Here is a 72,089-nt window from a genome sequence, read left to right on the forward strand (position 1 = left end):
TAATGAGCGATAGTTACACATATCAAGGGTTCCATGTTCTTGGAGAAATACGAAAAAAAAAAAAAAAAACAGAAAAAAACATTCGCCAGTAGATTTCCCGTCAATTCGGAAAGACTCAAAATTTCGAAGTCACAACGACAAAAAAAAAAAAAAGAGATACGGTGTTTCACAAATAAACTTCATAAGGCACGAAGTCAGTGGTCCGGAGGAGATGCAACATAAGTTTCCTTTGAAATCTCGAACTACTTAAAAAAAGGGGTTTGCAATTTTGCCCATCTAAAAACGGATCATGGTACCCGGACTTCATTTATTTTGTTTTCGAACTTTTAAACATTTTGTGCACCGTCAAATAAACTTTTAATATCACAGGATTGGGAATCTAACAAAAATTGACTGGGATGCAGCTCCATTTTTAAGCGAAAACTGAACTCCAAAGGACGCTCTAAGAATCTCACGTGATATAAAATTCGAAAACACAAAAATCTACATATATCATAGGAACAACAACCATTGAAACAAAAATCATCCATATATTTACACAATTTTTAAGAGCTGGTTCAGAAACGAAGAAGCAGTCACTTTTTGGGTTGTGTGGTATGTTTATACAGCCTAGAACTTGGTCTGCCTCACAGGGGCGACGAGTCTCCCAGCTGTAGATGAGCAATTTAGCCAGTGCAGTACAACCGCTAGCCTGGGGTCTTTAACGTGCACCACGCAGTAGTGATACACGACCGCACGCCGGTACGATGCTCATTCAGATCGAAACGGGCAGGGGCGGGGATTGAACCCAGGATCCCTGGGTTCTGCAGCGCGAGCTTTCGTTCCACGTGCTCCGAGCTGGTGTGCGCTAGCCCACTCGGCCACCGATCCCCCCAGAAGCAGTCACTCAAAAACGAATCTAGGCAATGTATAGGAAGTATTCACTGGCGGCCATAGCTGTGTGCACGATTGCCGAGCGCGTGCTCATGGCGAGCTTCCACAGTTCTTTTGTTACGTGCATTACGCACCCTCAAGATTGCCGGTCCTAGCCAATCTTAGCAGCCTATTAACGTGGGCTCGTTCAGAGCATGCGTTCTAGGCATCACCCACAAATATGGCGCCCAGTGAATACTCCTTATTCTAGTCGTATATTGTACGTGGAAAAGAGGAGCATGTATTTACTTATTTACAGATGCTATCATTCCTCGTAAGGGATACATAAGAGTGGTAAACTAAAAAAAAAGGCTCTAATCACACACAAAGAAATGAGATCATTATCCAGCGTTTAATCCGTGAAAAACACAAGTGCACATTATACATGGTCGCTAAACTCGTCAACAAAAATATTCATTGTGTTATGACATAGGGCGGGGAGGAGCAGCCGAAAGATTGCTGTGTAGTTTTCTTTTCTCACAAACCCGCAGATCCGAAAGATTGCTGCTCTTGTTCGGTGCCTCCCTAGGCACCGAACAAGAGCAGCAGCGCGGAGACGACCGTGGCTCATACGTGTGACGTCACAACAAAGATTATCAGCTGCGACCGTCATGTTTGATGGTCTCTAAAAAGCACGATGGAGGCTTGGGAATTGGATTTTAAAATCAACACCGTCGAAGTTAATAGTATGGTATCGTTCCTATTTCCGCCGACAAAGCAGAATTTACTAAAAAGCGTCCCTGCCGTTCTTTTGATTTATCTCGGCCTTTCGAATCTGGCCAAAGTGTAGCCCGACGTGGCTAGGTCACAACCAGCCGACTACCGTTGTCCACTTTCGGGCGAATTTCGCCTCCGGGCAGTTGTGCCTTCATCGGCGGGATAAAATCATATTATGGTAGACATTCGAAGATCAGTCAGTTTGGGATTAAGTATGTTTATCAACGAAAATAAGGAAATAAAAGTAATGTCAGGTTGTGAATCTTGGCGGTGATGCTTCAAGAACGCAAACACTAAACTTCACATCGTCAATCTGAACACGCACCATCAAATTTGTCGTTCACAACTGATAATCCTGACTCCATCGTCAAAGGTGTCACCTATAAAATGACGTCACTGAACGCGCCCGCACACTATATACGTGCCCTGGCTCGAGTTTTTCGCTTGAAAGTCTGTCATGGCCACTCTTCAGTTCATGGAACGCGAGCCGTTTTAATTCCAGAATCTCTTGAACCGTTATTTTGAAAATTGCAGGCTGTGCTGTTCTTCGTCATTGCTCATTGGAAAACCTCTAAGCAGGGTCGTCGAAACAGGAGGATGGGGAGGGCGGGATTTAGCCCCCCCTCCCCCATTTGCGTCGAAAGAGGGGGCAAGGGGCATAAGGGTGGAAGGGGGGAAGGGGGGGGGGGGGGGGGTATCGCCCCAGCCCCGAACCACCATAGCATTTCAGAGAGTTATAATAAAATATTAGGGGAAAGCAACATCCCCCTTCTTCACCACCATAACCTCCTCTCCCTCTCTCTCTCTCCCGAACAATCTCTACGGCCCTTCTTGAGACTCCTATTTGTTTGTGCGTGTGTGTGTGTGTGTGTTGGTCGTACCTTAATTCTTTCTTTAGAGCGCAGCCCTTCGGCGGCCGGGTTTCCGGGTTTCGCGGCGTGGGCGTCGCCGTCGGCGTAACCGGCCCGCTAAATTTAGCGCGAAATTGACGTCATATGACCTCAACACCAATTCAATTCCCAGCTACGTGACTTCAACGCCAATCCACTTCTCCGCTAGATTGTCATATGATGTCTTTTTCCCTGCTAAATTTAGCGGAGAAACTGAATGGGAGGAGGAGGGGAGGAGAGGAAGAGGGGAGGAGGGGCATACCCTCCTCTCCGTATCCTCTCTTATTCCTCCTCGAGAGTTGAGCTCTAATTTCTCATTACAAAGATTTGTAAACGTCTTTAATTTTTTTTATTTCCCCTTCTTCGGCTTTTTTTTTTTTTTTTGTTGTTATCCCCCGTTTCCCCTCATCTCTCAGACATTACCGACGTCTCTACACAAACCGCCTGTGGGTGACCCCGGTGGCGTTGTTGACAGTGGCGGAAGATGAGCTCTATAAAGCCGCCCGCGTATACACCGCGCACGGCTCCACAACATCACAAAGTTCAATCTTCGCCTCGATTCCGAAGCGAAGATTTTGGCCTCAAATAACTCCTTCCCAAAGTTGTGAAACGTCACTTTGTCGTCACCAATGACTTGCACAAACGACGATCTTGCGACGAGAAAGTTCAGAGTATTTACCGGCCGCCTTGGTACAATCTACGCATCATTGACTCGAACGCGGCGAAGGGATGTAGGGACACTCGGGCGAGACGTCATCAGTGCAGCCGTTCAATCGGCTGGCACCACGGTGTTGCTCGCACGCGCTTCGATGGAGCTCGCTACGACTTTGTGTTTTACATTCTCGCTGGAATTTGAGCACCGAGAGAGCTTGGATGATTGACACCTCGCTCGTCTTGACGTCAGTGTCGCGAGAGTCCAATTAGCGCGTTCCGCAACTTTCGGACACAAAGTTGTGCTTGACGAGTTTAGCTGCCCAGGTGTCATGAAATTTCAAAATTAATCTACAGATCGGCATTTTCCAAAGCCAAACATACTAGGTCACAGTTACGCAGATATGAGCAACAAAACATAAACAAAATCACCAAATTATCTACGCATTTTTAAGAGTTTGTTTTCAAAACAAAGAAAAGGTCACTAAAACACTTCTCTAGGCAATTTATTTCAGATGTATTTTGTAAGCAGAAAATGAAGTATTTCAATAAGCCTACCCGTGAGTGGCATATAAAGCAGTTTATGTGAGATTAGCCAGCCAAGCGGCTCGTTTTTGGCCAGTCCAATATCACTCCGAAACACGACCAAGGTTGTTCGGGTATCTGCTACTTATAAAACCTTCACCGCGGCGGTCAGGCAACGACATCTAGAAATATTGGCAGCGATATTTAGCGGCAAAGTCCTGTGATGATTGAAATGTAGTTTTTAAGGAGAAATCGTTTGAATTTGATTAGAATGCAACAAACGGCCGTTCCACCTCTCTTTCTTTGCATAAATATGCCTGCCAAACAAAACGGGAAAACCTAATTGGTGTATAATAAGTCACGTGCTGTCAAATTTCACGTTAATTTGGGCGGGATAACCTAATTGGAAATTATCTCATGCGACGTTAAATTTTCCGCAAATTTAGCGTGAAGTCTGAATTGGCGCATAGCTCAAGTGGCGTCAGGTAACGTGGCATCATTTTTCCTTCAAGTTCGACGGGAAATGTGCAGACAAATGAACGGATGGACGGACGGAAAAACATCTGTGGAATTAGGGGTTCTGTTCAAAAGCATCTGACGCTTAAATGACGAAGGCCTATGAATAGCCTCCGAACGTGCACGTAACGTCCTCACACTCAAATGGCGCCAAGTCAGTCATTGGGCCCAGCCCGCCACCGAGGGGTCTTCTACGCACTGATTGGACACAAGTCTTGGCCCAACTCTGACGCAGGACTTGGGTCCAATCTGTATCTGCGCTCAATTTCATCGTGTTGACGACCAAAACTGTGAAAAACAGCATGGCCGGTTTTTTTTTTTTTTTTTTATTTTTTTTTTTTTGGTTCAGGAGGGAAATTTGTCGAGTTGTCTTTTTTGCTGCGCCCTGCACTGCCAAGCTGGCAGGAAACACCTTCGGTGCCATCTGCCTTGTCGCAGGCTATAGTCACGTCAAACACTACAGCTTGCAGAACAATATAGAGGAGCGGTAAATCCCGCAGAAAAACAAACAAACAAAAAACATAACGCAGGAAATCAAACATCGGGAATAACTGCTGCCACGACAGCGGAGTTGGAAAATAATTGCAGCGATCCTCCGTTAACATTCGTTTCTAATAAACGCAGTACACTGGCTATTCCTTTGAAATAAGGTCGGGCCTTTCACAGCCAACCACGTGCTAAAAATCGAACCGCAACATTCGCGATTCGGTTCCCATTTTCCCTGATCTTTATTAAGCCCTCTGTAGGCCGAGCTAGGCAGGTCGTGCATCTCATAGAAGGTGTTGCCACTGCCGAGAGGTCGCGCCATTCTACTGGTAAGGCACCCCTTTTCGTTTGCATGCACTTCTTCGTTGGTTTTTGACTACTGAAGTTGCTTCGTTTATTTCTATGTTAAAGTGGGCATCCGCACAGTCTATAATTTACACGTTATCGGTATTCAGTGTACGATTGCTTTTTTTTCACCTATATTATAAAATTTCAGTTGTTGTTTTTCGTTTTCGCTTTCATCACTCGCAGATACAAAGGACATGACTTCGCATATTGACGCTTTTTGTTAGATAATTTATTTTCGTTGTTTTTATCGGCTCGTCTCAATCTCATCGACTGTGGAGTGAGAATAACAAGCCTTTGCCACCCCCCCCCCCCCCCCCCGTTTTTTTAAACTGTCACTACACTGTTATACCCTGGAGTCGGTTATCAATGTTACCTAAACCAGGTCAAACGATCAAGTTGTCGATGTAATATACTTAGCACCGTAACCTCATACATTTGTCTGGACATCAACACGAAGAATGTCTCTCCAGTATGCCTAATTTTCTTCATCTTGAGAGAAAAGAAACTCGGAACATCCTCCCCAATCCGAACGCCTCATTGCTATACGATCGCAGTTCTATCTGAGCATGGTCAATACTTCATCTTGGGCGAGTTGGTGAATTATGCCAGCACTTCACAGCGTACAAACACAACGCACTATGAAGAATACATACACATAAAGAAATTACACTCTCGCGGCGCTTACGGTCAACTCTGGTATATATTGAACATCCTCTTCGTTATAGTTTACTCTTACGCACAAAAAAAAAATTAAACATGTTTTTATTAGTGGGTAAGAGGAAAAGATAACGAAGATGATATTCAATATATACTGTGGGCGGTTTCATTTGGATTCAGGCAACGAGTGGCAGTCGTACTTTTTATTTTGCTTCTAATTTTCATATTTCGTGGCGCATGTTCCAAGAATAACAATCCTTTTTACCTTTATGTCCAGACATGCTTAGTTTCTGAGAAAAAACATCCCAAAGAAGCGGGAAAGAACGACGAGGTTTTGACGATTCGTATTTGGATCACTCCCAATCTCAAAGTATTCAAAAGAGAGCGTCTATATTTTTTTTGTGTGATATATATGCAAGTAGGTAAGACGACATTATAACTACTATTTATTATTCGTCGCTTCCAGCTTTGTAAAAATCCCAAAACATGCCTCCGCGAACAACTGTGACCTAAATTGCTGATTTTTTTTTGAGTCCACTATGTTTAGTATCGCTTTTAAAATAATACCACATGTAGAACCTCTCATTACCTTTCATATTAAGCGAAGTTTGTGTTTTTATCATGTACGAGTACTGAGAAATGAATTATGAAAGAGAGAGGGTTTTCACTTTTCGATCAATTTCAGCACGCTGTATAAAAAAAAAAATAATATTGTTTGTTTTTCTCGCGTCGCGTTCTCTTCACACTCTTATTTTAGCCAGAATACATTCCGTTAGAAGTATTTGCATTGGTTTTGAGTTTTAAGCCTCTAAATATGCTAAAAAAGAGCAAATGCCGATGGTGGGATTTGACGATTTTCGTGCGTGGCGTTTTTGAACCACTCTCATTCTCAAAGTATTCAAAAGAGAGCTTTGATATGTTTTTATTGTGATATATATGCAAGTCGATAAAACGACATTCCAACTAGTATTTATTATTCGTCGAACCAATCTTTGTAAAAATTCCCAAACATGCCTCCGCGAACAATTGTGACCTAAACTGCGGATTGTTTTGTTAGTCGACTGTTTTGTTTTTAAAATAATACTACGTGTAGAACCTTTCATTGCCTTCCGCATTGGTAAAGTTTGTGCCTTAATCACGTACGAGTACTGAAAAATAAATTATGAAACAGAGAAGGTTTTCACTTTTTGTTCAATTTCAGCTCGCTGTAAAAAAAAAATTTAAAAATCTTTTTTTATATTCTTTTGCCTCGCGTTTTTTTACCTTCTTTTAGCCAGCATACATTCTATGCACTAGTTTTGAGTTTGAAGCCTCTAAATATGCTAAAAAAAAGCCAATGCTGATGGGGTTTTATGGGTTATAGCTGTATATGTTATTCTTTAATATAATAATCTAAGGGCCGTTAAATAAATACTCATATAAAAGACATGAATGTCGTTAGGCGTATAATAACAAGTTTGCAATTCCAAACGTCTAAACACTATAAAATCGCAACTGCCGAAAGCTGGTTTTAAGACAATTTCCGCCGGTGCAATGATGAGAGGGGCCTCAAACCTAAACCCTATGCGCTCATAATCTAGACTACGTTGGAAATATCAAAGTATAATATTCTAAAACATTAGAGTAAAATACACTTTTTATTAGAAACTTATATTTTTAAATGCAAATTTTATATTTCTAATGCAAAATTCATGTTGATAACAGAACCGAATCATTTTTTAGCATAATCAGGGGCTTGAAACTCAAAACCAGTGCATATACCTCTAACGGAATGTATTCTGGGTAAAAGAAAACTGTAAAGAAAACGCGAAGCAAAAAAAAATAAAGGAAAAATATTTTTTTTATACACTGTACTGAAATTGGACGAAAAGTGAAAACCTTCTTTGTTTTATAATTTATTTCTCTTTTTTTTCGTACGTGATTAAGACAAAAACTTTACATAATGTGGAATGCAATGAAAGGTTCTACATGTGGTATTATGTTTCAACAAAACTAAACATAGTTGACTAACAAAAAAATCCCCAGTTTAGGTCACAGTTGTTCGCGGAGGCATGTTTGGGGATTTTTACATAGATTGGATCGACAATTAATAAATAGTAGTCGGAATGTCGCTTTACCGACTTGCATATATATCACAATAAAACATAAATAGAGAAGCTCTCTTTTGAATACTTTGAGATTGAGAGTGGTTCAAAAACACCACACACGAAAATCGTGAAGACCCACCATCGGCATTTGCTCTTTTTTAGCATATTTAGAGGGTTAAAACTCAAAACAGAGTCAAATACCTCTAACGCAAATGTATACTGGCTAAAAGAAGGGTGCGAAGAGAACGTGACGCGAGAAAAAAAAATAAAAATGTTTTTTTTTTATATATATACAGCGTGCTGAAATTAAACGAAAAGTGAAAACACTCTCTGTTACAGATTTCATTTCTCAGTACTCGTACATGATAAAAACACAAACTTTGCTTAATTTGGAACGCAATGAAAGGTTCTACACGTGGCATTATTTCAAAAGCGATCCTAAGCATAGAAGACTCAAAACAAAATCCGCAATTTAGGTCAGAGTTGTTCGCGGAAGCATGTTTGGGGATAATTACAAAGATTGGAGCGACGAATAATAAACAGTAGTTTTAATGTCGTCTTACCTACTTGCATATATATCACTCTAAAAAAATATAGACGCTCTTTTTTGAACACTTTGAGATTGAGAGTAATTCAAAAAACGCCACACACGACAATCGTCGAAACCTCGTCGTTCTTTCCCGCTTTTTTTTAGGTCTTTTTTTCTCAGAAACTAAACATGGCAGGACATTAAAATAAAAAGGATTGTTATTCCTGGAACATGCTCCACGAAATATAAAAATTAGAATCAAAATAAAAAATACGGCTGCCACTCGTTGCCTGAATCCAAATGAAACCGCCCACCAGAGATGACAGTCAGCGCTGCGTCAGCGTTATTTCTTTGTGTGTATTTATTTTTCATAGTGTGTTATGTTTGTGCGCTGTGAAGTGACAGCTCTATCTGAGCACTTTAGATGGTAGCGTTCTCTTCAAGTGCGAAGCAAGGTGCTGGCTTGCGTGCAACGATTTGAGCTTTAATAATTCAGGTCGTCATCAGTGTGCATTTTGGTTTCTTTCTAGACGTGTTCACGTAATAAAAAAAAAAATATTTTTTTTTCTTAGTTGACGTCTTATGGAAAAGAAGGCGGATGATTTAAACCAACGCTTTTAATATTCTTATAGCAGTCAGTGTCTTACAAAATCAGCCTGCAGGTGCAGACTGTCCAAACTGCTTTTACTTCAGCCGAGACTATACTCCGTTTCACCTTATGTTGTACCACAGCGAAGGCTAGAAGCGCGAGCTCATAGCGTTGGCAGCTGCCCTTGGTGCACGAGAGCTTATGCCACCGAGGTGTGCCATAGAACAAGGAGCTCGCGCTTGTAGCCTTTCCTGCAATACAACACAAGGGGAAACAGAGTACATTGTGCCTCAACATCCTCCTGTTTATGGTATGTTTAGTGTGATGCCACCCTTTGTAGTACCCTATGCGGACAGCACGCGCTCACTGGGAAAATACGAAGAAATCGTAAAAAAAAAAAAAAGGTCGCCGTAGAACAGTTAGCGCCACGAGCAACGTTACTACGTTGGCCACGAACGCATTCAGGGACACGCTCTTTCCCGCGCTTCATAAAAAAAAAGGAAAAATTGTTCAAACAAAATGGCCAGATGTCAGAACCCTAAACACGGCGCACATGAAGGCAGCCTAGCCGCGACAGGCGCCGCAGCACGTACAAAAAATCACCTCAAAATGCTCTTTAAACAGATGGGGTTTCTGTGAGGTTCGCCTTTTAATAAAAAAGTGCTTTTTGTCGTAAACTTTTCAAACTGAGTCTCAAGTCTGGTACTTTGTTAAATGTGCTCCGAGCCAGAGAAAGGTCATCGAGACCCCAAAGAAATGTACTATGGCACTAACTAGATTGACAAGTGCTGATTGTTGGGCAAGTTGGTATGGTACGTTATCTAACGCACTAACTAGAGCCTTGGAGTAAAACCACGACCTAATAGAGGCCACTAGTATTTCCAAGTTTCCTCCAAGTTAGGGATTTCTCTGGCGTTCTGCCTGTGCTTACTCTTGCGCTTGTTTCTGGTGTTTTCAGGTTGAATCATTTTGTCCTAGCAAGCCGTGTAAACATGTGCACCGCAAGACGAGTCCCATCAACTCAAGATATCGATGGCCAACTCTGCTGCCTCTATTACAGCCCGACCCTTTACCGGCAAGTCCCAAACTTCGAACCGCAAGACGGCGATATTATTCAGGTAATATTTTTTTATCTGTCACCAAATTTTAATTGAGCTAACTTTTTGTTTAGGGGTCATAAGCCTGCTAACTGTTCTTAATCATAAGTAACCCCGTGCCTTTTTCATGAACCTGCCTATAGCCTTCATAGATCATTTACGTAGATGTCGACTGTCGCCAAGGTCATGTACAATTTTTTCGAGAGATATATCTCGGCAGTGCTTCTTGCGTCAATAACATTTGCGCCGAAATCATGTATTTCTAATCATTGCATGTGCTACTATACACAATATAATGTTGTTTTCTAAGCCACCACTCGCCACTGATTTATTTGCTATCGAAGAATCAAAGCTGAAGAGTATCAATATGTCGGGTAGATGTCATGATGAAATTAGGTTATAAATTTCCAGGTTGTTTTCCGAGGAATGGCAAAGCAGTAAACTCGGCTGATGCATGTGACGAACCATGCAGTTTTATCTTATACTATATTTTTGTTCAAGATTGCGCTCAAGTATATTGACATATTGCCTCTCCAAGCTCAAGAAAACAAGGACTGTCAGCGAAGCCGAGCTTAGTGATAGTACCAGAGTAATTATAATTAGAGCATACATTTTTCTCCTTCAAAAAACTTCTCCCGAGCCTCGAAGGCAGAGTTCTTAAAATTGAAATTGAACGCAATTATAGCCAGGGGCGTAGCCGGGAGGGGGGGGGGGGGGGGGGGGGGGGGGGAATGTATGTTCCTGGGTAAGTCCACGCTCCGAAACATTTTGCTTTCCCCTCTCCCCCCCCCCCCCTCCCGACCCCCTATTACACACCCCACTCTGCAATCACCCCTTTTTGTTTTACGGCGCTTGATTTTTCTTTCTTGGCTCGACGCGTCATCAAGATATGGAATTAGAAATTACGATAATTGGCCCCTTTCGCTTGTCAGAATAGGAATAGGAATGAGCGCACAAAAAGGCATCCAGGTAGGGTTGTGCGAATAGTGGATTTTGATTTCGAATCGAATTCGAAGCGAATAGTGATTTTGGCCGAATATTTTCGAATCGAACATCGAATACTTGCTGTTCAAAAATCTTGGCCGCAAAGTGGCATGCAAGATAATTTTTGCAGACATGCAATTATTAAGTGGGCTGGTTTGTGAAAATGAGACCTTAATTAATTTCTGTTTGAGTTATTTGTTGGAATACAGGGCGCCAAAATTGGCAAAGATGGCGGAGGCGTTGCTGAGCTCATTGATCGGTTTCTTTTGCCTGTTTTTTTAAACAAAGCTGATTAAATGACTACAATGAATATATTTAAGAGTTCCCACGATAATATTTGTACCGTTTTGCCGAACGTGTGAGTATATTTTTGATCTTAGAAATTGTTCCTTAAGTAGTTTTAGACAGTAAACAAACATGCGACTCGAGGTTGCCAACACTTCGAAAAGCACGAATATTACAACTGCTCTTGAATCGAATATCGAATAGCGTAATATTCGAAACTACTATTCGAAAATTCGAATATTCGCACAACACTACATCCAGGTACGTAAAAATTATCCCGGCCATTATTCTCGCAGGTCGGAAGAAGAAACGAATGTCTTCCATGGACAAAGAGAAGCGCCAGATATGTTGTGGTTCCTGAGCAGGGGAAGAAACGCTTGAACCTTGAGCATTCGCTGAACTCGACTGAACTAGTACCAGAGTCCCCTTGCTCTTGCGCGCTTGCTAAAGCAGGTTCTCAGCTAGGGACGCACGCATGCTCGTGAGTGAAGTCCAGGGCTGGAGGTAAAGGAGATCTTTCTCCGAAGGAACCTAAGATGACAGCGCAACAGGAGCTACGCTCTCGGGAGACCAACCGACCGCTTCTCTTTCATCGCCTGACCCCTCTCTACATACAAAATATGAAAGTATAAAACAGCGAGGACGAGGACGGGAACAGGACATCTTTCATTTAGCAACAACATACTGGGTGGTTCAAAGGAAGGCCAGGCTCTTTAAATCGACCGAAAAATTCGGTTTCTTAACCTATCGCGCTACGACTTTGTGCAGCGTTGTTCACAGATGGTGCTTTTTTTTTTTTTTGTAAACTTTGCTAAGAGCGGACTTACCTGAAGAAGAAGTAAAGAAAGAAAAAGGCTTAGCTTCTATGGAAACGCAGCGACGCCACCGGTTTTCAAACAACACGGCGCCGTTTCGCACGGGAGACAAGAGATGGCGCAACGAACGCCGCCAACGAACGAGCATACGGCGCCGAGAGCCAGCGTCTTTAGCAGACAATCTTTTCGACTCAAAAGCGGCGCGGCGACAGCCGCATAAAAAAAGGCGCGGTAACAAGGAACTGTAGCGCTCCTTGTCTGCTTAAGTCGCCGGTTCTCGGCGTCGTATGTTCCTTCGTTGGCGGCAGTTGGCGTCGCGACCGCCGTGTTGTTTGAAGACCGGTGGCGTCGCTGCGTTTCCATAGGAGCTAAGCCTTTTTCTTTCTTTACTTTTTGCTCAGGTAAGTTCGCTCTTTGCAAATTCTACAAACAAAAAGCACCATCTGTAGGCAACGCTGCACAAAACCGAATTTTGCGGTCGATTTAAAGAGCCTGGCCTACCCTTTAATCACCCTGTAGAATGGCACAACGATAAAACCGCCCCCAAGGGTCTCAACGGTCTCAAAGAAAGTAAGGAGATAATATTTATAAAGGAAAGGAAATTCACTAAATATAAAAGTTCGAAAAGCGCTGGCGTCACGAAGAGGTATCACTAATCTAGTTATCTCTAATTACTTAGAATTCGACCTTTGTCATTGTCAATGATAATGAAGGTGTAGAATTATTGTTGTTTGCAGTCCAAAAGGGTAAATGTCCTTTAAATATGAGAGTTTAAAAAGCTGTAGCGTCACGACGAGGTGTCAGTAGTCTAGTCGTCTCTGGTGTTAGGAATTCGCCCTCTGTTTTTGTCAATGATATTGGAGGTGCAGAAATGTTGTTGTTTACAGTCCCCATGGCAAATGATTCAATGATTTTTCTCCCAAATCTGTTGTTGCGCCCGCCCAGTATTTTAGTATCAGAAAAATGAGGACTACAGTCGTCGCATGTGCGGCTGTGAATGACAATGGGGTGATACGACTCATTTGAAACCTTTGATGCTTCCAAGTTGTGTTCTCTGAGCCGATGGTTCACGCATCTCCAAGTCTGTCCAATGTACTGCCTGCCACAGCTTAGTGAGATTGAATAAACCTTTCTTTCTTCGCATTCTACCAACTTTTTGGCATGCTTTACATAGCACCCTCTGGGACTGTCGCTCCCATTAACCTTTTTGCACATCTGTTTGAGGCGCATACGATAAGAAAAACACCACACTCGTGTCGAACTTGGACGCGATAGAAGTTAAACGGTGCGCGGAATTGTGTGTAGGAAATCACAGCGAAACGACCTTTCTTTTTGGAAACAGTTTGCGGAAGTTGTGGTTTGATAAGGAACCTCTCAAGGGTGGAACGAAGTAGGTCATCAGGAAAGCCTGCTTTTCCTAACCTCTGCTGCTGCAACTTGAGGCTACTCTCGGACAAATGCGTGCACGACTTGGAGAATGAGGACTTGAAAAGTGACCTTACTATGCCATGCTTAACTGACTCGGAGTGAGCACTGTTGAAAGGGAGGACTGGCTTCTCTGACCTCTACTGGAAGGCCCAGTAAACACCTGAGGAATGAGGATGCGATCGTAAATCCACGAATTGTAATCCTTCCACTGAAGGATTTTCCCGGGTAAAAGTTAGTCCCACCGCACAGTTTCTGAAAACTTCAAAGATGCTGTCAGCGGGCACAGCGTCTGGATAAATGACCAAGTAATCATCAACATACCTAAAAACTAGACGACCCTCGAAGGACTTTTCCAACTGATCGTTGATAGCCCTGTCAACAAAAAGAAGAAATATTTCACTAAGGACAGGTACAAGGCAAGAGCCTATACAAACTCCCTTCTTTGTCTGTAACTATTTCCTTCGTATTCTACCAAAGTGGGCTGTGAATAAGGATCTATCAGGTCGATGAAGCCCTCAACCGAAACACCGGAGGAATTTTGAAAGTCGCAAATTCCGTGTTCATGGATTGCATCAGTCACAGAATCTAAGATGAGTTTTGGTTCTAGGCTGTAATATATATCCTCAATCTCGAAAGACATAGCTTAGTGCGGAATGGAACAAAAATGAAGCGAATCGAAGCGGGGGATCAATTCGAGAGTTTTGGACTTTGAAAGGCTGAGGAAGGATGATATTAGACAAATGTCTTTGTAGATAACGACCCAGAGGCTTTTGCCAACAGCCAATTTCTGAAATGATGCTCCTGAAGGGAACTCCATACTTGTGAGTCTTTGCGGTAAAGAACACAGAAAAATACTCTATGGCAGGACTACCAATGACGTTCTTGAGACAGGTCAGGTTCAAGGAAGAACAAGGTTCCTTTGCCCTCGAGCGCAGTCTACCCGAAGGCCTAGTTTTTAAGGGCTCAAAATTCTTTGACAAGGCATCAAGACCTTATCATTAAAAGCACTTCCCTCCAAAATTACAACAGCATTCGGCACTATTGTGCCTGGTGCTGTTGTGGCTGCAACCAGGGTCGCAAGACGTGAAACCCACCAAAACGGGGGAGCAAAAGTAAAACAGTTCGACGGAGCAACACTTCTAACGAAGCGTCCGTGCGGGCTGGCCGTCAGCTAAATTTTCACGGCATCTCCGCCCGCGACCGCACCAGCCCCGCTGCGCAGGGACTAAAAGTTCCACGATACATCACGGCAGCGGCCGCTTAGCAAAACTTGATGGTGAAATCGGTCTTTTCAGTACATTCGTTCACGCCAAATACGCAAAAACATTCCTCGAGTGAAAAGCATTTCTAGAATCATCTCTTAGTTGCCGCAATCGTGCCAGTGTGTTCTTTCGTCGTAAGAGATCACAAGAAATGTGCGTAAGCAAACGCAAGTGTGTGAACAGGCATTATATCTCTAATACTGTTTTTTTTTTGTTTTCTTTTTCAGGTTTCGTATCCGAGATCCGGGACACACTGGGTTCAGCAGATCATCCAGCTAATTTTATCTAGGGGAGAGTCGGTAAAAACCTTCGTGGAATTCATGGAGAGGGCACCTTTCCTCGAAGTCCAAGAACTGAAGGAAACTCAATCATTTCCCCGACTTCTAAGGACCCACTTCCCCATGAACCAACTTTGGATCAGCGAGAAGGCCAAATACATCTACGTGGCTCGCAACCCTTGGGACACTTGCGTCTCGTGCTACCATCTGATTCGTGACTGTCCACCATGCAAATTCGCGGATGGAACCTTTGACGACTTTTTAGACGCCTTTATAGACGCGCAGGTGGGCTTCGGTGACTACTTTGATCACGTAATCTCAGGCTACGACCACAGAAGGGATCGGAACGTGTTTTTCGTCACGTACGAGGACCTCCAAAGAAACAAAGCGGAGGTTGTTCTCAGACTGGCCTACTTTTTGGGCGAAGACAACGGAAAAGCGCTGGAAGAAAACGATGACGTGTTTCAGCGAGTTTTAGACAGAAGTACCGTAGGTTTCATGAAGGACATCTTGAGGACGAATCCTAAGGAAGGCCTCAAGGTCCTTGCAAAGAACTCGCCACATCTCCAGCCTGCCACTGTCATTGAAAACCAGAAGTCTTGCGGGACGAGCGACGTTCACATCATCCGAAAAGGTATCGTTGGAGATTGGAAACAGCACTTCACTCCCGAAAACTTGGAGAAAATGCGGGCTACCATCATCCAGCGGACTAAGGGATCGGATGTAATGGATCTTTGGAAACATGACTGATGATCCAAGGTCTTTGGGACAAACGAAGCCCTTCCGAGAGCACTAACACGATAGCCCCGTTTTCAAATCATGAAATAATATTTTAAGGAAACTGCCTAATCCCAAATATTTGTGCGTCTGTCCGTGTATTTCCCCGCTGAATTTATTGGGGAGATTGACACCATGTGATACCGCGACTAGGCATTATCACATCACGGGACCACGTAGGATGAAGTTACGTCACTCGGTCGTGTCTTCATTGTCCTGGCTTTGTTCGCGCTTTTTAAACCATTTAATAGAACGATCTCACTAAGCGTTCGGCGCATGCGTGACGCCGCCATAACGTAGTTCACAACAGGCAGGAGGCCGTGCATGCCAGGGCTCGTGCCCTCTCGTGCTCCACACGCGCAGAGCTCCAGCGGGCTTGTCGCACGTACAGGAACACTAAAGTGTCCGATGCATTGCGACAGCGGTGGCTTGGTCAAACTGGCTGGTAAAATCGGCCTATTATACTTTGTTTCACCTTATGTTGTACCGCAGCGAAGACTAGAAGCGCGAGCTCATAGCGTTGGCAGCTGCCCTTAATGCGAGAGAGCTTGTGACGCCGAGATGTGCCCCATGCAGAGCAAGGAGCTCGCGCTTGCAGCTTTTCCTCCGGTACATCAAAAGGTGAAATAGAGTGTACCACGGGACCAAAAATTGGGTTGTGTGTATGTTTATACAGCCTAGAACTTGGTCTGCCTCCAAGGGCGACGAGTCTCCCAGCTGTAGATGAGCAATTTAGCCAGTGCGGTACAACCGCTAGCCTGGGGTCTTTATTGTGCATCACCCAGTAGTCATATACGACCGCACGCCGGTACGACGCTCATCCAGATCGAAACGGGTAGGGGCGGGGATTGAACCCAGTATCCAGGGTTCTGCAGCGCGAGCTTTCGCTGTACGTGCTCCGAGCTGGTGTGCGCTAGACCACTCGAACACCGATCCTTCTTTTTTCTTTTTTAACAGCAAGTTTATTGAGCGTTCGGAAACTTATTTCGAACAAAACCAGACAGCCGACACGCCGGCTGTTTTTCCGTTAGAATATGAGCAGCCTGAACGTTATATCTTTATACGCTAACATTTCACATACACTATTTCTGGAGAGGTTTTTTGATTAAGTCGGACTGCTCCTTGTCCTCTGAAAATCTTTTTGCCGCAACACTGAGAGTCCACCTCAACTTGGCCGCAAAATACCACCATGTTCGCTTGGCATGGATGTCGCACTCGAGATATGCCATTCGGGATCGCCAAATCGCGTGCAGTCCGAGCACCACTAAAACACGCAGCACAATTGGAGAGTGCTCCTCGCTCTCAAGACACAACCATTTGAACACGTTCCAGACAATTTCAAACTCTACAGTAAAGAGGCACTTCAGTTCCGCCCAAAAAAGGTAAGCGTTGCTACCAGGGTTGTAAAAGTTACTTAAAAAGTGTACCTAAGATACAGTTACAGTTACTCATACGAAAAGGAACTTAGGTACGCACCTAGGTACTTGCTTAAAGATGTATCTAGGTAGAGGTACAGTTACTTTAAAGATACTGTCTTTACCTATTTGTTTGTCCAAATTTGTCAAAATATATTGGAAGTAGAGCTTTTTATACTTAGGATACACTCAAAAACGAGTTCGATAAGTGTGCTTTATTGGTGTCAATGCGATGTCCACATCGGTGTTGAGTCCTCACGTGCCTTGTCCTCACGCTCTAATTGGCTCACCGGGGCCACGGCTTCCACTGCTTACCATGTCACACCGAAACCGCCGAAACTCGCTTATTGACGTTCTTGCCCTCAGAGCCGGTGCTGACGCCGACGGGCCCAGAAGACGTCGGCCGCATGAAGAAACGCATGAGTCGACTGCGTATGCACCTAACTTTCGCGACGACGAGCGAAAGGCTTTAGGCTTCCTCGTTTATTTTTTTTTCTTTCGTTAGTCAAAGGAAGAATGAGTTTTTTTGTTTTTTTTTGGGAACTTTCTTAGTTTTGATAACTGCAAAATTTGAGACTGATTTATTGAGTGGAAACTGTATTATATACGCAATGATACATTGCTTTATGATTGTAATTATAATTTATTTGCAATTATATTTTATATTGTATTTATGGCAGAACAGTTCCACCACCAGGACAAGATACGTGCAACAGAAACTGCGCACATCGTTCAGGCTAACTCCTTCCAAACACGCAATGAAGTCGATTTCAGTTTGAGATGAAGGAAGCAGGTCGCTATTTTCTCTGGATTTCCGAAGCGATTAAATAAATTGGTGTCGCTAGAACGGCATCGCTAATCCACCGTTCGCTCAAATGAGCACCTACATTCACTAAAGTGTGTCGTTCAATGAAACATCATAGGTCGTTCGCTATAACGTCGTTCCATCAAGTCAGTGCCTCCAATGCCGCATCCAACTCAATGTTAATCACGGCACGTGGTAGTGTGTTAATAGTTCAAGATTTATAGTTTCAACCATTTTGACGAAGGGAGTAGAAAAGTACTTGTAAGGAGTAACTTCATTTAGCTACAAGTTACTGGAAAATGTACCTAAGATAAAAATACAAATACCGAGAAATTAAAGTACCTAGGTTTGTACCTCAGGTAGAACAAAAGTACATAGATACCGAATTCCAGTTACTTGTACCTAGGTACTTTACAACCCTGGTTGCTACACTCCACAAACAGATGATGTAAGGTTTCAGTCGCCCCGCACAAAGCGCAGTTTAACAACCACAGAACAAAGAATCCTTTCTTATCAAGCCACACTTTCACAGGGAGAGCTTCAACATGAAAACGAACAAAGAAATCTTTGCTGCTTTTAGGCACAGGCAGCTTTCTCTGCTGCTTAAAGACATCGTATGAGTTGGGAGCGTTGACGCGCTGTCGGTACAATGGCACTGGCAAAACCGCTAAGACAGTGTCCCAGTAAAGTGTCTTCCGTTTCACTGTCAAAAGATACTCCCAAGAGAAGTGAACCAAGAAGAACCTGATTGAGTCAGCAACTTCCTTGTAATATCTGAGATGCCTCGACGTGGTCGCCCGACTCGTGGTGCTCACCATCCATTGTTGCAGGTTTTCATATCCTAAGCAGAGGAATGCGGTCGTAAAAATTGGATCTGTTTGATCTCTAAAGAATAGAAAGCGCTGCACATAAAGTTTGAGGGTCACATTCACGAGCCCGAAGCCACTACTTTCAAGACTCTAAAACAGGTTGCTCCTTCGCATCTTTTTCATTCGCGATTGCCAAATGAACGTGACCCAATGTCTGTGGATGGCGTTCACTGTGCCTGCGCCGCAACAAACCACTCGCGCCACATACAGGATCGCAGGGTATGACACCGCGTTGCAGACATAGCTTTTGGAGAACATTGACAAACGTCTTGCTGTGCAGGAAGAAAGTTTTACTGGGATGGGTCGCCAGTTTCTGCTTCCACTGTTGTGACGTAGGTACTGACAGATCCGTGGGCACGCCGAGGTACTTTCCCACGCCTCTAGACCATTTGACGCCCATGAACTCCGATGGCTTTGTGGCCTACTCTCCGAGCCAGCTCCCTTTCGACTTGTTCTTGTTGAGTCTTGCTCCGGAACACCGACCGTAGCTTTCTAGTTCATCTAAGACTGTTTGATTTCTAGCTTTGAAAAGCATATAAAAGAAACATCGTCTACGAACGCCAGAAGTTTTACACATGCTTTCTCCAGGTTGAGGCCGCAGATTGACTTGTTGCGCTGCACCTTGAGGCTCAGTGGCTCCAGCTGTAGAGCGAACAAGATCGGTGACATGGTTCAGCCTTGCCGGACAGAACGCTGAACCCAAACTGGCTTTCCTTTCTTCCCATTTATTAAAATCCGCGTGGTGATGCTTTTGTAGCACAGCGCTATCGAATCTCTCATCACTTCGCCCACCCCACATCGGTCCAAAACCTTCATGAGAAACTCGTGGGACACTCGATCAAACGCTTGACTGAGATCCGTCTGCAGCACCGCTAATGGTTGATGGCCTTCGGCTGTCGCTTCACAGACAAATCGCATGACGTGAAGGTTGCGATAAATGGACCGTCCTTTCAAGTCATAGGTTTGGTGCTCTTCGATGACGTTTTTCAGTCCAATGTCCAGACGCCGTGCCAATATTTTCGCCAGTATCTTGTAGTCTGTGCTTAACAAACTTATAGGACGGAAGTTTGTTACTTCGGGAATTTTTCCGCAGGTTGGTACTTTTGGAATCAAAACAGTGAACCTCTCTTTCATCGACGGGGGAAGTAGCTGTCTTTATTGTATGTCTTGAAACACTGTCAGCAGAATGGGACATAGAAGGATTATAAACATCTTATAAAACTCAGAGCCTATTCCGTCTGGACCCGGGGCCTTGTTTGCTGGCAGATTCTTGATTGCCCAGTTGACTTCTGCTGTACTGATCGGTTGATCTATGCGGCCCTTATGCTCCTCTGACACTTGCGGCAGATCGCTGAGAAAACTATCGGTCATGTTATTATCGATACCTTCTCTTCGAAATAACTCACTGTAAACGGCTGCAAACATCTTTGCAACTTCTGTTTGTCCTTCCGCATGAAATCACCGTTTCTTACTTTCAGATTTGTATTTTTCCCCTCTTGTTCTATCCAGCATTGCGAAAATGTTTGTCGGCACCTCTTCTTCGTTTAATGGGATACTGAAGCGAAACTTGAAATAGACCTATTGTGGTCAGAAATAGGTTTAATATGATCAATGATATCCGTAAATCATAATCGCGCGTTCGTATTTTGAACGGATGGCTATATTTTTCACCCAAAAGATCCCCAGGTGGTCGAAATTAATCCTCAGTCCTCCGCTGGGGCGTGCTAGATGCCCGTTCTTAGGTTTGGCACGTAAACCCCCAAATTTGACTTTTGACCCTGAGGGACCTGATTGGGCGCGTGCTCAAAAATCAGCCATCGGAGAGCGCGATGCGTCTTGGGATATTGGGCGCATTCGCGACGTCACTTGTGCCAGACGGGAAAGGCTACGGCGTGGATGTTGTGGTTACGAGCGTTGCTACGTGGTGGCGCGCCGACGATTTATGACCTGTGACAACGTGGCCGTTTGAGATGTGTAAGGGCTGCACGCACGCTGCACCACGGCAAGTCGGCAACCACGGCACCACTGACAAAACCAGCTCTGAGACTGGATTCTCAAAGCGAACTTACGACGAAAAAAGTGCGTATGACAAATTTGCGAAAACCCTTATTCTCGAAACGAAATTGTCGTAACTCTTGCGCAGGTTACGACAGAATCCTACGACAGCTCCGCAGCTGTCTTACGCACTTTTTACGATCAAATCAACATGGCCGACAGCGTCGCTCAGCTACTTGGTAGCGACGACCAACGGACATTTATTTTTCTACGTGCTCTTCTCGTGCGCCCCGACTTCAACCAGCAAGAAAAAAAGGAAACAGTACTTGAAACAGACCACGACGATCAAGAACGCAGGATCCGCAAAACATTCGAGAAGAGCTACGACGGCTACGATTCTACCGACCAAGCGAGCTCGGCAAAATATAGTAGGCCTTTTAAAACTTGTTGTTGGGCTAGTTGGTTCATGACGCAGTCTAGAGGGTTTCTTTGCGCTACACAAGGGACAATCACAAGCGAGTAGACACGGGCAAGCGCAAACTTTCTATTAGTTTATTCGTGCTCGATCGACCACGAAACTCCAGAAAGAGCATGCGCAGCACGCTACACAGAAGAAAAAAGGAAACGGAAAAACAGATAGAAAAGTCACCCACCAATACACATTCCAAGATAGTCGTTATCAAACCACTGGTTTGATAACGACTATCTTGGAATGGATTGTCTTATGTAGATTGGATTGTCTTATCTAGGCCAAACTGGTCGCTGTTTGAATGATAGGTTGCTGGAACATAAAAGGGCGGTAAAAGACAATGCGCAGTATTCAGAAATAGCTAAACGTGTTGTAGACTGCAATCACTGTCAGCCGGAGTGGGAGGATACCCAGGTATTGCGTAAAGAGAAAGAAAATGGTAGGAGAGTTGTGAGGGAGACTTTATGTATTTTGGAGCGTGGCAATTGTGTCAGCACACCGTCCTTGGGTTTCGGAAGTGAATTGAAACGCTTTCTATGCCTCTAATTTTTTTTTTTTTTTTTGAGGGGTGTTTGAATGTTAACACCGTGTCTGTTCGATAGGCCTGTTATCAGCTGTGGCTGGTCGGTTCCGAAAAATCTATCTTTTTTTTTTTTTTTTGGGGGGGGGGGGGGTGTTTTTTTTTGTTAGCAGGGTTGAGTACCTGTTTCATGGATTGGAAAGGGGTAAGTTTTTGGTTGGTATGAAAGGAAGGGAGGTAGCATGTGTCATTGGTTCAGTTTGAGATGTCGTTGATGGAGTGGAGAGGAGGTGTGTCGACCTTTGGAGTGGAGGGTTGTTGTGTATATATAAGAGCGGAGGTGTTCAAATAAACTAGAAGCTGTGTTTGAGACTTGTTGTTGTTTTGTCCGTTTTTTTATTTTTCCGTGTCTCCGGTTTACGATGGAAGTTCTTCACCAGCTTGCCTGTGCTTTTACCCTTTCTTCGCCAACAAAGTCACGTCCCTTCCTTAAATAAAAAAAAAAAAAACTTCCATCAATTCTCTGGTTGTCCTATCTTTCCTTCTACCCAAGATCCTGATGTCTTGAAATCGCGCATCACACCCACAGTCGGCATAGGCAACCTGCAATGCTGTTTGGTTTGGCGCCATCTAGCGACTGAAGCAAGAATTATTGGGTACCCCTGGGAGTGGCGGCTGCAGTGTTCAAACGTGAGCTATTACTCTGGTAGCGCCGCTTAGCCTAGTGTCTGAAGCAAGAAATACTGGGTATCCCGGGAAGCCGTGATCGCGTAACGTGCCAGTAGAGCGGAAGCTACGGCCCCGGCGGGCCAACCGGAACGTGACTGCGCATCACCGGAGCGCGCCTCAACTCCGAGGAAGTATCAGGCTTTTCGCTGCGTCATGGTCCAATGTGTGTGCGTTGCGCTCGTATACGTCGCGCATTTCAAAGCCTTCGGCACGCAATGTGGGGCTTATCATTCGCCGTGTGCCAAGTTACAACGAGATAGGATATAACCGTGCGCTCTCACCCTGCTGGCGCCGCCTGGCCGTTGCCGGCTGCCTATAGTGAGTTGGCAAGTGTGCATTGCCTTTATTCCTGATTGACAATTCATGTTCCCGTGCGCGGTCATTAACACAGCGTCCAGTTTGACCAATGTATACTTTCGCACAGGAAAGCGGAATCTCGTATACCACCCTGTGGCACAATCCACAAACTGTCGGGCGTGCTTTTTGTTGCAGCCACTCCTCTTCTTTCTTCCCGAAGAAATATTCGGACAAAGGCCCGCAAGCTTGCATGGCGCAGAGAACACTAAAGGTACATTGTACCTGTTCGCTACATTCTTGAGGTTGTGGGACACTTTATGTATATACGGCACCACATCTGGTCTACACTTCCTTTGTGGTGGCTCTGGCCGCGTCCTCTGCTTTTCTTTGGTCTTCCGGAGCAACGTCTCAGCAACCGCCGTAATGACTGAGCAGAGGAAACCGGCAGACTTCAGCCTGGCTACCTGATCATTGAAGCTTTGAAGCTTCTGTGCATAAAGTGTGGGCACGACTTCATGAGGGCAGACCCTAAGCAGAGGGAGGCGATAGCTCGCTGAACAGTTTTTGAGTGAGCCGAGTCATACGGCAGCAGCCCCTTCTGTACTCGAGGGTTATAACACAAGCATAAATGATTACTTCTTAACATCAGTTTTATATACAGGAACTGGAGTGAGTCATGGGTTGGAAGCTCATGTGTAAAGGACAGGCCCAACCCATGAACACTAAAAGCGGTTAAAATCTCATCTACAGAGTCGTCATAACTAAGCAGGTGTTTTTTTTTCAAGAATTAAGAAAATCGTCAACGTATCTAGAAACCTTTAAGACACCACCATCGAAAAGTGGTTAGCTAAGTTCCGATCAACGTGCGCCAAAAAATATTACAAAGCACTGGGGCCCCACAGGACCCTATGCAGATGCCCTGGCGTTGTATGTAAAGTCGGTCTTCAGAAGAAATAAAGGTGGAACTGAGGTAAAACTCCAGCAAAGACAGGAAGTTATCCACAGACACCCCCGTCGAGTTTTGAAAAGCCACTACTCCGTTATCGTCTATACACTCTCGGACAAACACACATAACTGCCCCTGAGGCACTGAATAAAACAGATCCTCAATGTCAACAGAAAACATGTACCCGACGGGTTTCGTTTGTTTAAAGTAGGACGTTACGTCTTCCGCATTTGAAGTTGCAAAGGAATTCTTACTTTTCAGGCCCCCCAACTGCTTCAAAACAAACCGGCTTAACAACGACTGCCACGACCCTTTCTCGCTGACAATGGTCCTAAAAGGCACGTCCACTTCGTGCGTTTTTACCGAAAAGAACACAGACAGGCGTTAATTTTACAGTCCCCAATGGTTTTAGCTAGTTTTGTAAGTTCAAGGTCTTTGCACATACCCACTGCTCTGGAGTTGACACGGCAAGCACTAGGCTTGACAGCTTTATAGTTCTCCTCCACCGCTAGACGGGCCTTCTTGCTGAACGTACCGACAGTCTAGCAGCAACACCGACTCGGCGCACCGTTGCTCCGGCGGTCCTTGGCCAAGACCGTCTGCCCATCACCGGCTGACCTGCTGAATGGAATATGCCCGCGTGACCCTTGTGGATCCTTCCCGGGTGAGTAGTTTGATCCCTGAGCTAAATTTCAGAGGTCAATCTTTTCCCCTTGTCATCTCGATCTCCTTGTTTTCCGAGACAGCGGTGCCAAACGCTGTCGTCGAAAAGGGACTCTCATTGATTCTATCTCCTTGTTTTGTGTGATATAGAGCTGAAATAAACGCCACACGGATTACCTTCGCAACACGGTATGTACACCTTGTTATTAGTATGCCATTTTTATTCTGACACGACGCTACGTCACTGTCGAGCTATAGCAGTTCGTGGGAGCTATGCGACGTCGGTCCAACCTTTCTTTGCCGAGTGTCATTCAGTATCGAGTTGCAATCGTAAAAGATCGGTCCAGAAGCGCTTACCGAAACGCGGTCTAACAGAGCGAATCCAGCACTTCGATCAAACGCGCGTGTCCGCTCCGAGTGTGAACAGGTATTTGCTGACACTCTCGTAGTTCAAACATATATTTTTTAACGTCGGCTCGCAACTCGCAGCAACTAATATCGGCCGTGCCAGAAGCATGCTCGGGTCGTGTCGTGCAAAGAGCCGCAACGAGAACGAGCTCACTGTGGCAAACTACGCTTTGGCTTTCTCCGCCAAGGTTTTGCAAACACGTTCAGGCCCAGGCTAATTCTGCCGGCACGCCGTATTGCCGCAGAACGGCGCTGCTCCTATGCCACAAGTGATGTCACGAGAACTTTCCCACCATCCACCAGATGTGAATTTGAAATCGTTTAATTAGGTTTAAAATGGATTCATCGCCTGGCTTCCGAGCTATCAAGACGTATCGTGATGAGCTCCGTCGGAGCGGTAACGGCCACTGATAGCCGTGGGATTTCTGCTGAGTTAGGCTCCCAAGGATACAGGATCGTACTGCCTCCCCTGCCGAACGGCGTTCACGCCCTGAATTCTGTTTTTCTGCACGCCGACATTACGGCGCGGCCTTATCGCATTGAAGATTTAAAAGCTGGACTCGAGAAAGCGGGAGTACTAGGCGAAATCGCCGCACGTGTGGATGGTGACTCTGAAAACATCGTTGGCCAAGAAGAAACTGGTGAACGCCACGTCCTTCGAGGCTAAAGGGAGACGCTGCATCGTCGTCGACCCGGAGAAGGCCGAGGTGATGCTGAAGCTTCATTGGATTTCTTTTCACCTTCCGGACGAAACCGTGAAGAAGGCCCTGGAGCCGTATGGCAAGGTTGAGGACGTCGCCCGAGAGATCTGGCGTGTCGGAGGCTTCGAACGTGTGCAGTCGACCACTCGAGTCGTGAGGCTGACCCTAAGGGAAGGCGTCACGCTCGAGAACCTGCCGCACCAACTACGGCTCGCTGCACAGCCTTGGTGCTGGCCCCGAGTAGAGCTCCGCTCTGCCTCAGGTGCCGTCGAACAGGCCACATTCGTAGGGAGTGCCGAGTGCCGCGCTGCGAGAGCTGCAGGCGTTTCGGACACCTACGCGACGACTGCAAAAAAACCTATGCAGACGTGGCTAACGGCGGCCCTGAGGACGACACCTCGGAGCTCCTGATGGACCAAGATGAAGCTGAGGACGCGGCAGGCGGAAACTCGGAGGGCAGCCAACCTCAGGGGCGGGCCGAGACCACCGTGGTCGTCCCACCACCCGAGACGTCCACCACGGCCGAGCTCCTCGCAGATAACACGGACACCCCGAAACCGGTGGGCGACGACGTCGCACGCGTTTCGGCCCTCCAGGGGGATGAGCGGGGGCACGACTACGCCCGCCGAGAGTCGACCCTGGCTGCCGTTGAAAGGGAGAACGACCAGAACGACGGCGAGATGGACGCCGTCAGCGGCTCTGCCAAGCGTTCCCTGGAACCGACACCAACCCAGGAGCCCGGTCAACCGCAGAGCCTGCAGGAGAGGGTGCTCCAGAAGTGGCAGACGGTGGCTTCCCAGAGGGGCCGACACCACGCCCCCCCTCAAGGACCACCGGAGGGCCACGTGCCAAAGGCTCCATAGTGAAGGAACTGTACTGCGGCTGAGTAATATTGTTTAGGCGGCCTAGTACAAGTAAGAGTGTTGTATTTTTTGTATGTGTTTACCTGTTAGAGTTAAGCGGCTTTTTGTATCGTAGCATAGCCTTCTCTCTATTTTAGCACCGTGATAGTAATATGTCTCTTAGTTTCGCCACTTTAAACGTCCGTGGGTTGGCCTCGTCGAGGAAGCAGTACCAGCTGCAGCGTCTGGTAGAGGACGAGCAGCCGGACTTTCTTGCGGTGCAAGAAACTAAATTGCAGACAGAAAAGAACATTGAGAGAGCGCTGAGGCCTTATCTCCGGCGATATGAAGTTGCCGCTAGTCATGCCACGGGTCGGTCGGGGGGCTGTTTTCTTTTTTTAAGGAAGTCCGTGAACTATGAAAACTTGCAAGTTGTTATCGATGAGTGCGGGCGGTTCATTTCTTGTGATCTCACGCTGTCAGATGTCCAGTGGCGAGTGATATGTATCTACGCTCCCAATAACACGAAGAATAGAGAAATCTTTTTCAGTTTCTACGTAATTATCTGGAGTGTGACAAAGTGGTCCTATGAATGGGTGATTCTAATTGTGGCTGTGTCGAGCGGGATAGTACTGGAGCGACCACGAGTGGTGACAGCAGTTCGAGACTTTTGAAAGAAATCGTAAATGTGTGTGGGCTCGAGGACGTCGGTGCCTTATGCACCATAAGAAGTGTCGTAAGGTATACGCATTTTCAAAATACGTCCCACGCTCGTTTAGATCGTATTTTTGTTGCAGTTGACGTACTGCGCACTGTGTATGGCTACCGTGTCCAACCCATTTTTTTTACTGACCACTGCCTCGTAAGCGTAAAATTGGCAGGAAAGAAAGCAGAGCGTCTCGTTTTAACTGACAGCTTTGGAAATTAAACCAAGCACTTTTAAATGATAAACTTTTCGCAACCACTGTCGCTGAGCTGTTGCGGGGTGTGGCCGAAAAAGAGACTTGTATCAGGGAGGCCTGGGAAGGATTCAAAGAGGGAGTTAAGTTGGCCGCGGTAGGAAGGGCCAGTAACATCACCTTCCAAGCCCGAGCTCGCGGAAGGCAGTTGAAGCAAGACCTTAACGCATTGTGTCGAGTAGAGTGTGAGCGCCCTGGAACTTGCGGCGATGACATTCGGCACATCAAGATGGAGTTAGATCAAATATACAATGAAAAGTATAAAGGGGCAGTCGTGCGGGCACGTTCGGAGAAATTTATGTTGGGAGAACAGCCGACTGAGCGAGCTCTGGCTGAGGAAAAGAAGTATGCCCCGATTCGAGAAATAAGAGAAATAGAATATAAAGGAGGAAAATTAGCAGCGATAAAGATGTTATAGAAGAAGCTTTTGTTGAGTACTTTGGGAACCTTTTTGGGGAAAAACTGACTCCCGAAGGATTTCGTAAATTTAAAGATTTTTTGTCCCTCATGCCCAAGTTGGATGAGGAGGTTACAACGTGGCTCGAGGGAGAAATCACTCTAGGAGAGGTTGAACGAGCAATAGATTCGCTAGCGAGACAGAAAACCCCGGGGCCTGATGTGCTTTGCGCAGAATTTTACCAAACCTTTAAAGATGCCCTTAGTCCCCTACTGTTGGCCGTATTTAATGAGTCATTCGAAAACTACTGTCTACCGCGTTCCTTTGTGGAGGCCCACACCATACGGATACCGAAGTCGGAGGACTTGTCGATAAGGCTCAGCGTGACGGGATATAGGCCGATTACATTATGTAGCATAGACTACAAGATTTTCACTAAGATCATTACGCGGAGGCTCCAGTGTGGCATTCGGGACCTCATCGGGGATCATCAGACATGTGGCATTAAAGGAAGGTCCATTTAAACTAATATCCATAGAGCGAGAAGCATTTTTGAGGCTGTTGGGAGGGATAAAGTGGCAATGATACAATTAGACTTGGAGAAAGCGTTTGATAGAGTTAGACATGATGTTCTAAAGAGTATTTTATTGCGTGTTAATGTAGGCAAAGTTGCCCTAAAGGGCGTGGATATGGCGTACAAAGCTTGCACCACCAGGCTGGTTTTAAATAATAATGTTTTAAGAAAATTGCAGTGCTTTCGTCAGTCAGGCAGATATGTCCCCTTTCACCTTTACTATTTGCTCTGTACCTTGAACCTTTCTGTGTAAGCGTGATAGATAGCAAGAATATCCGGGGGTTTCTTTTCAATAGTGCTGAAGTTAAAGTGTCCGCATACGCTGACGATGTGGCTAATTTTTGTAAAGACGAAGAAAGCGTCATGGAAACTGTCGTCCTCACGAAAGAATATTGTAACGCCACAGGAGCGGCAGAGAACTGGGAAAAATGTTGTGGGGTGTGGCACGGGAGGTGGGCTTTAAAACCGCATTACTCTGCAGGCTTTAATTGGGAAGCGACGCCATGTACGTAACTTGGGATGCCATTGGAACATTACAAAGTTAGCACGCCGTACTGGACGGAGCTCGCAAAAGATTTGAAGACGAAGGCGGACACTTGGGTCAGTCGGAACTTGTCAATTTTTGCGCCCGCCACAGTGTGTAATATTTTTTTTTTATCGCAAAGATCTGGTACATTATGCAAGTTTTGGCATATACACGAATGAGTATTCAAAAATTCCATAGGGTCTTCGCCACTCTCATCTGGAAGTCCGGGTGGGAAAGGATGCGAAGAGATAACCTTTTCCGGAGCGTCAGTTCGGGAGGCCTTGACCTCTCGCATCTTTTCGTCCGCAAGATTGTTTCTCTCTTTTTTTTCCTACGCGACCAGAATCATCCTTTCCTACGAGCAATTATCCAGGTGAGACTGGCGAACTCTTTGCCGGCAGTGTTGGTGACTAGTGAATGTACTGATACCCCTTGTTTTTCTGGTTATTTAAAATAAGTGAAAGAGGCTGTATTGTTTTTGCGAGCGCGTTTTTCGATGGACTACCTGGGTAGTGTCACTAAAAAGAAGCTCAGTAGTGTCCTGATTAAGCTCCTTTTCCCTGCGCCACTGTGTCGATCGGTGTACAGCCAATGTCCGGGTCAAGATGTGCTCCGGTGTGATAAAAGGATGTGTGTTCCACCAGGGGTTAAGAGTTTTTCTTTTTTTTTTAAATTGCACAGCGAGACATTGCCAGTAAAGCCATGGCTAAGAGATAAGAGGATCTTTGTTCCTTGGTCGGTGGATTGTCTCCTGTGTAAGACACCAGAAACCATCGAACACGTTTTTATTTATTGTTGGGATGCTGTGTTTTCTTTTTTTTTGGGGGGGGGGGGGGGGACATTCTTTAAAGGACCCTGAAATAGATTTTATGTTGTCCTCGGAGACCATTAGGTATTTACCTGTTGAAGAAAGTGACACTGTGCCCTACGACCTTTTTATGATACTCGGCATATTTAGTATTTGGAAAACAAGAATCGAATTTCGGCATGCTGACCCAAAAATTAAGTCTCTACAGAAGCATTTCATCGATATTGTAAACGAGGTTTAAACGGTGTATTGCAGAACACCAGAAACTACGCCTGAGTGGGCACACTTGTTCAGTGAAATTAGGAACATGAGAGAACTTTAGTTTGCCCACAAGTCGCTGGGCGTGAGCCCCTTGTAATGACATAGCATTTTGTGCTGCAATGTTGAGTTCAATAAAAAAACAAAAATTAGGTTCAAAATTAGTTCTCCTGTGTTTTACAGCGCGATATTAATATTTCCGAGGTGGTGCCTGTCCCTAGCCGATATTTATGCAGAAAGATCGGCGCTAAAACTTCGTTTCTGTACCCCTTTAACATACGAGTGCGACCCCGGACTGCAGCACCATTTAGCTTTTCTTCCAGTAACTTGAGAAGTTGCGCTTTACATTCCTTATGTCATCCTGAAAAACTCCAGGGCTTTGTTCTTCTTCGATAATTAGTGTCTTGAGGGACTGGACCAACACTCTTTTCTCTCGCGTGCGCTCGAGCTGTCGCTTCTGCGAAAAGTCAGTTGCGAGTTCCTTCAACTCCAATTTGAAGTTCTCCCACACGCAGACATCTAGCGGAGTTTCATTGGCAAGTACCTCAATCTTTTCTTTCACCATCGAAGCAAATTCTTCGTCTTGTAAGACCACGTCAGCCCTATACTCCTCCACCTGATTTAGCATCTCGCTTGACAGGTAAAGTCTGTCAAGGCGGGCGTGAGATGCTCCCTGCCAATGCGTGAAGCGCGGAGAAAAATCTTTTAGCGGGCTTGTGACGTCGACCAGGTTCAAACTGCTCTAACACGCTCTTCAGCTTAGTTGCACTCGAGTCGCTTATTGTAGCGTGGTTAGAGCGGTCACGGTAAGATAACATGCAGTTACATTCTCCGCCTAGAATGACTTTTCCAGGCGTGTACAAGATTCGTATCAAAGACTTGAAAAAAAAGACTGCGTTCAGCAGCATCATTCGGTGCATAAACCGACACTAGACGAACTAGTTCATTTTTAACGAGGCAGTCAACTCTGCTTACGCGACCGTCCGCGCCAAGCTCACAATCAACAACGGAAAAACACTTTTTTTTTTGACAAGCACCGCCGTTCCTCCAGACGCATTGCCAAGAGTCAATGTGTGAAAACACCAAAACACGTGTCCAAAGTACTGCACGAAGTCTTTTGCCTGCTCATGCGTGGAGGTTCTTGTTTCCTGAATGAAAGCAATATCTATGCGTTTTTCTAGCAGCAGACTGTGTAGCCATTCCTTACGTTTCCTTGCAACAGTACTAACAGCGTTAAAGGTTGCAATATTCAAAGGATTTGAGTTTTTTGCCATTCAATAAAGTGTTGGAGTTCGGACGGCTTACACGTGGGGCAGAACGTTGTCAATCTTCGAAGGCTGTTTCTTCAAGTGCTGAAGCACCCCGCTCTGTCAACCATGGTTGGCCTTGAGGTTCGGTGCCTTTCGTCCAACGCTTGGGGGTAACAAGAGTAAATCGTTGGTCAGCCGCAGTCGTACGCGCTGCACTTTTTTCCCATTGATCGCTCTCCCTTCCTTTTAATTGCCGCTTCACTCCGGTGACTTCTTGATCCGTTTTGCCATATGCCCCGCTGGCCTTTCTGTTTTCCTCGTCCTTCATCTCAACCGATTCTGGTGTAACTTGTCCTGCCTGCGAGTTCTCTCCAGTTTTCGGCGACGGCTTCTCTGTCATCTTGACTTCTGCGACGCTGCTTGCTGGTGGTGCTGGATCGGCTGCTCCGACGACGTCAGTCGACAATTCAGACGTCTTCCCTGTCGGAGTCGCGGCAATGGTTTACTCCATTTCATCTTGGTCTATCAGGTTATCGACGTCCTACTGTTCAGTTGGAGGCCTCGTTTTTGCCGCGTACGTCTGGATACAGTTGTCCTATTCATGTACGTCAGTGCGGCATGTCCACGGAGTGCGACACTGCTTGCGCATGTGTCCTAACTTCTTGCACCGTAAGCACTGAGGTGAGCGGCCTTGAATGGACACGAACGCTGGCATTCCGAGGATGCTGATTCGATGCGGGATAGCGTCCACTGTGATGCCTTCCTTGAGCACCATCGTGACTGTCCGCGTTGTTGTCTCCACATACTCAAAGCCTGGTTGCCTTCACTTCTCGCGCACGGCTGATTTCACTTTACCGTGCGACTCGAAGGTCTTTTGCACAGCTTCGTCGGGAAAGCAGATGGGAACCGAATGAACTTTGAATGATTTCTCACTCACATTCGGATCGATGACCAGGCAGGTCTTGCCCTTGACGTTGAGCACTGCCGTATGTAGCGGCTTCTCCTTCGCTGCCGCGTTGTGCAGGGTGAGCATCCAAACGTGGTTGTACTGCAAGGCACCGAAGCCGGCCACGTCATTCATGTGAACGACGTCCTTCAGAACGTCGCGAAAGTCGTCGATGCGATACGGTCTCGCTGATGGGTCGCCATGTAGAAAGACAGAATTAAAAGAGTAACGACCTGTTGGCAGCGTAGGCAGGATGATACGGTAGTCCTGGGGAGTCAAATATTCCGAATTCCTGTTGAAACCCGGCTAAGGTAAGCCGTAGAACGCTCTCCGCTGGAGCTCATGATTTCTTCACCACGCACCTCGGTATTCGAAAAAAGAATCTCCCTCGGCCACCGATCCCCCCACCACGGTACAACATTAACCAGTGACTATGTTTGATAAATAGATTAGCATTTATTATACGGCAGTAAGCTGACCACTTAGATACATCAAAAATAGAAGCAATTTATGGAATGCAGATCGGCTACTCATCTGAAGCATCTGATAGGCACCACGAACAAAAATACATTGCTGCAAGTAGGTTGGTCCACCTTTCGTATTGTTTTAGGAAGCTAAAATATATAAATTTTATGCTCCAAAAAATCTTTTAAAATTCATCGTTTTGTGTCTAGGTCTAAAAACACCACTTTGCAGGTTTAACAGAACACAACATATATTAACTACCGAAACATTAAAGCCCGTATTTTATTAAACATAGCGGTTACAAAATAGAACGCGCTCACTTGTGCTCGCTTGACACTTGTTCCGGAATATTATATCACATAAGGATCAAACACAACACGGCAGTTACTGCAATACCTTGGAAAGGGAATACATACATGTTCACAAAAACATAAGCACTCGTAAATGCGAGCTACTAGAAAACAATCCATGCGACATAATTATTGGGTTCAATTATGTATCTTGCGGGCTGGTCGGATTCGGTGGGATCACTTCCGTCAGTTTAATTTGACGTTAACTTTAAATTGTTGGCATCCCACACTTTGTCCTCCATTTTGTACGTCGATCTTAAAGGTGAGAGTGCCGTTCTGAAAGGAACGAGAAAAAGTAATTAAAATTATTTTTTATACTGGTTTCCACTTTGAATTTCCAGCATGGGTAGACAAGCCCAGATTTTAGTACAATGAATGGGTTTAAATAAAAACACTAAGTGCGGTGAAAGGGGTATTTCGGCGACATATGTATGCCTGGTTTATAAAATGGAAAGGTGTCCTTGTCACTTGCAGCCACACGCTTATCACAGTAGAGTTCTCAGGTGGGCTTCAGAGCCCGTGTGAGAGCGACCAACAACCCATTTCGTGTCGCTGTGAGCAGCAGGGCTTATTGTGCTCCCGCTTCTTGATCCCTGGCTTGTTCTATGGCCAAAATAACAAGCTCGAGCACACCCTTGGTTCCTTTAGCTGTAACTGACCATGCAAGATCTACGCTTTAAACCTTTACAATTCTGCCCGGGATGTACGCAGTTAGCCTCCCCAACTGGTACCCAGAGAGGTATACTTCCGAAAATCCCGAGGGTAATTCGCGCAGCAGGTCTATTTGAGTACCGCCTCATGCTTTTTCCCGCTTTGTTCTGGTCTCGGTATCTGCACCACACACGAGTTTACGTTACCATAAAATCTACATCATCCAAATCCGTTTCTTTAAGAATAGATTAATAAGGCATCCACGTGCCTAAGCAGAACGCGTCCGCTTTCAGCCTCGTTCGTTCCTTGCCGGTAATCCCGCGTTCGTAACAGTAGATCGTAACTAATATGAGGTTACGCTCTAGGCCGTCGTTTGCTTTCAACTCGGAGGGGTACACGAGCGTGCTTGAAGTGTCCAACAATTTTTATTAGCTCTACGTCCTCATTTTCTCTCCCAGCACGGTGAAGTGCAATCCCAAAGGGGCGGGAATGGTCTAGGTGCGTAGCTATATAATAAAGCAGCAATTGATTAAACACATTTATTACTAGACTTTCATCGCATATATCAGTCTCCATATTCACGGACAGCCTCAAATATGCCGGGCGTGGCCTTTTTACGGCCACGCCTCTTTACTTTTGATTGGTTCTTCGGTCGACTTATCGACTGTCATTGGTTGCGGAGCAATCAAAGCATGCTCAAGATTCGCCACGCCCGGCGTAGCTGTCAGTAACTACACAAGGCGGAATTGCCAACGCGCTTAAAATGTCTAAGCAATACGCAGCAGCAAATCGTAAGATACACCCACAACGCGCGTGCATTATCAGATTTTATATCCGATTTGTTTTTGCACCCTTAGGTGGATTTTTCACTGTGCATTTTATACCCATTTTCACCTCAACAAAAAGCCAGTTTTGCGCATTGTTCATACGCGGCGCGAAGTAGTTCTTTCGAGATTTTGTTGTCGGAAGAAAATGCGATGCTTTAGGCGTTTGGAACGTGTACGTCTTGATAAGATAACATATATCTAATCTAGAATTCACCCACATATATCCTAATAAACAGCATAAAAAGGGAAACTAGTAATGCTCCGCAAGGAGCTGGACTTTTTTCTACGGTTCTTGAGATGAAAACGGGTATTCGCGACTCCAGCGACCTATAGGGGGCGCCACCACCAAACAGACATGGCGGCTGAGTCCAGGTCGCGTCGGCTCGGCCGGGCCGCCTGAACAGGTGGCGCGTTCAATTTAACTGATATTCTTTGCTTTAATGCCCAATTTTATAGGTATTTGAACTGAGACGGTTAAGTGTAGCCGGTGCACATAAACTTGCAGAGCGTCGTTTGTTTTCCCGGTGTTTTTTTGTTCTTATCATGTCAAACTTTCGTTTCAGAGATTTCGTTGAAAACCAAAACTATGGGCTCCGGAGAGACGGTAATATACTAATCAGTTTTGATCATCTAAGGAAAACGGCGATGACTACAGAATTGTTCCACCGAGGGCAATAGGGTAATTGTCAGCTAACTCGCACGCCTCGGCCATGCGACTTATCTGTACGCGAAATCTAGCTTTTTTGCGTATCGGCGTTTAAGAAACAGCTCCAGTCCGCTGCTCGGTCAACAACACAGGCTGCAGGAAAATTACGAAAATTAAGCAAGCGCTTCTTGAGCCAAGAACCATGTTAACCCGCCGGCGCCCCACTAAGCAGCTTATACTCGTATTTCATTTCAGGTTTTAGTAGCAATCGAGAAGTAATTTTGACGAGCGGGCTATGTAGTATATTACGTACTATGTCCCACTAAAGCGATATTAGTATATTGTTTGGGTTGAATATGAGCTTAATTGACTAGCTATTAGGTGAACTGCTGAATATAAGTATATTTGACAGACAGAGAGATACTACTTAAACTTAGCCAAATGGTTCTAGCCGGCAGCACGGAGACAAACTGAAGAGAGTCTTCATCGGAGATTCACGCAGAACCTCTCTGCATTGAACTTCGCTTTGAATCCTGCACGGAGAAAATTAGTATTTTTTGCGGCCAGTCAACCTGAGCAATGTGGACGTATACTGCTGCTGGCTCCGACGAGGGGTATAATATAAATATTGGAGGCGCGATAGATCAAAATGTCGTGACAGCTTGTAACGTTGCGAGAATCGTCCCCCACCTTTTGAAAACCAATAATTTCCCTCATTCATCATTTGCAGCGAGCAGGTTTTCCTGGATCAAGTAATTGCGCAATCAGCAGAACTCCTTGAGTGTGGTTCAGAGACTTTTTTGGCGAAAAGCAGGCAAGATCAATAGCCAACGCACCGACCGGCGTGAGTGGCTCCAACTTGAAGCTAACCGAACACAACCAAACTCAAGAAAAGCAGCTATCGAACGTTCCCATTCACTTGACTGCAACGTTGGTGTTCCCTCCAGTGAAATGCCTCGTCTGTCGTCCTCAGTCCACTGTTCTACACTACAAAGAAACCACTCATCAGTTACCAAGCAGTCGCCACTTTGAATGTGATTCGAGACAGAAAAGGAATCAAAACGTTTTTCCGTGATTTCTCCCCCTCCAAGAAATCGAAAGCACGCAACCGTGTGTTGTGGAGTAAACGGGCATTCAAACACGTGATGGAAGGATCTACTGAGGCTTCACCACACTATTGAACACTCAGGCAAATTTAAGAAATTTCCGGACTTTCGTCAAACTACATTGTTCGCCGCCGCGCCGACGACACGCGTCCGCGAAAGCCACCAGAGACGCGGAGGGGCGCGGAGCTACCTGGTCCGGCTGGTCCCCGGTTTTCCCGCTTGGTGGCTTCCGTTTTGATGGAGTCACGAATAGTAGCCTGCTGGTTTTCTCCAGCTTATGTTTACGTCGATGTTTCTCATTTTAAAAAACAAGCACCCGCAAAAAATGTTACTTTATGCTGTCTCGAGGCTTGCTTGGACACTTGCGTTTGCTTAGGATCGTGTTCTTGTGATCACTTACGACGAGAGAACACTCTGCCACGTCAGCGCCATCTATAAGATAACGCGGCCTACAACCGCTTATCACTAGAGTGAAGGTTATGCTCTACTTGCGAGAACAGATGTACGTACTATCTATAAGAAATGGTCGTTTATAACATTGTCAATGGGTTTTTGGAGCCAAGAGAGAAAGCCCGATACGCAAACAAAGTAGAAAATATACGGAATTGTGGAGTGTTCCACGGCTACCCGACAGTTGGCGCCGGTGTCTCGTTGTTACGGGTTTGAAAAGGTTTTGAGGCACGCGGTCGCAAGAAGTCGCAAATCTTGGAACCAGCCTTCTTTGAATAGGAACTGAGTATGCGCACCCCAAGGAGGAATCCGATTCCCTCGGGTAGCTCAGCAGCCAAGGACTGCGTGTAGGTGTTCGGTGCGATGGGGCAGGTGTTGTTCCACAGCGACCCAAGGCCTTTCTCGACGTCGGTAGTTCCCCCGCAGAGCTTGTATGTGCTGAAAGGCAGAAATACACGTGACCCGTAGAGAAAGACATAGACTCTAAAAAAAACGCACAACGCTCGGAGAGCCAATCAGCGCAACTTACAGAGGCAGCTCAGCGAATGACAATGCCGAAACATTAGTTTAGATTAAAAAACGCAGTCTGAGTTGTGGCATTAAGCAATGCAAGCGTGACGTTTTGCATTGCTTAATGTCACAACTCAGACTGCGTTTCTTGGTTTAAACATATGTTTAGGCATCGTCATACGCTGAGCTGCCTCCGTAAGTTGCGCTGATTGACTCTCCGAGTGGTGTGCGTGAAAGTAGACGCACAAACTTGTTCAGAGTGTATTTGGCAATTTAGCGGTAATAAGATGCTCGAGCCAAGCTCTGAGTTTCTTAAGTTGTCGGGGAACCTCACATTTTCTTTCATTCCAGGTCAGGATTTTACAGCGACTCTGGAGCAACTATTTAAACCATACTATCTTTTTTTTATGTTTCACTGTACTCACAAATCTAACATGGCCTTCATGTGTCACATGGAACACTTTGTTTTTTACATTAGAAACCGAGGCTTGGGACGACTTTTGGTGGACTTAGCATTTAAGCCGTTCCCAAAGACCCTTGTAAACCTAACGCTAAAAGCACGTAAGAATACATCACCCCGTAATACAAGCATTCACTCTAAAAAATGTTTGTGCGCCTACTTTCACGCAAAACACTTGGAGAGCCAATCACCGCAACTTACGGAGGCAGCTCAGCGAATGACAATGCCGAAGCATTAGTTTAGACCAAAAAACGCAGTCTGAGTTGTGACATTAGGCAATTCAAAACATCACGCTTACATTGCTTAATGTCACAACTCAGACCACGTTTTTTGGTCTAAACATATGTTTCGGCATTGTCATTCGCTGAGCTGCCTCCGTAAGCTGCGGTGATTGGTTCTCCGAGTGTTCTGTGGGAAAGCAGACTAACGGGCTTTTTTTAGAGTGTTAAGAGTTTAAGAAATTCAGAACGTGGTGAGTCCCAGTCATTTTATTATTGCTCAGCAGCCAATGATAATAATAAAAAGAGGTCCAAAGAACCAATCACGAAGCAAGAAGTAGAAATATCATAAACCACGCCTTTCTTTAACTGCCAGGGACACTCCGTGGTTGTGGAAATGTGGGGGCTATTGCACTTTCGACAAATTTAATTTTGGCCCCCTTATATCTCAGAAATAGAATTGTCTACTGAGGGTTGGGACTCTTATAGCTACTACCCAGCATCAATAGATTCGTTGAGTCTTAGCCTTGCTACGATGAGATGGCCCTGCGAGATGGCGCCACCGGCCCTGGCGCGCCTCGATTTGAACCAATACGTGCAGTCGTGCAGTTCCCGAAGTGTACGCTGCGGGAGAAATGGCGGCGTTGCGATTGCCATTAGCTTGGTTCTCGAGTACGGATCGGAACCACTTTTTTAAAAAGTGGTCCCTCTATGACAGTTTCCCAGCTGAGTGGTTCTAGTAACGTTGGTGTTATCCTATTCCAAACTTCGTCCTTTCAGTGATGGTGGGGTCTCCGTCTTGGACTTATTCTTTCTTTCCATAAACTGTCCGAACGTAAACGCCAAATGCCGACTGGGTGTCGATTAAAAAGATGAACCCGATTAATCGCCATTTTTAATCCATTAATTAATCGATTAATAGATTTCGGTCTTTCCCGTGCATAATAATTCTGAAAATATCAAAATCACATGTTTTGCCTCAGTTGCTGAATATGTGATAAACGGAGTAATGTACAATTTCGAATCTTAAATCAATCTTGATATGTAGTCTAGAAAACTCAAAAGACATCTACAGTAACAAATTATTACTTCAGTCGCAGAGGCAAAAAGGTGCGTTGATATTCTCCTACAATAGCGAAATTCCAGGATAATTCGCAGTAGTGTCTGCTGCGCTTAATGGACACTCGCACGGCGTTGAAGTGGCTGGGACATGTACAACCTTCTTCACTTGTTTGGAGCACAGATCTCTCCCCTACAGTTTACTTTCTGTCAATATTCCACCTAAAGGTGGCCTTGATGCAGGTGCACTCGTCCTCGTCTGCGTGGTGCAAGTGTTGCATTTTTACTCTTTTTTTTTTGACAGAACCAAAACGACTAACCGTTTAAAAAAATTAATCGCTATTAAAGAATTTAATCGATTAATTGGCGGGTTAATCGATCAAGGGCGCAGCTCTACCGAACGCCGAACGCCTAACTCCAAAACGCCGGCGTCCTTCGTTCGGTGTTTGCGTTTGGAGAGTTAGTGGATGGTACCGTTGTATGTCGAGACCGGTTATAACGAAGTCAACGGGAATCGGAAATCACTTCGCTATATCCGCTATTTCGTTATAACCGAGTTCGGTTAACGAAGTGCCAAAGGAAAATGGGAAATCGCGATCGCTTCGCTGTAGCCGCTATTTCGATATAACCCACTTCGTTATAACCGGTCTCGACACTAGAGACAAAGCCAACTACTTTCTGTCTACCCACTAAGTAGCGTAGTGTCAGAATGTCGACCTCATGATCATGGGGTTTTGTGTTCGATTCCCGTTGGGAGGCGTTTAAAATGTCGTTCTTTTTTCAGTTTATACTTTTTTATAAGAAATTATCTTCCGAAGTACGTGTTAGACATTTTGTAACGGCTTCCATGGCGTTCCGTCGCACTCTCTTCGGGGACCCCAGCATTTAAACATATTCTGCATTAAAGTAGCCAGTGTAGTACCGCAGACACAGAAGCAAACGAAGAGCATGTCCCCATAAAATATTTAAAGGGGTAGTGCAGCGATATTCGCCTGGTATGTTTTTCACTTCACACGAATTCACTGGCACTGGTGGGACTTATGTATACTCGCACACGACGCCATTCGCCAAGAAACCTTTTCGTTGTTGTGTAATTTCAAGGTTAAAAGCGAGCGTATTCTTCCAATCTCTCCTTCGCAAAACTTGATTACGTAGCATGGAGGTCACAATGTCGGCCAGGGATTTCCACAGGAATTGAAATTAGGGGGGGGAAGGGAAGGTCTAAATACTAAGGGGGGGGGGGGGGGTAGGGGGGGCAGTGATAATAGACGAGTCGTTGCGAATTAAGGGGGTACCTTCAGAAAAAAAAAAGAGGGGAGGGGTGTTGTGGCGAAATCACTGGTGTCGGCATAGTCCCCCAGTGACGCTATTTGAATGCGTCTCATAGATTGTCCCCGAACATTGCGTGAGCACTCGGTTTGAGCTCGTGATAATCGATAGCTCGACAAGCATTCGGGTAGTGGCTCGTGTCCAACCGTGGCAATGACGAGAATTTTCGAACTCTAACAGTGTCTGGAACTCAGCGCGTGTCCTGTGCTTTGCCAACCCCAGCGCGTGACTGTGATTAACATTGGCGGCATGGCCCCTTGTTTTGGCTAGGGTTCCTTCATGTGCGCTCTGCTTAGGGTGGTGGCATCTCGCCATTTTGTCACACACGTTTATTTTTATTTTTTGTTCAGAAGCGCGTGAAAGAGCGTGTCCCTGCACGCGCTTGTGGCGCTGACTGTGCTATGGCGACATTTTGTTTTCGTCGATTTCTTTGTATTTTCCCCGTGAGCGCGTGCTGTCGGCATGTGGTACTACAAAGGGTGGCATCACCCTAAACAGAAGGACATTGAGGCACCCTAGTTCTGGCTGCAAATTGAGGGATGAACGCTGCTCGTTTTTTTTTAAGTTTTTTTTTTTTTTTTTGTAACTTCTACTGAGTGTGTTGACAAAGGAGCGCGTGTTTCATAGGTCATTAAGGCCAGGGAGTCCCTACAAGCGGTATTCACGCGAAGTACGAAAATCGGTGCGCCGCCCCTTTGACGCAATTTCTGCACTTACCATGAACCGACGTTCGCGATGCAGGCTATTTGTTGCCCGTTGTTCTTTGTCACAGTTAATTTGAGCTTAGGGCTGCTGTTCAATGCGCTCGTGATGGCTAGCGTAAAGTTCAACGTCATGGTCTTTCCCAGCTCTGCGTCCGTGATGGCGACGTTGCTCAGCTGAACCTGTTGTGCAGCTGAAGTGAGAAACAAACTTTTAGAAATGTGTTAAAAAACTAAGATGGAAATTTAACTGGTGACCAGGCTATGTCTTTATATTTGTTATGATATTTTTATTTTGTCACCAAGAGTAGCCTGCACGAATTTCAAATTGTGGTATCACTTTCAAAGGCTAGTAGATCGTTTTGCGGGCTTTGGGGGGGGGGGGGGGGAGTGCCGTGATGAACTGAACTAAATGCTACAAGATCACGGAGACTACAGTAACTTTTCGGGCATCTCATTATCGCTTAACGGCCAATCAAATTACGCAATTGGCCGACATGAGAACACCCGGGAGCGAATTATGGAGAGAAAAATGTGACCCTAACATAAATCACGCTCAGGGATCTTAACCTTTCAGGGTCTACAGCTGCTCTGTTCTGGTACCCTGACCTTTCATGAGACATCTTTGGTTCACTTCGTTTGCTGAAAAGCACTTCCTTTCTTTTTCAGACTTATTGTAGAGGTAATATATACTGAGTTTCATTACATGTCTCAACTTCCACTTCAATGTGCATGCCCTAAGTAAAACTTCTAAACTAGCTTTTTATGCACATCGTTTGGCGCTAAAATATATATATATATATATATATATATATATATATATATATATATATATATATATATATATATTACATTTGACACGGGAAAAAGAAAACTAAGCAAGAAAGGCAACCAACCACAAAATCAGAGGAAAGCGAACCGACGAAGACGTATACGACTAGCACCTAGAAGACAAGTCCTGAGCGTGACGTCACCGCTAGTGGCTACCCCGACTCGCTCCAAGCGGCAAACACGCTGAAGCTTCGAGGAGAGGCGTAGCAAAGAGGCAGACGCGTCCCTCTCGGCTTCACCACTTGCTAGCGTCACGCTTGTTGTGAGACGCTGCATCACGCGTAGACAGCGCTGCGTCGATTCACGAGTGATGACGTTTCCGACAAAGATGCAGGCCTCGTCTTCTAGCTGGTACTGCGTAAACAGGTGGGCGACTTCGTCGTGTTCGGGGCAGATACACAACGCATTACAAGATATGGGTCCCTCGAGACACGACAATCAGACAAGCCTCTTTCTTAACGTATTTCCTTTTGTTTTTACAATACAGTTCGCGGACCAAGCTAAGTCTAGTTAGGAATGTCATTCTTACATGAGCAGGAGGTGAGGGTGGGAGTCTGAGTGGAAGCCATGCAGAGGCTGGTCATGGAGATAGCGATGAGCAATCCTAGGAACAGCATTGCGACGCCAGTTGGGAGTTTAATGATCAAGCTGGAGGAAGGTGTACTTCAGTGAGGGGGATCTCGCAATCATAATTGCGTTATATACTCAACACTCTGAAATGAGAACTCGTGTTTTTTTTTTGTCGTTTAAAGGGCCACGTGTTAACCTCGACAGGAAACGGCAGAGCGCGCGGCCGTTCTCATTTACTGACAGTGCACCTGCCGCCATATCGTCATATTTCCAAATACCGAGACTCTTTTGGGGTTTGTAGAAACACACTGAACTCGTCCGCAGAAGGAATAACTCGATAGAACTAACCATGTGACTGAAACTTTTAATTTACTACGAGGTTTAATTAAATGGGGCATCCGGTGCGCTTTATATTTAACCTAAAAACGTTTCCTTTTTATAATTAAAAAAACGCCCTCGAACCATCCTTCGTAAATATCCGTGAGATATGCTTTTATTTTATTTTCTTTTCTGGATTGGGCCCGTGCTGACTTACTGGTATACTTTAGTTCCCAGGATTATGCTAGGTACCGCAATTTATGGTTTAAGCTTACAAGGGGCTGTAGAGTCGTTAAACACAAAGTTAGAACCGAAAGTTCTCGGAGCGCGACGATTGGCCTTGGCCGCCTAAAGTGCGGCGTCAGCATCACGGGACTCCAATCGATGCGCCCCATAAACTTCAGGCGAAACTTTTAGTTTGACGAGTTTAGGGCCCCCAAAGTAACATCTGCCACAAAGAAGACAGTTTCCCGGAACGTCTTTAGAGCGACCGGTCTGTCAGCGCACGCCACTCGTGGCACAGCGCGGTGCACGCGCGACGCTCATAGGCAAGATCGCGAATCGATTCGCCGAACACATAATGCCATTCGATGGAACGGACATTACTTTTTTCCGTGTAGCAAAACTATTAGACGCACCTCTATAGGGAGTATTTACTGGCGGCCATATCGGTGTGCGCTGCTGCTGAGCGCGTGCTGACGGCGAGCTTCCAGAGTCCTTTTGGAGCGTGCATTTAGCACCATCAAGGTTGCCGGTCTTAGGAGGCTATTAATGTGAGCTCGTTGTGAGCATGCGCTCTAAACATCGCCCTCAAATATGGCGTCCAGTGAATACCGCCTATACCGACGCGCTGCTTTCACACAAGTGCCCAAGAGGTATGGGCGAACGTGCAGTTCCCACAGAATAAGGTATATGGTCAATGCGCATGCGCAGGAACAAAATTCGCGTGAAGTATTTGCTTATGCGCCCTGCCAATATAGCAGTGCCCCCGGAGCGGCGTAGCGTGAGCGCCGTGTATTGGTGTATACACTTTTGCAAGAAGTACACTCTGGCCGCCGCCATTTTGCGACTCGAGTGACCCCTATCGGCCAGAAATGTCTGCCACCCACCTGAGCTGTGGAAACCTGGTCAGCGCGACCCCCACCCTGCATTGCGAATTCGGAATTCACTGGCTTTCTTTTAAGTTTTCACTTTATTTTCCTTTTCATGATGCTTACTTTTTTGTGTTATCTTCTACTGTGAGAATCAGGGAATACCAGGGCTCGTAGCTTGCTCGCCCTTCGCAGGAAACGAGCGAGGAGAAGGAACGTCAAGCAGCCCGCGGCCGCGACGTGGATCGTTCGATTTTCTTCGAAAGTTATTTCTGTTGAGATAATCTCCGAAAACCCTTCCCGGAATTGATATGCTGTATTGTTTGAGGCCTGTCTCAACTCGTGTTCGGATAGCGCGGCACCGTGGGGTACGTACAATATATGTTGCTCGATTGATGAGACTCGTTGAGTTTCATGTTGTGAGCGGAAAATACCCATGCAGTTCGGTTATCCTGTGTGATCAAATATTTTGGACAGTTAACACCTTTGTAGGTTGACACGGTTGAGTGTAGGGTGCCGTAAAAAGATCACCATAAAATTAAACAAACATTCCAGTTGTATTTGTTCTGTCACGCACGGACTCACAAAAAAGAGCATTCATTTGTCGTTGCATAGGTCGTTGTTTCTCTCAACAATAGTACAATTCGTTTGAAAAAAAAAACGGAGAAATTCTGTTCGCCATAGAACAAAATTTAAAAAATAAAAAGGGCCACCAGAATCCGGAATTGCACCTCTGCCTGCCACAGCCTACTGACGAGAAAACCCACTGTCCAGCGCAGTCGGGCAACACTGACGTACACTCTCAAAACCATGGATACGCGCTGTGAATCGCTTCATTCGAGACCGCCGCTGGAAAGATATATACACCTCTTCCATATGGGCGCAGCCATCTTGAATATCGTCAGTTCTGGTATGCGGTAACACATCGTTTTGTTTTCTCCATGCCTCTGGAAGGCGTTTACGAAAAATGGGTGATTGTCACACATTCTTGTTTTGCCTCACCTATACTTTCTCGCCAATTTCAGGTTGCAATGTTTTAATATCTTTTCGTCCCGCATACCATATTAGCTACGGAACCCACGTGATTGAGAACTGAAAACGACAGGAAACGGAAAACGTCTATAGGCCAACGCTCTTAGATCTATCAGTTGACAAACTCATGGTTGAAAAAACCCCGAGACTGCTGGTAAACGACACAACACTAAAAAGTCTCTAGCGCCCTTACTTTTTGTTCATTAATAGAGACTTTTTAGTGTTGTGTCGTTTACCCGCAGTCTCGAGGTTTTTTCAACCATGTGCAATGTACACCAGCTCGTTTGCGCCCTTACTTTTTGTTGACAAACTCCACGGGAGAGCGGAGTTCGAAAACGGTTCTTCTCCCCTCACCTCCCGTCACGCGAGCAGGAGAGGGCGGATAGCCTTCCTACCGCCACCACTTCAATGCATCCACGAGCATCGGAGAATGAATTTTTTATTTAACGACGATTTTTTTGTGTTATGTACAGCGAAAACTTTATGTTTACCATAAAAACCACAATAAAATGACTTTGAACAGCAGATAATGTGCATCCAACGTTTCACCAGTCCCGCCGTGTCGCTGATACTAGGCCTGATAGTGTAGCAAGCGCCGCCGAGCGTGAACGCTGATAAAGGCATCAAGTCAGAGCCGTTTATACCATAGAGTTATTAACAATAAACGCTAGAGGCTCAGGTGGCGCTCGTGTGATGTTGCATTTTGAAGCAAACAACAACCAGTCTAAATTTGACTTCCGGTAATGCATTCCTATGGGAAAAGGCAAATGGGTTTACTCTTCGCGTTCGATTATAAGAACAAGTATTGCTTATTTTTGTGACAGAATGAAAAGTTTGGAACGTTTTACAAACGTATGTACAAAATTGTGCGTCAGTTAGAGCGTCCTTCGTTAGGATTCATGTCGTCGAACACTGCGCTAAAATAGCCCAATAAACATGTATAATACTTGTCGACGTTGCAGACGGCTATTATAGGGCATGTATTTAGGCATACACTCAATGCTATGAAGCACACAGAGTAAATCAATGGGACAAAAAAAACCAAAAGCATGCCAATATTTGCCGAATCAAGCAATCAAAACAGACGACAAGAACGAAGCATGAAGTTATGAAACGAAGAACAGGTACTGGATTAGTAACAAACTGTGCATGGATAATCAAAATAAAGCAGTAACCGAGTGTTGTTACTCTTAAACAAACTCGATTGTTGTTTCTCTAAAATAAATAACTTTTGTCTTCATCCTTCTGGTTATACATAGATAATAAAATATAGTTTCGTTTACTCGTTCGTAATTTTTGACAATAGCGGGACGCTCCAAGCGCACGGTCCCGGCTGTTTGTTATACAAAATATTTTGAAACGTAATACCCGCTGTTGCCTCACGTACCTTTTTTTTATTTTTCTCGTTAATAACCATGCACGAATTTTAGTGCGGAGAAATGGATCAAACAACACTGGCCCGGTTGTCGTCTTCTATCCACTATTCCCGCGCGCAATTCAATCCGAGTAAAAAAACTGTTGCACATCACGAGAAAAAAACGGAATGCCTAGGTTATGAGCCGAATCGGGGAGCAAGAACCGCGAAGTGAAGGCTTCGAGACTATCATTTCACGCGTAAGTAGTGATCGAATATTATGCGACGTATTCATTAGATAGGAAAAATTAACAAAATTACCGCGCGCTCGCGTATACGGCTTGCATCAAAGCTCCTCATTTGATATTCGAGATTTCCTCTTAAAAATGACAGCCTTTCGCAGAAGTGGCCCCTTGTGTATGGGGCCAACTTTGGTCCAGCAGCGCACCAGGTAATTTGCTCGCAACACTTCAAGCTGCACTGCTTCGAAGAAGGGTTTTGCGTTGATAACAGGCTCAAGGGAGACGCTGCGCTCCCAATCATTTCTGCAGCCTCAGCATCGTGTGTCAATCTGTAAGGTAACAAAATACCCGTATACCAATTGCGGATCTTTAGTAATATTTGAGTTGTCTGTATGTTTATACAACCTAGAACTTGGTCTGCCTCAACGGGTGACGAGTCTCCCAGCTGTATATGCGAAATTTAGCCAGTGCAGTACAACCGCTAGCCTGGGGTCCTTAACGTGCATCACGCAGCAGTGATACACGACCGAACGCCGGTACGATGCTCATCCAGATTGAAAAGGGCATTGGTGGGGATGGATACCAGGGTGCTGGGTTGTGCAGCGCAAGCCTTCGCTCCACGTGCTCCGAGCTGGTGTTCGCTAGCCCATTTGGCCACCGATCCCCCCAATATGCAGATCTTTAATAAATTATGTTTACTGAGCTCGCAATCGGGCTCAACCAAACGACAACAACAACAAAGCAAGGAATAAAATATTTAAAAAAAAATCTACAGAAGAAAAGACAACACACATATGTGTTATCAAGATGCCGACGTGCCTTTCCTAAACGTTATGAGAGCATAAAAGAAATGTAAGTTTCTGTTGTCATGTCTACAAAAAAGCTGTAAACGTCACTGGAGAATGAACCTTTAATAGGAGGTCAACTGGGCGAGCTTTTACAAGTTTGACATGGTGGGTATAACAGCTTCAAAAAACGAGGGCGATAAAAGGGGCAAGCACTACGGCCTGATTTCTAGGAGGTGTTGGCCAACTCCTCCTAGAAATGAGGTCGTAGCGCTCCCAGTGGGCGCGTCACAATGGCGGAGGAAGGAAGGCCATGGCGCAACTACGTAAGAAAATGACGCGGTTGACGCGTATCGGCGCAGTAATGTTCGTGCGCGTTTATCCGACATTAATACACGTTTTAAAAGCGCAGTCTTGTACAATTTATTATGTATAATATATACGTAATATACAACGCGTTACCAAGGTTGAAAGTACCAAATTTATATTTTTGATTATCCCCGTAACCGCGGGACTACGCGCAGTCCCGCAGCTCCCCACACTTTTCGAATGAACCGGCTCCGAATTTCCGATGCGACATCTTCTTCCCTCGTACGAGCTCTGATTTTGATAAATTTACGTTGTGTGTGAGCTCCTGACTGTCTGCAAAGGTACGCTGAGACATTTCAGACGGGAAAGGAACCGAAAAAAAATCCATTCATCGCCGCAGGGAGGGAGCGCACACGAGCGAGAGATGGGTCGACAATGTTAAGCCTCTCGTCCCACACTGCTGGTGCTGCTCTGGCGTGTGTGTCTGTAATTCTTTTGATCTTCCTACCCGTCGTTTTTTTGTCGTCACCGCAGTCTCGGGTAGATTTTTGTTGTGTGTGTGTTCGCTTGATACTACGGCATTTACGTGGATTCGCGAAACAAGATCTGGTACGGTTTGACTGACGTGAATGGCAACTAGTCAACAATGACACTGGCCGATGACCTCTCTCTCGACAGAGAAAGAGACTTCTTGAAGTTCGTGTTCAAATGTTTTCGTGATGGATCGTGTGGGACGTATGGATACGATCGACAGGTGAGGAACAACTTATTTCCGGGTTTTCTTTGTCATGTAAGACGCAAGTAAAGTGCTGCAGTCGATTTTTTTTTTAATGTCGTGATAGAATGGAGTTTGGTTCTTCGTGATTATCCGTTTGCTAATGCTTCGACATTTGTAAATATGCGTGGTAATATTCTAGTTTTCACTGGAAGGTAAATAACAAGTTTCTGTGATTACTGAAGGAGCGTTGTTTGTGCTTATGTGTTTATACTAATGTTATTTTGTTGCCTTTACCGCGTTTATACTAGAATCTTAACTGTATTAAGGTAATAGAATTATTGTATACAAAATAGGTTATAATTTGTTCTTAGGCAGCTCGAGCCCATAGGGAGAAGTAAATTAGTTGACTGTAAGTAGTAAGTTTAGTGCCCCTGCCACACGGAAAAGTTAATGTATTTTGATAAAATAATACTGGATTTAATCAGCTCGCTGTTTTTGAGTGATTATATGAGCGTCGCAGGCTGATTTGTTGGCCCGATATTTTAATTTGATCGAAATTACATTAATTTTAATTCAGTGACTGCACGCGATAACATTGCTTACATGATCGCAAGTGACACTTGTCGAGCCATGTCCGCGTTGGCTACGTCTACTTGATTTTTAACTGATCTGTATTGCTGTGTCCAATCACTGCGTGTCTCGCCATTTTGTCGAAATATTTCTGTATAAAATATGCATTCCTAGAGCAATAATTGCGTGACTCAATATTTTCTACTTAAAACAATCACATTTTTCTATAGACGTCTTGTATGCATACCTCGTGCCATTTCGCATCGATTACTTAGCGGTGTAATGTTTTCTGGTGTAAAAAAGTGTTTCGTAGACCGTTGCAATGTGTAACTTTCATATCAGCTAATAAGACACGCGTAGGTGACGAAAAGCGTGTTACGACGGTCGATCCACGCGCGTTGCCTACGCTTCGACACGCGCCCCCGATGGCCTCCCTTTGCGACCAGGGATGGGCAGTATTTCAAATACAAGTATTTGAAATACGTATTTTAAATACTTCGTGTATTTTGGATTTGTATTTAATTACAAATTGGGTATTGTATTTGGGGTGTGTATTTAAATACTAAAACGTGGGTATTTCAAATACAATTGTAATTAAATACAATTTTGTTTGCGAAAATATATCCCTCAAATTTATTGTCTCTGTCCAGAGCAGGAAGAAAACTACTTTCTGCACCGGATACGATGTCTCTCAATCAAGCAAAAGCATTTAGTGACTTTGTGATTACGGTGCTAGTCCATGGCAAGAATAGTGACGAAATCGTCGTTCACTGGCAGACTGGCTAAATAAGTGCCTGTAACAACTTGTCATGCTTTCCAGCCTGATTTCCATTCATATTTTTGCCTGGAACATTCTAAATGCGCGGGTCGTCCAGATGCTCGTAACTGGTGCGAGTTGCAACAACAAAAAATTTCTAGCTAGAGCTGCGCGTCTTGGTCGTCTCGGTTCTTTGGTGGTCTATACCAAAATGTAATCGACAAAAAAAGCTGCCTGAAGCTCTGTACTTTTTTCATCTATTACGTCCGAGCTGATTACATTTTTTTATTATATTTCTATTACGTTACTAGAGCCTCGCACACTAACTCCCGAGAATGCGATGCAAAATTAAAATGAGATACCCAGAAACCCGTTGCAGGTGCCCTGAAGTCGCTGACGCAAATTTTGAGGAATGTATTTGGAAAAGTATTCGGAGGAGACCAAATACGTTTGGTTGTATTTGTATCTTGTATTTAAATGCTTTTTTGGAAATGTAACTAGATTTGCAATTAAATGCATTTTTGATGAAGTATTTTATATTTGTATTTCAATACATAATTGCATGCATTTTGCCCATCCCTGTTTGCGACGTTACGAGAAGGGCGCTACGGCCTTATTTCTAGGAGGTGTTGAGCGGGCACGGTGCCGAAGTGAGAAAGAGGGAGGAGGTTTATACCCTCCCTTCGGTACCCTTCCATCCTCTTCACGAGCTGCGCTCTAATTCGGCGTTACAGGGAGTTGTAAACGGCTTTCATTTTTACATGCACTGTAAACAAGCAAGCACTGTTGAAAAATCAAGATGAGGCAGTGCTAAACCTCGAAGTTGAAATGACATATTCGCGGTACGTCGCTAATCCAACAAACAAAAAAAGTACAAAACAACTGGGCACACAAAAGCAAAAACGGCTGTGAAAAAAAAAAAAAAAGAAAAGAAAAAAAAGCCGATTCATATTTGGTTAGCACAATTTTGTTAGCGGATCAAAACCTATGTACTTTCTTGTTACAATTAAAAAAACAAAACATGTAAAAGTAGCTTCAAACGTAGTTCGCTATTTTGTACAGTAATTAGTAATGTTCTCAATCACTTTCCATTTGAGTAATTTCTACTCCACTGAAATTACTTTTAAGGTCAACTTAACCTAAGGAATACTTTTGTTGCTTTCTAATGACACGCGCCTGTCGCTCTGTGTTCTTGTGATATTTTGTTAATGAGCCCGAATTAGCCTAGCGGCTATTGGTTCATATGCTTTTTCCAACGTCAATAAAATTGAATTGAATTGAATTGAACTTCGTTACTTCTTTGAGTAACTCGTACCTGTCTAACAAACATAATCGATGTAAATAAAATATTTATGCATTAATTTACCTACTTATTATAATTTGGCATTTTTTTATATCTTTGGGCCTAAATCGCCAAATAAAGTGTCAAAGTTAGGCTTCACTTCTGGTTTTATGGTTTTCATGCGGAAACTACTTCTAACTCGTCAAACAGGTGCCAGATGTAAGCTGCACTGCTGGTTCTTCGGTTCGTACTTAGTATTTTTGGCTCAGGTCCGGCACTTTGACAATTAGGTGGGAAGCCAAAAAAAAAAAAAAACACCTAAAAAAAGTTTATCTGGCATTACTTAACGCCTTGGAGCAAAACCGCATACTAAGCCAAAATTAGGTCCCTGGGACTGTGCTGCTTGTCTCGAGATGAACGTCCCTCTGGCCTGCTACCTGTGCGCCTTTACTTTCTGTGTCTAAACCTTTTCCCATATTTCTTCTTTTAACACCGCTTCAAGGCACTGGCAGTACCGATCGGTTTGCAGCATGCACGTTATCACTCAAATTGCGGGCGACGGTATAGAATTTTGTGGTGTACAGGCGAGAAACAACCTTAATTCTGGTTGGGTACGTTCGAGATAACTGTGCGCAAGAAGCCGAAGAAGAGTGGAATTCGGCGGATAGCCCCAATCGCAGAAGACTCTTTTCAGAACACCATCAGGAAACGTTGGGTGTCACCATTTCTTGGTCGCAAAGCGCGAATGGACCTAAGTTCTTGCTGAACGCTGATTCAACCATCGTGCCCAATTCAAGCTTAAGTATGTGCCGAAAGAATGGTGGTTTCGGATAATTGTCGCAGTAGCTACTAGATGGTACGCACTTCCGAAAACTGTATATGACGTGTCTTTTTTTTTTTTAGATATGTGCAGAAAAACTTAAAACAGATGAATACGTATACGTGCACTTAACTATAGCGTTCTGGAATTGCTCAAACATGTCAGCAAGAAAGACAACATTTTGTTTCTTGCTGACATGTTGGTTTCACAGCAATAAGCACCAAAGGCGCCCGGAATGTCATTCCTTGTTTTGATGAAAAATTAGGCTTAGGTGAACGTCTACTCATAGAGAAAATTTTTATTTATTTATTTTTTTATTTTTTTATTCAGGTAAAGTCATGTTCCCAAACTTCCAAGTCCTATCCCCACCGTTAGTGTAAAATTATGACGGAGTCTGAGCTTTCAGGAATGCGTAGTTTATTTCTGCGGGCCAAAAGACAGTTTCATATTACCGATTGGGCCCAGTACATTTCTGTTGTATGGTAGCGCTCCAGTTTGATACTGAGTTGTTTCTTTCACATTTTTTTTCCGAAATTACTCAACTCTTTCAATCTGGGTTTTTATAATACACGGCAAAAAAAGCTCAATATAAGAACCAGAGGTTTAAATTATTTTCGACTCAGCGAGATGAGCCTTGAATAATAAAAATGAAGTTTTGTAGAACGCATGTGGCGGGAAGCCCGGGTAGATAAACGAACCGTTCCTTTTATGGGCGCGCACGTGCTTTCATTTGGCCCAGATTGAAGCTGCAGGAACTTGCGGTCTCTGCTCCTGATAGCGTGTAGAGGGTTCTTCCGTTGACGTAACTCAGACTCAGTGGCGACAAGTGTGTGACAGGGCAGCCTCCGCTGTGTACACGGGAAGCTTTTGACGTCTTAACTGACGACATGAGCCAGCCCCGAATAAACAAAATGCGTGAACAGCACGTGCTTTCCCCCCTTTTAGGCAGTCCACAAAAATCTGTTTATTCGCGCAGCGATTTACTACAGGGGTATGGCTTAGTAGTGAAAGTTTAAAGCAGAAATGTCGACAGAAAAACTTATTAAATCGAAAAAAATATGTTTCGTGCGATTTGCGGTGGCAATCGCAGATGATGCCATGACCGTGCTCGCTTACGTATAGTACTAGACGAGCACGGCCCTGGAACGTACATCGAACATTGGCACGTTGCGTGCCAATGTTCCGCGTTTGCCCTGCGGCATCCGACGGAAATATTCAGCAAAGTGTTCTGTCTGCATGGCTGATCTATGGGTCAAGCTTTGGGGGTTGGAAGGCCGGGGGGGGGGGGGGGGGGGGGGTTGTTCTGCTGAGAGACGTTCGGCCGAGACGTTGCCAGGATCTATTCTGTTGACTTAATAATTGCTATGTCACCAAAAACTCGACTCTTGACGGGTGTATATATACATATATATATTTTTTTATTAATAGAAAATTGAACTTGGGGGGCTTAGGGAGTTCCAGGGTGGTTAAGTAACTAAGGGGAGTTTCGCTTAGACGGTCCCGGCGCGTCTTAACGCGAAAGCGTTAAGGTCCGTTCCCGCACTTGTGACTTCTTAGAACCGAGTGCTTTGAAACCTCTTAAGGCCCGTTCACACTCTTGCGACCGAGTAAGACCGAGAGAGACCACATCGGTTTTTAAGCCTCTTGCAATCTCTTAGGACCAGCTCCGCTGCATCGCATCTGGTCCTAAGAAGTCACAAAAGGCTTAAAAACGGTCTGGTCTCTCTCGGTCTTACTCGGTCGCAAGAGTGTGAACGGCGCTTTAAGGTCTGTTACGACGAGAGGACACACTGGCACTACCTATCGGGTAGAGTTGGAACACTTAGCGGTTCAGTATATATTTTGTTTTTGTTTCTTTCCCCCGTCGTTCTTTTTTGCTTGAAAATATTTTGTCAATGTTATAAGCAAACATTTCTCATAGGTAGTACGCACATTTGACATCGCAAATACCGCTAACTTTCGCTCTAGTGAAATGTAGTTCCGGGGTCGCCGCATAGATGGCACTAGCATGTCGGTGTGTTCTTTCGTCGCTAGGATATTTTAGAATGTATTAAAGGGATGCTGAACCGAGATTTGGATACCTAAAAGGACGGCGGCAGAAGCGTGCAACGATATGTTACAAACACCAAAACATCAATCATACAGCGATATTTCGAACGGATGACCGTATTTTTCAAAAAAAAAGGAGGCGAATTTGACAGATATGCTGACGTCTTGTTTCTCCGAGAAGAGTCGAGAAGAAAAGGAAACGGCCTCGCGTCTTCTCCGCCTCGCCGCCTTGCGGGGGAAAGGGAAGAGAGGAGGACACTAGATATGTTGACCTGTCGCGCCTCGTCGGCCTTGTTCAATCTCCACCTCTTTTTCTAAAAATACGGTCGTCCATTCAAGCCACACAATACCACTCTTAAGGCATCGCCTTAAGAGTGGTATGTAGGGAATGCAGCGTCTCGCCCACGACTCCTGCATTGTTTTCCGAAATCCCAATTTCGGTTCACCATCGCTGTGAGGCGCTTGGTTCGAAGAGTTGCAAGTGTGTGAACGGTACTCCTGTCATTTTTTTTGGCGCCACAATTCTATTGGTTTCACGTTCCCTGTCTTACAGAAATGAGGGAATTTTCTTAATAATGGTATTTTACGGTACATAAAAAAGAAGGGGAGTTCTGCATCGAAATGATGGCATCTTTTTTGCTTCAGACGCGTTAACCTTGAACTCAACTATTCAGTAAAATTTAAAAATTAAAAACCAATTGACAGGGACAGTTATCTTCAAAGCTCTATGATTAAAGTTCCGTGTTTTCGAATAAATCCCCGAAAAATCAGAATTTAGAGATAACGAAGACAAAATAAAAAGCAAGAAAGACTAAATTTTACAAATACATTTTATAAGGGCCAAAGGTCATTGGTCCTGGGGAAATGCCACTTCAGTTTTCTTTAAAATCTTGAACAACGGCGCTCTAAGAACACCCCGTGCGTCAGCTCTTCCGGACAACACCCCGGAGCGCCAATCCCCGCAACTCACGGAGACAGCCAAGCGAATGACGACGATGAAATGTACGCTTCGGCATCGTCAGTCGCTGATCTGCCTCCGTAAGTTGCGGTGATTGGCTCTCCGAGTGCTGTGCGGGAAAGTAGACGCACGGGCTTTTTCTTTGAGTGTGACAAAGAAGGTCTGCCTTTCAGCTCGCCGTGGTTTCTTCAGAACAACGGGTCATGGTACCGCGACCTTACTTATCTTGTTCTTTTTTTATATATAATTTTAAATTGGTAAACAAAGTAAAACAAACACCAAATTTCAAATAATTGGAATCTAAGAAAAAAAATTATAAACTAAACACCGAATTTTCAGCGGAAAATAAACTCCGACAAACACCCTTCTACATTCACAGGAAATAAACTCCGAAAACTTGGAGCCCTGCAGATGATGCATGAAATTTAGTTTTTAAGGAGGGATCGTTCTCATCTGAAAGTGAGGAACCTATTGTTTATATCGTCTGGCTTAGATCATTCCTTCAATTGCAACGAAGATGTAATAGCCTGTGATGAGGTCGACTGGAAGGGGTTTGCTCGTGTTCCGAAAGGCTGCAAAGAGGAATTGGACGGAGAAACGGGAGCGAGGAGAAGTGCAAGTCGTGTCACGTGACGTTAACCGCAGAGGTCTCTTGAGAAAAATTTCCTCTACATATTTAGCGGGGAAATTGATTCGGTGTATAGGTTCCGGTACGTCGATTCCTGCGTGAAAGTTAGCAAGGAAACTGAATTGGTTTCTCGGTCTAGTGACATCAGTCACGTGACTTGACTTGGCCTCCTGCCACATTCGTTGTACAGAATTTTGTTTTTAGGAATCTATCCGTTCTGCAGCCAGATTGAAGGCTGATTGCGCTGAACCGAATTAGTTTCTTTTTTTTTTTTTTTTTTTCGTGTATTATTAAAACGGCAAACTACATGTATATACTTCGCCGTTAAAAAGCATTTCTTGTTTTTAAAATGAAGTCAATATTACTTTGCGGAGAAACGCCGAGGTGGGGCATACTTAAACCGTAATGATTTGGCGATCACCTCGAAATGGAGCGCACATCATGCGCTTTGGGCGACTGATGGCTGCTGACCATGCGCGCCAAGCTGAGCTTTTCAGTGGTTACCAGTTGCCGACAGGGCACAATTTATGCTCCATTTTCAGGTGCAAGTTAATTTATTTTTGAGTAAATAAAATTATGTTCAAGCAACGTGTCATGAAGCCGGGTTCTTTAACTACCGGGTGATTCAAGGAGATGGCAGGTTCTTTAAATCGACCGCAAAATTCGGTTTCCTAACCTATCGCGCTACGACTTTGTGCAGCGTTGCCCACAGATGGTGCATTTTTTTTTGTAAAATTTGCAAAGAGCGATTTTACTTGAGGAAAACGTAAAGAAAGAAAAAGGCTTAGCTCCTATGGAAACGCTGCGACGTCACCTGTCCTGAAACAACACGGCGCCGTTTCGCACGGGGTACAAGAGATGGCGCAACGAACGCCGCCAACGAACGAGCATACGGCGCCGAGAGCCAGCGTCTTTAGGAGACAACCTTTTCGACTCAAAACCGGAGCGCGTTCCGCGGGCGGCGACAGTCGCACAAACAAAAACAGGCGCGGTAACAACAAGGAACTGCAGTTCCTTGTCTGCTAAAGACGCCGGCTCTGGGCGTCGTCTGCTCGTTTGTTGGAGGCAGTTGGCGTCGCGACCGCTTGCGCCATCTCTTGTCTCCCGTGCGAAATGGCGCCGTGTTGTTTGAAGACCGGTGGCGTCGCTGCGTTTCCATAGGAGCTAAGCCTTTTTTTTTCTTTACTTTTTACTCAGGTAAGTTCGCTCTTTGCAAATTTTACAAAAAAAAAAAAAGCACGATATGTGGGCAACGCTGCACAAAGTCGTAGCGCGATAGGTTAGGAAACCGAATTTTCCGGTCGATTTAAAGAGCCTGCCGTCTCCTTAAATCACCCGGTAGATCCTGTCAAGGCAAGGCATGGATCAGGTCATTGACATGATCTCGTCTAGGTGTGTACCCTAGTCCTAAATATATTTAACTACTCACAATATCTGTTCTTGATAATGTACTCCTGCACCACTCTAAGAAATGCCTGAGCTTCTACTAGCCCGTAAAACACTCAAAGAACGAATCATTACAATCTACGAGATCAGCTCAGCGAATGATGAGGAGGAACATCCGTTTGGACCTAAAAATGAAGTCTGCGCTGAGGCATTAAGCAATAGAAAGCGTCATGCTTGCATTGCGTAATGCCACAGCGCAGACTTAATCTTGGGGTCTAAGCGCGGATGTTCCGCCTCAATATTCGCTCAGCTGATTTCCTAGATCGTAATGATTGGCTCTTTGAGTGTTTTGCGAGTAAGTCGACGCGCGGACATTTCTTAAAGTGCGTATTCCCGAGGTGACCTAGAAATTAACATAACGGGTGTCAGCTGCAAATAAAGAATAAAGGTGTTCATAGATCGCAAAAACGAACAATGCATCATAAACTTACGAACTTGTCGACTACGACACTACTCTCTCAGATCAGACTCAAAGGCTTCAGAACTCGACACATTTTATTAAAAAGTTACCGTCGATTTTCTGTCACTTTCAATTATAAAGTGAACTTGCTTCATTTGGCAGGCACTTTTCCTCTTGGTGTATTCGTCGTAGCGGGATTCTCTGGCCGCCATTTTCTCGTTAAAAACGTCCAAAAATATCTCTCAACTTTTGAATGAGGTACTGTTGTTTATTTTGTCCCGCACTTTCGTCATTTATTCCAACAGCTCGTTGCTGTTGTTCGTGGAGAGCTTGTTGGCGGAAAACAGTGACGGCCATACATAGCGGAGACCCAGCTATTGACGTCGCGGTAGCACGGGCTCCGTTTTAATGCAGCCTGAGCGTTACGCATTGTGGCATTTATTATTGTTTTAGTGCAAAACGCGGTTGTTTCTCCTCGGTGCAAAAGTATGCACGCGAGCTGGGTTTAGATAATGATGCTTTTACTCTACTGGTATATGTATTATAGAGTAGACCCTTCCGGTATCCAGCTGTCCTGTGCGCTTTGACCCAGAAAATTCCTTACATAAACGTTCTTTTTCAAGCAATACGCCCTGTTGACTTCATCGGCTTACATTGAAGTAGGCGCCTCTTCGCATTAGTTTTATTTGCAGCATATGGATTTGTAAGAATTCATTTCTTCTTTAGACTGGGACATGAGATTGACGGATTGAGACTTAATAATTCATAGCTTGTATCCTTGAGTCCGATCAGCACAGTCCAACACAACTTGTCTTGGTGAGAACGTTTTTATGCTGACGACAAAAAATTAGAAAAAGCTGGCCCTCGCTTGTCCGGCGAATTTAGGGGCGCACTGTACGGTGGTCAGAAAACGGTGGACTAACACACGTGCGGTGGCCTTTCTGCCTTAGAGTGGCAGCTTTTCAAACAAAAGCAATTAAAAGGGAACTCCGCTTAATTCTAAAGATTTCGGGATAATGAGTGATTTCAAATTAAATAGTGCTGATTAAAGACACTACATAATTTGCTTCGCGAAAATTTGGATCTATCCTGTTAAATTTGACTATAAACATGAGCTGGAGTCGAAACCAAAACTTCGGCTCCGTCCGGCAACATTGGCCTCGGGTCGACAAAAGCACGGCTATCGTGTGTTACGAGAGGCCACGTGACACTCCACGCAACTAAGGGCGGGAGTGGGGAGGTCGTCAGGGACGCCAGGTTTGGCTATAAATAGCCGAATCGGGCTAGTTATATTTGCAGTTGGCGGGAGAAGGTGGTAGTTGGCTATTTTGGATAGTATTTGGCAATTTCTGACCCGTGCTGGGCACGCCAAAATGCCTCAAAGCACTTGGGTTTATAGGTTCAAATATGGTATATTTAGAGTAAGTATACGTAAGCATTTGGCGCTTCAGTCTGCTAACCCTGATAAGTGTGCGACATTAGGCAAATTCGTCTGCTCTTCGCGCACCTTGTGCAATAGTTTAACCCCGAATCTGGTTAGAATGCAAGCGCGTGCGGTTATTTGTCCACCTCAACCAGTGACGGCACACTTCCTTGCGGCCCCAACAGCGGCTGTTCTGCGCATTCTTTACGTTCCCTATTGATTGGCGTTTAATCCTGCATTGTTTTCCCGTGACGTTATTTTTGGTCAACATGACCAATAATAAGCGTCCCAATAAAAAAAAAACGGAAAATATATTTTTTTTTTTGTTGTGAAGTTTAATTGGGACACGCGTGTAAAAAAATAACATTTACGGGAAAAAAGATGTAGAGCTTTATTGACGGCGTGAGACGCAATTTAGTCGGCAGTCACCTCCTTTCCACTTGTTTTTTCTTTCGGAATTTCGGGCGAGGGGAGAGGAGGTGGAGCGGCCTCGCCTTTACGACCGAGCTGGTCAGTCCGGAACGACCAGTGAAGTCCTGGACTTCGCGCGTCGAATTTCAAATACATTTCTCGCCGTCAATATTGCTGGAAAAAAATTATTTTTAGCGTAAATTTTGTTTCTTGACACCCGTGTCCCAACTACAATGTTAATTTTTTTTTCTTTACTGTTCTTTTTTATTACAGTGGCAGGTATGTTGCTTAGGTTACCACTGTCCAATGCTGCAGTAGAACGCGTGTTCAGCCAGGTCACCCTCACAAAGACGGACTTGCAAAACAGGATGTCGATGTAAACGCTGAAGAACATTTACACTCAGACTGTGGGGCAAAGAGCAGTGCTGCAAGGACTATGTTCCTTCAGATGTTTTTCTGACATCTTTTAACACCGCAGTGATGTACCCGTGCCCTGCCGTTTGTTCTGCGAAAATTGCTAGTGGTGTGAATATTTCTATTTGACGTACAAAAATGTATTATGTGTCTTTTGTGTTTAAAATAAACGTTTCAAATGGTATAAGTCTTTCTTTCAGATATTTATGGGCTACTTTTTTGAATCGACATTTGACTGCTTTTAGGCTATATCTCGTAGAAATATGGCGGGTCAGAGTAAAAACACCTGGCAACCCTGGCGGGCATGTGCCAGGCGCAAGTGTCGTCTGCACCCAGTGATCTCTATATCTATTTGCTGGATCGCGTTTGACCAGCTCCGCCTATGGACCGAAAAGCGGTCACTGGCGGCCATCTTTAAGTAGAGTTATATCATCTCTAGCCATCATAGTAATATGGCGGACGGCGCAATGGCGGCCGGGTGCCATAAAATAGCCGTGGATCTAGTACACTGTACCGTGGATGATATTTCGTGCTTGATTCAAGTTGTTCGACGAGCAGATTCTCGAAACCCGGCATGAACGGTAGCCTCATCTTTGAGGACCCGGAGAAAGTTCTACGAAAGCGCAGCGCCGGGGGAAAGCAGCGCAGCTCGCATCGAAAACTGACTCCGTACCGGCCACGGGTACCGGCGTCTGCTTTTGATGCTAATTTTGATGCGACTTTCGATGCGAGCTGTGCTGCTTTTCCCCCGGTGCTGCGATTTCGTGAAACTTTCACCGGGTCCTCGAAGATCGCGCTACCGTTCACGCTGGGTTTCAAAAACATGTTTCGTCAAACAAGTTCAATCAAACACGAAATATCATCCACCCTATTTTGACGGCCGCCTGCCACACCTGCCAAAACGCTGTCTGCCATGGATGGACTACAGTGGCTGGTGGAGCTGTACCTTGGCTAGAGGTAATATAACTCTACCTAAAGATGGCCGCCAGTGACCGCATTCGCAGAGCGGGCAAACGCGATCCAGCAATTGTCATTGAGATCAGTGTCTGCACCGCACTCTTCAGCACGTTTTGGTGTCTACGAGATTCGACGACGTCTGCACAACTGTTTCATCTGCACACGTGGTGTGAACGAACCTCCGAGAGAAAGTAATCACAAACGTAAGGCAGAACGAACGGGTTGGTATGGATAATTAAACTTGAGGAAGAAAACGAGAAGGGACGGATAAACTTGTGTTTGTCTGTCCCTTCTCGTTTTCTTCCTCAAGTTTAATCACAAACGGTGAGACGACGACGGCGGTCGTGACGCGGGAGACGGCGTTAACGCCGGAACCATAGCGGGAGGACGGCCGTACGCTTCTCAAGAGTGCCCTGCACAGGCGCGTGACGCCAACCCCGTGGGCACCGCTGAGCGCCGAGAGGAATCATTGCTGACATCACCCGTTACGCTTGCCTGGAGCAGTAACAACGAACAAAAAGAGGAAATAGTGGTGACGTTGAGCTCTAATAGTTGGCTACGGCGAGGCCGTAGCCTGGACTTCACTGTTGTTTGGCGCCTTTATTCGCCCGCTGGAGTCAGCCGATTTTGGCAACTTGGAGAATTGCAAAATTTCCCGGACCGTTAAAAAAAAAAAATACAGAAAAAAAAAAAAAAAAAAAACAACGTTAGAGAGTTTTTGTAGATTGCGTTTCACCCTCCGCTAAACCCTCCGCAACGAAGAAGCCGCTCCTGCGCCTGCACACCGATGGCCTTGACTGCAGCATAGTTCCGGGGATCGTAGCGGGTTGCGGAGAGCATTGCGGGATGGCGAAAACGATATACGAAAACTCCCTATTTAGGCAGAACGAAGTTGTAATATTTGACGTCGAGTCTCCTGGCTAATACTAAAAAAAAAACTGCACGTCTTTTTTTTTTTTTTTTTTTTTTTTAGGCAAGAATAAAGTGGAGTGGCCTATTATGGCCTATACGCACATTCGCGCGTGGACGCGTTTCACGGCGTCCTGGCGACCAGAATCGGTTGCTTGCGGTACGACGCGCGCCGTCGCACAACGCCTCGCAGCGCGTCGCGAGGGAGTGGAGCCCGGCTCAGCTTCGGACGCGGCAGTAGCGGGAGCGTGTTAGGGTAGACCAATCAGAAGCCGGGAAAGGAAAGAAGGGTCACGTGTTCGCTCGCGCCCCTCAACGATGAGTATCCAGCTCTCCGATCGCGGAACTTGCTTTTTCGTTTTAGGGGGCAGTGGGGAATGCGCGTGCGAGATTTTCAAAGGCTGCGAGGGTTTAGCCGGACAGAATGTCGGGGAAGCCAGCGAGGTTGTCTCAAGATCGGGTGTAGGACAATATGGTCCCGGGCAATATGGTCCCGGACAAAAATGGTCCCGGACAAAAATAGTCCCGGACAATATGGTCCCGGCCAATATGGTCCCGGACATTTTGGTCCCGAGTGCAGATCTGAACAAAGCCGTCCCAAGTCAATTTTTTTACACTTTTAACGCTCGGTAAAAAATGTCGCTGATATCTGCAGCGATTACTTTCCAGGTGAGTGATAGAAATGAAATACGGTCCATTCGTCACTCGCCGATTCGTCATAGTGGGAATAAAAGCAGTTTATCGTACACATACCACATCTTTCGATGGGATGTAAGAAAATAACGATGGAAATAAACATGCTTTTGAACACATGACAAGTTTTATTATGTTCCAACAAAAGGTCTATGATCTTACAGTAGCACTTAGTGTGGTAACGTGTTAATATGGTCCACGCCCTTCAGAAAGCCATGCATGGTACGCCTTCTTTGTACGTACTGTGTGCAGAGTGTTAGAAGCCGCTGTTGCATTTCTCGGTAGACCCTCTTCGGCCTCTTCTTTGATGAATGTCCGGCCAACTTTTGCGTCAGAACTGGGGCGACAGAAGCCTGCTGAGATTGCAGGGCATCGATCGCTCTCCAAATAGAGGGATTACAGTGACCAACCATGCTGAAAAATCTTCTATTCCACATCTCTGCAAGGTAGTTCGTCCTATGGTCTCCGGTCGCTGGTGGGACATGCACGTTCCAGATGCTTGGAGAAAATTTCGGTGCGCATCTCCGGAACCCCTGTCCCATACCTTTTAAGTGTCCGGCGGAACGTACCGTTAACATACGTGCTGTCACAGTAGCCGAAAACATCTCCCGCTTCAGGAGGTGCGATCGTCCGCAAGACGTCCATTCCGTTTGCGACGTCATCCAAAGGTAAAAATGCGAGTCCATTCATTCTACCAACAAACAGCCTAAATGCATCGCTTTCCTTACAAAAAGGCACTAGCGAAAGCCTCTTGTATTTTGCGCCATGTGATTTGGCGAAAATGAAAATAGCCCCCACGGGTGGTGATGTCCTCTCCAAAAGACTGCAAGCGTAGAGTTCATGGCAGCTGTCTCAAAATCGGTGATCACAAGGTGTGGGTTAGGCAAAGCTCCGTTGGCTTCCGAAGCGGCAACAACATGTGTTGAGAAGTTCCTCGTAGGATTCCTGCGTCTTGTTTTCCACGAAGGCGTACACCACTGGTACTGTGGCTTTCCCAAGAGGCAAGTGTAGCACGCAAATCTTCAAAAACTTGGATGCCTTTGTAAAACTTTTATCCATAAGGATGGTGTCGCTTTGGAAGAGCAGCGGTAGGCATTCTGCTGTTGCGAAGGCGATAATCCTGGAGCGAGCTTGTGGCCCATTGTCATAGATGAAGAATTCCTCCGGAGATGATCTCCTTGTCGTCGTCCCCACCCATCAATGACGAGATCGGTAAGACCCGCAGGTGATGGAAAGTATGGGAAACTTCTTTGATGGCGAATATCCCCCTTGAGAATTTGTTGGGCCGAGACTCGAGCTCTCGTGGACTCCTGGAAACTGCGAAGTGCTTCTACGCAGGCAATTCTTCGATTTTGCGGTTTACCAATGAACAGCGTTATGGCGATGACGTGTTCCTACTTATGTAGCTTGGTCGTGGTACTAGCTTACGGCCATTCATTGTCCTAGAAACATCTTCTGAGAGAGAGAGAGAGCTCTTGTGTGTTATCTGCAATACTGTGCTCTACAACCTGATGCATACAACCGTAAAAGAAGACCTCCCTCAGGGTTATTTTTAAGCTATGTTTGGAGGTCGACATTTGACAAGGCAAATAAGGTCAAGGGGACCACAAACACAAATCCCGCGAAAAGTTCGGTCTCGGCTTATCGAGGTTTGACAAAATGCAGGGTCAAAATCAAGACGGTCAAAAATGCAGATGCTGTGCAAGGTGCGTTTTTGACTATGTCTCAAGGTCGATGTTCAAACTCAATTGAGTTAAACACACGAAAAAGCTACTGGTGAAAATTATGCGCAAAAAAATGCGAACTCTAGATTGACAAACGGCACGAAACATCAGTATTTTGCGAATCACATTTCATAAAAGAAAAATGTGAAGAGTACGTAATAAAAAAGTAACTTCAAAATGACCAACGGCTCATGTCATAAATGTTTAGCAAAAATAAATACACGGAATCTACAGACCTGTGAAAAGCAAGAAAAAGAAAACTCCGAAACAAATGACTTGGGACCATTATATCCATCCTGGCACTCGGGACCCCTTCTGTCTGGGACCATACTGTCCCGGACTATTTTGTTCGGGACCATAATAATAATTACTGAGCACGCAGCGTCTTTCAAGGGCACGTCAGCAGGATATTTGTCAGCTCATCGCAGAACGTGCGAATGCACTGCCAGTGATTTACCTACACACCTCCTTGGGGGGGGGGGGGGGGGGGGGTATACCCCCCCCCTCTTGTTTTTCTGTAGGCACCCTCTTAATTCGCCAGAACTCCTCTATTCTCAATGCGCACCCCCCGCCGCCTAGACATTTAGACACCAACCCTAATTTCAATCCCTAGAGAAACGCCTGTGCACTGCAACGTTCCATAACATCGCAATACTCGCAACAAACTTTAAGAACCCGATTGTTCGTGACATGCTGGACGCACCGGCTATTAAAAACCACGGAAAAAAGTGTGGTATACCCAATTCACACGGCAGCGTAAAGGTACCTTTGTCAAAGGTACCTGTAGTAAAGGGAGCTGGAGATCATTATCACACGGCGCATAAAGGTCCCTTTCGCTAAGGGAGGTCATGCGCTAAACGGTGCTCGCCAAGCTCCCTTTACAGCTACAGAGAGCAGGCTCGGACCCACGAAATCAAATTCAAATCATACACACACACACATATATTATATATATATATATATATATATATATATATATGCTGTTTCATGAATTATAACAAATTGAATACTGTACATATAAGTACCAAATTACGGAATGATTGTGAACACAAATGTGATGGAATATTACATTAACGAGGAACGCATATTTCAGCTAGCACACACTAACAAAAAGGGGGAGTAGCCCTTACATACGACACATCCAAACTTCAGTTGGGCGTACAGCGTACTGACGTTCAACCAACGCTACCAACTTTCAAGAACTGCTTGATAGCCGAGTTGTACAACTTATTAAAATAGCTTAAGTAAGTGTAACTGACTGTAACAAAAGTTGTGGGGGTTTTCTTGGCCCTACTGCAGAACCAGTGTTTTCTTTCTGTACTCTTGGATGCGCACTTTAGCTGTTTAATATCTTACATTGCACCGTCAACAAGCCTGTTGTAAAAGTTGGTGCCGTCAGCTTGATGTCAGTGCGCTGTACGGCGAACTGAAGTTTTGGGATGTTGTATATGCGACAAGGGGCGTAAGGGCGTCTCGTGGAAAACAATGTCTGCAACGAACCCGAACGCAATGGACCACTGCGAGCTCTCTTTCGGGGTTGTAGACGAGTCGTCCGACTCTTCCGCCCAGGACCTTTGTGTCCACTATTGTTCCGGGGTCCCTCGGTCAGGTGAACTCGGGCGCAAGCACTAGTGGCGCTAGCACTAGCGACACCAGGAAGAAAGGCGCTAGAGTTTACTGCTCAGAATCCGAAACCTGGGCCCTTATCAGTCTGTGGGAAGATATCATCGGCGAGCTCCGGTGGCGCGTTGTCGTTTATCCCTTCCGATGGCGTGACTGGCGTAACCGTGAGACCCCGACACGGTTCGTTTCTGCGGGCACTATTTAGCTACTTCAGTAAGAACTTTGAGGAAAAATGGAGCTGCTAAACAGGAAAAGGCCGCCCACCTCGCAATGAAAACTCTTAAACGTAGATGATTTAGGGACAATGTGGCGAGACTGGTCGGACTTTTAAAGCAAAACTCATTTAGGTGCACCCTGAGACTTAGAATAAAAAAAAAAAACATAAAGTGCCGCAAAAGCAAACAAATGAAATGTAGGTTTTAAATGTAATATATTTCACACATAATAATCAAAAGCTGTGCGTCAAACCGATTTTGAGAAATAGATGTTGATCACGTGCTCTTCTCGCGGTTTAGCAGGAACGTAAGCGATATCAACCCAAAGTGCTTCGTTTTTTTATCGTGTGATTCGGAACGCCGTTTACTACAGGTATCTTCAGCTAAGAGACCTAAGCTAAAGGTACCTTTACGCTCCTGTGTGAATTGGGTATTAGCTCCCCGTCCATCACCATCCACACTTAAGAACATTATATATTCGCGATGTGCTACTGCCAGGTGACTCATAACCTGGCTTTCGGCGAGTTATGTCAAAAGTGTGGTGTCTGTAGCAATTTTGAACACGAGGGTACGTGGTTTAAAATGTGATCACAATTTTATGTATCTTTTGTACAGAATATGTTTTCTGTGTAAATATGAATTTGTGTATTAATATTACCGCTGAACAGGAAAAGGATGCGCAAAAAATAAAAATACAGTTTCATCATTAAAGCAAGTTGAGAGTCAGCTGGTTTCTTCCCTCCTTTTAATTCTTCCTCTCTATATACAAGTTAAAGCTGACGAATACGAAGTATGTACCAACTAGCTCAACTCAAGCCCTTAACCAAGCTAGACAATATTGTTTTCTTTTCTGGTGTGTACTTGGTTTCACTGCAATAAATGTAACATGCACCAAAAATGTCATTCCTTGTTTTGACGAAATTAGGCTTAGGTGGACGTCTGCTCATCAATCAATATGGTCCTTCACTTTTATCTTTCGATTCAGGTAACCTCATGTTCACAAACTTCCGCATCTTATGCTTTTGCAGGCCAAAGGACAAAGTGTAATTTGATCAATCGAGATCGGTACATTTCTGTGTTACGGTCGCGCTCCACTTTGATGCCGAGTTATTTTTTTTTTCATATTATCCGGAATCAGCCAACTATTTTAATATGGTTGTTTCACGAAACAAAAAAAAAAAATACAATTTAAGAGTCATAATATTAATTTCGGTTCAGCGAATTGAGCCTTGAATCTGGCTGCAAACCGGATAGATATATAAAAATAAAATTTCGTAGAACGCATCTGGCAGGAGGTCAGGTTAGAATAACGAACCCCCACATACAGGCATGTACCGCGCATGCGCTTTCCTGAGTCCGACATTGAAGCAAGAGGAACTTGCCGTCTCCGCTCCTAATAGGTGACCGGCGTTTGGCAGCAGCCTCAAAGAACTCTGGGTAATATTCACTTCCGGTTCGTAGCTAGCAGCCGACGCAGCCCCATGACGGCTACGGAAGCGTGTGCGGGTGTTGAAACCCGATCAATCCGGGCCACCTTCCTCTGCTGCTGGGTGACTTACACACTTCTGAACGTCTCAAGTTACTTTTACGGATAAGTTAAGTACTAATCGGTACGCAGAAGCATCGAGAACGGCCACGAAAGCGTAGAGCGAGTGCGGCCGGCGGCAAGCTGCACTCGCACAGTGCTTTCCGGATCTTCGCATGAAAACTCAGGTTGGATGTTTCGTTTTCCTTTTGAGCCAGCGTTCTTCATTTGGGTTCTGTTTATTTTTGATGGTTACGTTAGATCACATCACCGACTGAAATAGGCGCGAATGTAAGCCGTGGAACGCGGCCAGCTGAAATGTTCGATCGGAGGTCTGGCGTACTTTTCTCATTTTGTTAGAGCACCTGAGTCTGGGTAAGAAAATCTTCAGGCAACCAAAAGTTGAAGACAGGGAAAGAAGTCGGTCAGACGGCGTTTCAAACTCAGCTAATATGTTTTCTCGCGCGATTAAAACGCCACTTCCGTGCGAAAGTTAGTTTCGACGACATCTGACTACGTGACAATATTTGCTTTTTAACAATCACGCGTTTTTGGTACTTCAACTAAGTTGTCCCCCGTGAACTACAATAACCCTCCCCCCCCCCCCCCTTCTTCTTTCCCGCGCGTTTTTTTTAATGATGTCGAGTAAGAAAGCATGCACAAACGAGCACCGATTTTGATATGAGCTACGTAGGGTCGTGCTACTGCTTTATTATCCGTCAATATGAAGGTGCTGCCCATTTGCTTTTGTTTCTTTATATTACAAAAAGCTGACCTGTCCTCTTGTTTATTTATATTATAGCAAGTCACCCATCCACGCCGCTCCCCGGGAACAGTCTGCGGCGGCTCATCACAGAAAATGTTAATCCGAGCTGTCGATGTAACGATTAAATGACCTGGTAATGGCACTGTATGTTGATGAAACGTCCTGCCATGAACTGATTGCCTGCGAGATTGCATCCCGCGTTCTCGCAGATGCCTTGTACGACAAGCAGTGCTCACCCCTTCGCGGAATAATCGAGACGCTTTTGGTGGGTGCCAAAAGACTGTCAGAGATCGTTATTTCCCGCAGGCCCTACCCGAAGAAAGAGAGAACACGTTGTACTGGCCTTAAACAATATTGGCCGCGCATAAACGGTCACCGACGTTTGTCTGTCACAGGTCATCTCGCTCTTTCACTCGCTTAACAGCGACGGCCCATCGTTGCTTCCATGCTTTGTTACACGGGAACTGGAACATCTTATGCCCTCTATGGCTTGCGTTAGAACAACGTACCGCGGAGCTGTAAGCCATTTTCACCGCGAATACACCACGGCCACCACGCCTAGAAGGGCTCTCGATGCAGCTGGACGAACCGCGACCGGCACCGGACGAACCGGAAGCGTGAAGTCACGTGGTGTCTCGCTTCGGATGACGAAACTTCCGGCTCAAACGCCGGTCACCTATTGTGTGTATGGTGTTCCCTCATTGACGTCACTCAGACTTATCGGCGACGAGTGACTGACGATGTACCCTCCACTGCGTAGACGGGAAGCTTTTGACGTCTAAAAGGGGCACTGACACCCAAAGCTCTTTTCTTTTTTTAACGATGGAAGTTTCAATTATAGACGCGTGACGCAAAAAATTTCCAGCATGCGCGCACGCGCCTTTTTATCTTTGACGTTTTTTCTCCCCTTTCTGACCTCTTCGCTTCTTTTCTTTTGTGACATAATCGATTATGAAATTCAGAAGCTTTGTAAGAGACATTTCTAGAATATGTATTAACAGCATTCGCAAAACACGTTTTCTTAACGCAATCGCAAAACGCACTACGGCCCTTCTTTTTGAAATATCGAAAATCGGGGTCCGGAGTGATGTCGCCTCCTGGCTTTTCATCCTCCCTCGGAGAACACTGCGGCGATGGTGGCGCTTGGCCCATGTAGAACTGAGGATGATCGGATACTCGGACGAAGTAATCTTTTTAAGTTGCCCAACGACCTCTCAGACATCGCAAAGTAAATTGTCAAACGGTCAACAAAACTGGGTTTGGTGTCTGTGTACCGTAGTTTCGGTTGTGACTCCGCCGGGGTAGCCTATCACGCAAAACCGGCACGACGTGGCCCCTCACATCACTCACAAAAGTCCACTGCGCGTTCTCTTCAACCTCTCAAGAATTTGAGACGCTGAAAGGGCCCTAAAAGAGCTTCAAACTCGAAAGTGAGGTGTCGTCAGCTTACACCGTTAGGCGACAGGCACGGAGAAGAGTGTTTCATCAAAGGACACGGGCGAAGACGATACTTTGGGGTCAGGATGGTTCAGAGGCATGAGAGAAACTTGAGTTGCAGGACGACTTAATCTTTGACGTCACTGCACTGGCGCGGATTGTGCGGGCACTTCATTCACGCTTTGGAAGCAGCGGTTGACGTTCGAACCTAAGCTGCCTGAACTCTTCCTACTTGTCGTCGCACTCCGGCCGGCATTGTCTTCACTATCTTCACCGTGATCTTCAAGCACCGCGGTTGTTTCGCCTGCGGAATTATCACTTGGACAACGTGGCCGTTTCTAGTTCGGGACAGTGGCAGCGACACGAACAACAACGCCCTGGCAGCAGCACGCAGCACGAACCTGCGATTCATTCACACTTTGGCGGCAGCGGTTCGAACCCAAGCTGCCTGAATTCTTCCTACTTGTCGCAGGTTAGTTTATTTTTGTGTACTATTTCTGCATTCCGCCGCTGCTGCCAAAGAGCTTGCTGAAAGTACTTATTTGTCGTATTTCAGTTTTCTTTTGATTTAAAGAGCATGAACCTTTGCAATGCATGTCATGAAGAGCTAGAAGGGTGAAGAGTGTCCGTTGTCGTGCTGGCGAATGCGAATCGTATTTTCATTTGGGTGTGTGCTCGAAAATCGCGGCATCTGTGTTAAAAAATAGGAGAAAGAGTTAAAAACAAGCTGGAAATGCTCAGAGTGTACAGCAGCAAGGACAAGTTCAGAAAGCAAGAGCGTAAAACAAAGACCAGAGCAGCACATGACAATCTTGCTTGCTGAAATGAACCGAAAACTTGACGGCTGTCACTGAAAACAGCAGTAGAAAGTATTGAACGTTCAGTTCAGATGCTCTCTGACCAGTACGGCGCAGTCTTAAAGCGCCTATATGTCCAAGGGAACACTATTGATGGCCTAAACAAGCGAGTTGACCAAATTGAAAGCGCGGGGACGGAGCATGAAGTGCAGGAGCTGAAATCGCAGCTAAACGATCTTGAGTGGCGCAGCCGAAGGCAGAACCTCAAGATTCACGTTGTGCGCGAGACGGGAAGGAAGGAGCTTTTGAGCACCGTAAACGATGTGGCGCCGAAACTTGGTGTCGATGAGCTAAAATCAGAAGAAGCCTTGGCGGTGCACAGATTACCTGCTAAGCCAGGGAATACGAAAGGTATTATAGTGCGTTTTGCTCGGCAAGACGCAAGAAACCAGAGAGCTCTGGTTGAGCAAAAAGCGGGCTTTGGGCTTTGAACAGGGCTTCTGGCACTGGTCACCTGTACATTGCGGAGAACATGACGAAGCAAGCAAGGAACCTGCTTTGGCAGCTGAAGAGGTGGGCAAGAGCGAAACATTATCAGTTCGTCTGGTACAGGAAGGGAAAATCGTATGTTCGACAGGGGGAGGGAGCGCAGGCCCACTTAATCTCATGCGAAGATGACTTGCGTGTACTGGGACGTTAGGTGACCTTATCGGGTGAATATTCCATAGTGTTTCGTTTTTACAATGGGCATTGTGCTCATTGACTTTGCAAACTCTGCCGCTTCAAAGCATCCTCTTGATTTATTGTTTTTCCACTTAAACGCTCTGTCTGTCAAATCTAAAGTTGATGACCTCGGCATACTTTTTGACTGTCTTGGTTTTTCTTTTGATGTCATTATGCTGTCATAAACTTGGGATAAAGATGACTCGAATGTTTTTTGTCTGCCACAGTACAGGCATTACTCGCTTTGCTGTGAAGAGAATAAAGGGGGTGGGGTATCTTTGCTTATACAAAATGCTTTAGAGTGTGAACTGATATCTAAATTTACCCAAGTTACTGAAGATTAGGAGCTGTTGTGTATACGTTACAGGAAACATCTTTTCGCCGTTGTGTATCGCCCACCATCCGGAAATGTATCCAAGTTTATTGATTTCTTTGATATATTTTGCAACTTTGCTATAGTGTACCGCTATGCCCCTTTTCTCGGTGGTGATTACAATATTAACATGCTTGCAAACACAACAGCGCGACAGGCCTTCATTCAGGCGATTGATATAAATGGCTTTGACACGCAAGCAACCAGAGTCACTGGCTCCACGTCAACTTTAATTGATTTCTTTGTCACTAATTCTGATGTATCCTCTATAATAGCTGATGTGATTAGCGTTGATATCACCGAACATCTACCAATATTTCTGTTGCATAGTTGCATAACAAACCTCGTGCAGTAGAAATTGTCCCATTACAAAAAACTTTCGAAGTACGAAATATTACAGATGTCACAATAGAGGTATTTAGAGATGCTTTACTCGCTGTAAACTGGGAAACAGTTTACTTGGAATTAGATGCCAGTTGTGCTATGAATCCTTTTTACGAACATTTAAGAAGCTATACAATGATAGTTTTCCTTATAGAACCGTAAACTGTGTAAAAAATTGCATGAGCCGTGGATGACGAAAGAGTTGTTGCACAAAATGCATAAAAAAACCGGCATGTGCCACCGATTTTTAAATGCAAGAGACTCCGAAGACCTAAAAGGTTTTAAAAGGTATCGTAACTAACTAAATGGCTTGTTAAGACGCGCGAAGTCAGCATTCTACACAACCCTTGTTACAAGAGATGATAATAAAAATTCCCGCATACTCTGGGAAAGGGTAAATAAGTTCTTAAGTCATCACCACGAGCGTTAAATATTTGATAATAGAAACTGCGGAGACAACCAATTGTCCGGCTGTGCTCTGGCAAATGCATTTAGCAATTATTTTGTTAGACAATCAAGTGATATAGCTACACCTCCAGATGGGCTTGACGCTAGCAGCTATATGAAAGGTAA

General features: G+C 45.2%; 2 protein-coding genes and 1 pseudogene across 2 annotated transcripts; 1 reads left to right on the forward strand and 2 right to left on the reverse strand.

Annotated features, from left to right (window-relative positions):
• Nucleotides 1-9,899: 9,899 nt before the first annotated feature.
• Nucleotides 9,900-15,806, forward strand: LOC8042377 (sulfotransferase family cytosolic 1B member 1). The gene is made up of 2 exons (XM_029982946.4): nt 9,900-10,025; nt 15,006-15,806. The coding sequence occupies exons 1-2, from the start codon at nt 9,900-9,902 to the stop codon at nt 15,804-15,806; spliced, it is 927 nt and encodes a 308-aa protein (XP_029838806.2).
• A 15,531-nt stretch (nt 15,807-31,337) lies between these two features.
• LOC115322584 lies at nt 31,338-32,096 on the reverse strand (annotated as a pseudogene).
• Nucleotides 32,097-33,211: 1,115 nt separating this feature from the next.
• Nucleotides 33,212-42,430, reverse strand: LOC8041309. The gene is made up of 4 exons (XM_002414570.5): nt 42,343-42,430; nt 40,999-41,176; nt 37,002-37,143; nt 33,212-33,301 (listed from the first exon to the last, which is right to left on the reverse strand). Exons 1-4 carry the CDS (start codon nt 42,428-42,430, stop codon nt 33,212-33,214), a joined length of 498 nt encoding a protein of 165 aa, XP_002414615.3.
• Between the last annotated feature and the right edge of the window lie 29,659 nt (nt 42,431-72,089).

Source organism: Ixodes scapularis, unplaced genomic scaffold, assembly GCF_016920785.2.
Source record: "Ixodes scapularis isolate PalLabHiFi unplaced genomic scaffold, ASM1692078v2 PGA_scaffold4__175_contigs__length_147842914, whole genome shotgun sequence".
Taxonomy (NCBI): Eukaryota; Metazoa; Arthropoda; class Arachnida; order Ixodida; family Ixodidae; genus Ixodes; species Ixodes scapularis.

Bases quoted from the DNA above. Each gene is read 5' to 3' on its own strand.
- LOC8042377 (XM_029982946.4), top strand. From the start codon at position 9,900: ATGTGCACCGCAAGACGAGTCCCATCAACTCAAGATATCGATGGCCAA. The intron at 10,026-15,005 runs GTAATATTTTTT...TTTCTTTTTCAG, and splicing joins AAGACGGCGATATTATTCAG to GTTTCGTATCCGAGATCCGG.
- LOC8041309 (XM_002414570.5), bottom strand. From the start codon at position 42,430: ATGCTGTTCCTAGGATTGCTCATCGCTATCTCCATGACCAGCCTCTGC. The intron at 41,177-42,342 runs GTAAGAATGACA...TTCTCACTTCAG, and splicing joins CACCCTCACCTCCTGCTCAT to CTGCACAACAGGTTCAGCTG. The intron at 37,144-40,998 runs GTAAGTGCAGAA...TCTGCCTTTCAG, and splicing joins ATCGCGAACGTCGGTTCATG to CACATACAAGCTCTGCGGGG.